This window comes from Amphibalanus amphitrite, unplaced genomic scaffold (genome assembly GCF_019059575.1).
Source record: "Amphibalanus amphitrite isolate SeventyFive unplaced genomic scaffold, NRLGWU_Aamphi_draft 001302F_arrow, whole genome shotgun sequence".
Lineage (NCBI taxonomy): Eukaryota > Metazoa > Arthropoda > Thecostraca > Balanomorpha > Balanidae > Amphibalanus > Amphibalanus amphitrite.
The window spans coordinates 74,932-145,846 of NW_024882795.1; the positions used below are offsets into that span (position 1 = coordinate 74,932).

Here is a 70,915-nt window from a genome sequence, read left to right on the forward strand (position 1 = left end):
GGGCCGACGTCCGACCGAGATCAATTGCTGAGGTCCAACCGACGTCGGGGCGACGTCGGACCGACATCGGCCGCTGTTTTGACCGTTAAAATAATATAAAATACATGTTTCATGTTTCATAAAGAGCTTCTGTATTCAAAACATCCTCAGGAAACTCAAATCTTCCTCCAAGCCGCAACCCCTGATCCGGACTGGACGGGAAACTTTATCCCATTTGGGATTGCCCGTAAGCCGAGCTCGGCCGTAGCCGGGTGCGGTGAGTGCTTGGGGGCTGCTCGGCCTATCCTTTGGTCAGGCTCAGCTCCGGCAACTCACCAGGGCCGGGCCCAGTTCATATAGAAAGGCCAGTCGGCAAGTGTCACTTTGCCAAAGTGCCACTTATCAAAGGGACACTTTGGGAAACGTTGGTGCAGGTGTGTAAGAGTGGCTATATGAATCCATTGTGGGGTCGCCCTTTCCAAAAGTGTCACGTAACAGCAATGGGACCAGGGACTCTATATGAACTGGACCCAGGGTGCTCGCCAAGAAGACCAATGTCTCCATCCTATCATACTTCCGGCTCTGAAATGGTCTTGTCAGACCGAAAGGGCATAACCCAACAAAACAAACTCAATTCGCTATCCGGCTGCGTGGTGTAGTGGTTAGCGCACTAACCTCGCGTTCAAACGACACGGGGTTTGAATCGCATCGTCGGCTGATGCTTTTGGCGTGTTGTCCCAGTAAACATGCCGACGTCGGCGACTGGGGGGCTCGAATCCCGCCGCCGGTTGATATTTTTGGCGCGTTGTTCCAATAAACATGCCGACGTCGACCCCGTCGGTCCAACGACAAACGATCTCGTCAACCTCGGCAAACGACCTCGGCCCGACGTCGGCTCGACGTCGGCTCGACGTCGGCTGGACTTCGGCTGGACGTCGGAACATGCGGGCATATCCGACGTCCAGCCGATGTCGGGCCGAGGTTGAACCGACGTTGGGCCGACGTCGGCATGTTTACTGGGACGTTAACCCGGCAGGTGGTGGGCCTCCCGGCCACCTTCCGCGCGTTGGGGGGGGGGGAGCATTTTTTTGCCCCCCCCCCCCCGTATCACCGAAACTACTGGACGGATCCGTAAAATTAAAAACGGCGTTCGATAGCCCTGTCAAATTTGTCCAGCGAAACCAAATTTCATTGACCTCGGAGTCACCGATGACGTCACAGGTCAGGTCAAAGATAAAATGCTTCACCGGTCACGGGTCTTCTAGGGAATGCGCTATAACACCGATTATAACGCATTTTGTCGAAAATCAGCGATAGGACGTAAGTTACCTAGTACATATGTTGCTGTTGGAGGTCACTGATAATAACAGGTCAGGTCACACTCACAGGTCAAGTCACCAAGGGTCAGCACATGAACCCAACTTTACTAGGGTTGTGCGATGCATGTTTTATGGCCACTTCTTCATTTCCAGCTCAATGGTGCTGGTTATAAGACCATCAGGAGGTACGGTTAGGTCACTTTTTGGTGGAAGTCAGGTCCATGTCAGGTCAAAAAAGGTCAAATTTCAAAGTTGATAGTTTTGCATAAAATGGGTACTGGTTCGCTGCAGTTCGTCACGGCGAGTCTAATGGTGGTCTTTGTTTTTCGCTATGTGTTCTAGAAGTGCTAGAAATTGAGTATGAAAATTTGACATCAATTTTGAACATCAAATTTTCGCTATAACTTGGCAAAAAAAGAGAAATCGATCTCAAATTTGGTATGTGGATAGAAGGTGGCTGGGACTATCACATATATTCCGTTTTTTTTTTATTCAAAAAACTTTTGGGATTTTTGGCTATTTTATTCAAAAGTTTTTTTACTCTTGGGGGTTAAAATCCAAAATTTCAATTAGCCGAGATAAGTTTTATAGCCCTGTTCATTCTACACCTTTTATGTGCAGAACATTTTTCTGTATGTCTAAAGCTGTAGGCCTGACAGCTCTTCCCGCGAAACCTTTTTTTTGGGTCGAAAATGGCAGAAATGACGTCACTCCGACGTCAATAGAGGCCAACCTATCATAGCCTTTGGAAAATTTTTGGTCACAATGTGTAAAAGCTATTCCCGGGAGGGTACTAAAAGTTTGGTGACAATCGGCGCAACGGCTCTGGAGATATATCGAAAAAAGCTAGGGTGGGGACCCTCCCCCACCGCCTTGAAGGTTTAATCGTACCAGTAAAACGCCTTTTGGGCGAGGAACGAGCGAGCGAGATAGTGAGCCCTGCACGTGCGGAAGGGCGAGAGGGTACTTCCAACCGGCTTGCGCAAAGCACCCTTCTAACCGGTCGCTAGCGGTGTACCAAATTTGAACGCAATCGGCCCAGCCGTTCCTGAGATCTGGAAACGGCATTCTGCACGTGCGCACGTGCAAACGGGGTCCAAACTGACTTTTGCACGGCACCCTACTAACTGGTCCCCAACCGTGTACCAAATTTGAGCGCAATCGGCCCAGCCGTTCTCGAGATCTGGAAGCGCCCCCTGCACGTGCGCACGTGCAGTAGCACCCTAACCGCAACACATGGGAATGCATTGCCTGGTGGGTGACTACCTGTATGCCAAGTTTCAGCGAAATCGCCCCAGTAATTACCGAGTTATTAAAATGGGAACAAATTTGACACCTCTTATTGTTGTATTTTGCACGTGCACTGGGGGTGACCCACATGCATCGAGAGTATCCTATTTTTGGTAGAAGGGATGCTGCTACCCTACAAAAATTACCGCAAGTCAATCGCCCAAGCGGCTGCTGAGATATGAGCCTCTCAAAATCACTACTTTTGCAAAACAGCTTGAACACCCTTGACTTTCCACGTGGCACGTGCCACGACGGTCACTAAGGTGTAACAAAAGTAGTCAATTACGGGGTAGAAGGGATGTGGCTACCCAACAAAAAAGACCGCAGGCCAATCGGTCCAGCGGTTGCTGAGATATAAGCCTCTCAAAAGCGTTACAGGCCGGGCCGGGCCGGGCCGCTCATACTGAGATTTTTCCGTTATATTGAAAAGACTCGCTTCGCTCGCTGCGCTCGCTCGCTCGTAATTATTCTCATACCATCACCAGGCATTAGCAGGCTGGAGAACCATGATTCCGCATATTTGATATGTGAAAAAATGTATTTTTATGCCATATACATATCCCGGTAGGCCACTGCCCTTTGGGTACAAAATAACGTGGTAAAAGCCCACTGAAGCGTGCTGATTTGGAAAGAGGAAGCATCTCGGAGCTGCCGGGACGGGGTGTATCCAAGACAGCGTAGCACCTTAGCCCTCGGCAATCACTCAATTCACTCAGCCCTCAGCAGATAACTCAGCTCACTCAGCCCTAACTCGGCGAGACACACTGTCCGAGGGTACCTTCGCCTGCCGCGCGCTGGCAGGGCGGCATCCCCTCCGCCCGCCCTGCCCCCGAAGGACCAATCGAGCGTACCAACAATGGTAGAATCAGCGCCATCGTAAGTCTACGGCAAGCCATCGCGGGTGGCACTGAACACGTCTGGTCGCACTCTGTTATTACTAGCCAGCACGGCAGCGGGAAGCGATTAATGAGGCGAACGCTACGAATACAGAGAGCTCGAGCCGGCCGAACGGAACGAGTTCTACTCAGCCTCTGGTCGCGGACGGACCGATCGCCGTCGATCACTGGTCCGCCTCGGGTTGGATACGAATCCCGCTCAGTCTGGACCTCTTTTCCCTGACACCTTGCCGCGCACCCTCCTATGCACGCGGACAGCACAGCCCGGGCGGTATGCGGACCGGGCGCAGGCCAACGACCGGTGGCCGGGCGGCGCCGCACTACTGACTGCCAACTGACTGCAGGGAACTGGAGCTGCTCTGAGCGATCTGCGCCTGCATCCGCTGCAGCATGTCCTGCATGCGCCGCAGCTCGGCGTCCTTCTCCTGGATCATGCGGTCCTTCTCGGAGACGTCGTCGGCGCCGGTGACGGAGGCGGCGCGCGCCTTGGGCGCCGCCTGGCGCGCCAGCCGCTCCGAGCGGTAATTCTCGTAGTGGCTGTCGTGCGTCATGTCGTCCAGGTCCTGTGGGGGTGCAGCCCGTGTCAGACGCATGCCGCCGATCCGCACCATAACTATTGGGTTACCCAGGATTATCAATAAAAAAATATACTAACAATATCGGTGGCAGATAAAGTCACCATATCCACGAGGCAAACGACCCGAACATATACAATTGAAGGACTCAAAAGAAGAGCTTAATTGGTGACGATAGGTAAGCATGAAAGCTGAAACTGTACAACAGTCTCCAATTCTCCATATTATTTTCTTTTATTATAGGATACCAAACAAAAGCCAATGAATCCGATTACATTTTGGGCCACAGTAGCTTCGATCCGTGTTGCACCAACAAGCACTTTACTTTCAAACACACACAATAGTTTTTCAAACGCTATTTCTGAAGGACGCTTATCAAACTTTTGAACTCAGCATTGCACCAGGGCCTCAGCCGCCAATACGCTGGCATTTATAGCCTACCTGCATGTGTGTCATGAGCATGGTCCGCAGCTTGATGAAGTCGCAGTGGTTCGGGTTCTCGACGTCGATCACGCCCCACGGATACTGGCGACCGCGGATCTTCTTCCCTGAAAACAGTTGACTCAATAAATATCAGGGTTGCATATAGCGCGAAAAAATATAAATTGATATGTATGTATGTTTTTTCATCTACGTTCGTTGTCACGTGCCGTCCCCCGTGATTTATAACAGCCATTTAAAAGTGTAAGGCATACCTAGCCTAGTTTAAGCCACCTAGCTCAATCCGTTCTCTCAAGGCGCCTCTCCCACCCATCAGGCAATACATATCATCGCCTTATAAGGTCGTAATTCTCCTTACTGCACGCAACTATTTGCTCATTGCCATTTTTTATTATCATTATTATCATTGCAATTATTGCTTGTTGCAGGTTAATTCTCGAAGACACGGAGAACTTACGAATTACGCTACGGTCGCTACTATTTCAGCGGCCATCTGCAGCTCACAAACAGGAGAGTACTGGGCGCTGAAGCTCCCAAAGTGAATCGATGGCTGAATAAACTGATATGCGAGCGCTTTTATGACATCCACGCGTGTTGTGTTAGAACCGCAATATGTAAGTGAAGCGTACCTGCCACCTCGATCTGCTGGCTGCTGCCGCACACCGCGAACGGCATGGCCGCCTTCAGCTGCTTCACCTGCCACCGAGACGCACCGGGAGAGTGACATCAGGGGAGCAGCGAACATGTTACAGTGAACATACTAATAGGTAGCTTAGACAAGATCGGGAACACTCCTACTGCCGTATGGCGGACATGAATAGAGACTAAATCACGAAACGAATAAAACAATTTTGTAAGACGTCAAATGTTGCGATCAAATCAAACGCTATCCATTTATATTTCCAGCAAGGTTAGATGTCATAATGCGCTTTGCATACTTCTATAGAGTAAATATGAGAGGTCAAATAATAACCTAGGTTTGAAGATGCTTCACTGGGGTGGGGACACACTAGTATAACAAAAAGTTGATCGGGCATCGGGCTCACACCGTTCCATGCTTCCATCCTCAGGATACGGAAATCCTTCTCCTCCACGCCGCAACCCCCATCCGGGCTGGACAGGCAACTTTATCTCATGCGGGCTGCACTCTTGGAGCGGCACCGCTGCTCCCGAGGAAGCGCACCCCGTAGCCGGGTGCAGTGAGTACCTTGGGGCTGGGTGGCCTGTCCTTCGGGATGGGCTCAGCCCCGGTGACTCACTAGGGTGCCTGCCCAGACCAATGTCTCCCCCTAATTCCTATCATCCTTCCGGCTCTGAAATGGTCTAATTGGACCGAAAGGGCCTAACTCAACAAAACAAACAAGCATCGGGCTCTGTCGCCTTCGTTAGGACATAAGTCCATTCGACATTACTAATGAGCGGAAGCCTATAAATAGCTTGCTAACTGAGACGAAAAAATCAAACGAAAGCGAACATGAACACATGCAAGCACAATCTACTTACACCCGTAGGTACAAATCCTACAACGGTATGCTAATTGATTCGGACATTGCACAATGCACAAGCCACCAAATCATTCATTGTTTCTATTTTATAACCTATCTGTGAATATGGTCACAATGCCACCTAATAACAACCCTATTTATTCTTTGACGTGCATTAATTCCCAGCCACCCCCTACCTATATGTAGAGCCCGCCCCAGTGAGCCGTTAGCAAACCTCAGTGAGCCGTTAGCCCGCCCCGGTGAGCCGTTAGCCAGCCCCTACCCAGTGAGCCGTTAGCCAGCCCCGGTGAGCCGTTAGCTAGCCCCGGTGAGCCGTTAGCTAGCCCCGGTGAGCCGTTAGCCAACCCCAGCCCCGGTGAGCCGTTAGCCAACCCCAGCCCCGGTGAGCCGTTAGCCAGCCCCGGTGAGCCGTTAGCCAGCCCCGGTGAGCCGTTAGCCAGCCTCCTCCCTATACAGCCAGCCCCGGTGATCCGTTGGCCCGTCCCGGTGATCCGTTGGCCCGCCCCCTCCCTAATACAGCCAGCCCCGGTGAGCCGTTGGCCAGCCCCGGTGAGCCGTTAGCCAGCCCCTGCCCGAGTGCCCAGTGAGCCGTTAGCCAGCCCCGGTGAGCCGTTAGCCCGCCCCGGTGAGCCGTTAGCCCGCCCCCTCCCTATACAGCCAGCCCCGGTGATCCGTTGGCCAGCCCCGGTCAGCCGTTAGCCAGCCCAGCCCCGGTCAGCCGTTAGCCAGCCCCGTTAGCCAGCCCCCTCCCTATACAGCCAGCCCCGGTGATCCGTTGGCCAGCCCCGGTCAGCCGTTAGCCAGCCCCGTTAGCCAGCTCCCTCCCTATACAGCCCGCCCCGGTGATCCGTTGGCCAGCCCCGGTGACCCGTTGGCCAGCCCCGGTGACCCGTTGGCCAGCCCCCTCCCTATACAGCCAGCCCCGGTGAGCCGTTAGACAGCTCCCTCTCTATACAGTCCGCCCCGGTGATCCGTTAGCCAGTCCCCTCTCTATACAGCCAGCCCGGTGAGCGGTCGCACCTGTTCCTTGTACTCCTCGTCCTCGTCCGTGTCGCAGTCCGGCAGCTGGTACACGCGGATGCCGTGCTCGCCGATCTCTGTGCGCAGCCGCGCCTTCAGCCGGTCCATCTCGGCCTTGGTCAGCGTGTCCGCCTTGGCCACCACCGGCACCAAGTTCACCTGCCCAGCCAGGAAACACTCCATTTAGAAATGTAGCGAAATGTTTTAGTAGGTGTCTGTCATGCCTGAATGCCATGCCGCAGGTGATGAGGATTTTAACTATCTGGAAGCGCCGAGCTCATCCATCAAATGTAGTTTGATAATAACAATTTTGACCGGAAGTTTAATACAGAACGGTACGTGGCAGCATTGCACATTAGGTCCAGCTAAGTAGCATTGTCACCAGTTTCCAAAAAGCCAAACACAACAACCTACCTGGACTAATTGTAATTCCTCAAACTATGACTCATCCAGTGTTCAGAAAGTACCTTGTTGTGCAGCATTTTCATGAACTGAACGTCCAGCGGCTTCAGGCCGTGCCCGGCCGGGTTGATGAAGTAGAAACAGCAGTGTATCCGGTTATCGACGATGTTCCGTCGGTTCAGCCCGGACTCATCCTTGAAGTACTTTTCGAACTGGTCGTCGATGTACTGGACAATGGGCTCGAAGCAGTTCGTGTTGTCGATGGCGTCACCGAACCCTGGAGTGTCTGCGGAAAACGGCGAACATGCATCGGTTCCTGACCGGCTCAGCACCGCACTACTCGCTAATAAACAGAAAGTGATGCATTCATTAGGGTTACCTTTATCCCGATAAACACTATAACACATGATTAGCGTGATGCCTGATATCAAAATCTACAGGATTCAAGGACAAAGTGTGAATTTCGGTCCTGAGCTTTAAACTTCTGCAGTATTCCACGTCACGCAAATGGAAGACTGGTTAGCACCTCGGCAATCAGCACGACAATAAAGGACGATTTGCCGTTGACTTGAGTACCAGACCAAACACGGGAGACTCCTCGCTTTGAGCATAGACTGCATGTAAAAACAGCCTTACCTACAACCGTGAGCCGCAACTTGACACCGCGCTCTTCGATTTCTACCGTGGAAGCCTCGATCTTAACCGTGCGCTTGATCACGTCGGAGGCGGCTGGCACCTGCACACAACAAAGCATAGGTTACAAGCATCAAGACTGGCTCAGAGTTGGTGGAATCTGACCAAGTTTAGTTTAATTTAGATTATTGAAATGTCACCAATGGTAGCTCTGTCTAAGCTCTAACAACAGAATCTGAATCTAGTTGTTTTAAGGGTTTATATTCCTGCTCCAAGCTCCTAGCTTATACGATAGGTAGTGAAACACAATTGTTTTTCTCCGTCACTTAAGTAAGAGGTGAGACAGTAGCATATTAATGCCCATTTTGAATATCCCTTGCCACATTCTGACATGCAGAGGTAAAAACAATTATGTTAGGGTGACATCTGGCCTGACGTGATTCATCCTGACCTGGGGTACCTAATCATTCTTGTCTTTGAACAGACGCATTGGTCAGGCAGATTTCTTGACCTCAATCAATCTTATTTTAACTCACCTGTCGTTCTGGGTACAAGTCAGTGAGAAAGAGACTATTAACAAGGGTCGATTTCCCAAGCCCTGACTCGCCAACCACCATCATAGTGAAGCCAAATCCCTTCTTGACTGACTTGCGGTGCACCTGGTTGGGCAGGTTGGCAAAGCCAACATAGCCAGGTGCCTCCGGGTTGCCAAATTCTGAGCGGCTGCTCATTTCCTGGAGCATAAGACAAGAGCATTGAATTAAATTGCATATATGACATGATCTATGGATATGACAAAAGAACATGATGCAATTCACAAGGCTAACATAAAAAAGCTCTGTGTAAGTCGTAAGAGTACAAAAACATCACTGTAGTCTTATCACCAACTGAGGAAACATTCTGATTTGGGGGTAAGTTCCCTGGGTAAATAAATCTGAAGATGAAGTAGGTAGGTACACTATGGTGAAGATAAAAAATATAATCTAACCTGAGCTAGCCTAACCTTCTGACCTACAAGCTTGAACCTACCAACCTACAGCCTACCAATTTACCAACCAAAATTGGTAAATGTCAAGATAAAGTCCTAAGAAGATTTCAAGGATTTTTTCTTCTCATAATCTTACATTATTTGACATCCCAAATCCAAAAATGATGCTTACATGTCATGCAAATAAAAGGAAATAGCATTAGCAACACTGACCTAACCTTACCTACTTACCTACTACAACCTACAAACCTACCAACCTACAACCTCAAACCTACAAACCTACAACCTAACCTAACCTACAACCTAAAATTTCCGCTGTTTCATTTTCGTATCAACAGCGCCACAAGTGTAGATCAGACCTTATCTTGACAAATACCCCGAAATTTATCTCCACATTATACCGTTCATAATCCTTGCCTCTGGATTGGGATTAAGCCATCCCAGACCCAATCCGGGTTCAATTCCTGGGCAAGTTGCGTGGCCTTGTCCCTACCTTTACCTGGTCACTTGGAACAGGATGAGAGTTCCAGTTAGAACTTGGTCCACTGGATATGGTGCTTAGCTTAATCAAAATTTCAAATTGCATTATTAGCACTGTCACTGACTTATAGTTACCTATTCAGCTTACCTCTTATTGTAGGTACCTAGGTCTCAAGGTAATTGATATTCACCAAAACCCTCCTTTTGTGTCTGCCTGAGGGATTTGTTCAAACAACCCAGCCAAGGTATATTAGGAACCCAGCAAGTTAAAACTTGAAAGTATGAATACCTTTCGTGTGAAAACTCGAAATCTTTAAAAAATTTCAAACAAAGATTTCCAACTCCGGTGACATCCGAGGTGTGGCCTGTGGCCATTTGCCTCTGCGATGCCAAAAGCTTCAACGTGATTGGGCAGCTCGGCAAATGACGTATACGAGGTAAAAGAGGAATACGCTAGAAGTAGCATTTATGACAAACAGAATCAATTAAACTAATTTTTCACCAAATTTGACAACTGTTGACCTTAAACTCATGTATTGTAAAAAAGATACTTTGATTTTCAGGTGTAAATGACGATTGTGTCAACATCAGCGATTTAGCTCACTTTCCCTTTTGTAGCAGCTTTTTAAGAAGACCATCGAAAATGTCCATCTGTGGCGCACGAGTTTCAATGAAATTCGCTCTTTAAAAAAAAAAAATAGCAGTGCATTCCCACGCGCTGAAACTAATAAATCAAAATTGACAGGGGGAAAGAGGTAAGGTAGGTTGATAGGTATTGACAGGTATTGAAATGTTAGGTAAGGAAATCAGGAACCCAAATTTTAAGTTCCACAGCAAGGTCAAGGTAAGGTATAGTTCAAGTTGGACATACGAGCCTCGACGCTTAGCGCCCTAATCCACAACAACAAGGTATCCAAAACACTTGCCACAAGTGCAAGCTGAAGCGGTGCAAGCACAAGTGCCTATACCAAAATTCAGCTTGAATTGTAAAAAAACTGCTGAAAAGGCTGTGTTAAATTGAGAAGCATTCTGGTCTAGGGGTTAGTTCATTGCCACCAGATTCGGCCATCCTGATCCGGGTTCGATTCGGCAATGCACGTGGCATTGCCGCTGCCTGACCGCTTGGAACAGAGTGAGTATTCCGGGTAGCACTTGGTCCACTGGATATAGTGCTTAACTCAAACCAAGTGGTGTTCAATGATTTTTAGATGTGAATGAAATAAAGATAATGGACTGCAGCCAGACTGGAAAAAATACACATTATGCCGAATATGTCCGGCGTAGTGGCAGGATTGCGCCAAAAATTTCTGCGCACGTCCGGCGTAACTTCGCATGTGCCGAATTCAGCATATGGCGGCGGACAAATTTTTCGGCGCAGGGCGATCGCATAATTTTTTGGCGAAAGACGGTCGCCGAATTTTTGTGGTACGCTGGTCAATCTACACCTTTTTAGGCGCAATTTCAAAAAGTTAAAGACCAAATTCAAAAAGTTTACATTCAAAATGCACGTGAACGTTTTGAATTTGGTCTTTAATTTTTAAATTGCGCCTAAAATGCTGTAGTAGCAGATTCGCCCCGCGGGCGGCTCTGGAGAAGTTTCGGGACGAGACGCCCCCTCCCCGCCCCGGTCGTCGCGTGCTCGAACTGGCGAGCCGCCCTGAGTCTACTCAGCGGAGGAACGGCCGCCCAGGTGAGGCCTCAACCTTCGGCGTAGAGATAGGTATGGAAAACCTTGTTGAACATCGCCAAGCGTCGTTAAATAGCAGTGGGTTCCTGCCCACTGCGGTATCAAGGGGAATGAGAGCGCGGACGACCTGCCAAAACAGGCGGCCGCCCTGCCCTCAAACGCCCGATCGCTGAACAGAGCGGTTCATTGTGCGGCCTCGCATCAGTGGCGCGACAACTGCTCAGAATCACTATTCAAGCCACTCCTCGGGAGCACGCCGCCGCTCCCTATCCCCCGAGAGGACCGAGAAGATGCCATTTCGGTGCACCAGATGAGGGCGGGCCACCGGGGCCGCTCGCTCCAGTACGGCACCGAATCGGCTGTCTCCACTCCGCCGCGTGCCAGCAGTGCCCAGACAAGCGGTGCCCAGCGGCGCTCTGCACGTGCACCGTGAGCCGAGAAGAGGCTGATGTGCCGGAGCATGTGCTGCTCCGCTGCCCGGCCCTCGCTGGCTCCCGCCGAGGTATTCTGTTTACGTGGAAATAAAAAAACTCACTCGGACGCTCAAACATGGGAGAGCGTACAAGGCCCCGAAACACTCTGTCTGGTTGATATAGCATTGATCAGTAGATGTGCACATGTGCTTTATATGAAAAGCAGGGATGCTGAGCCGTGGAAATTTCAAGCGGCTCCGGCTCCGGCTCCGGTTGAAATGTCATGGCGGCTCCGGCTCCGGCTCCGGCTCCGAGTAAAATGATTCGGCTCCGGTGGCTCCGGCTCCGGCGGCTCCGGCTCCGGCTTCTACTCAGTACATCCCCTATGCGATCAATTAAATACGGGTGGAAGAAAAAAGGCGATGGGATTGGTACACGTTGCTTCTGCATTTGTATAACAAGGCTATTTTGAATACGCCGTAAATTTTACGCCTTGTACTGTCAAACCGAACTAGGTAAATAATTGTTTCCTCTTAAAGGGACACTCCCACCTTAACCCTATTCCTGGCGGGGGGGGGGGGCTTCAGGAGCCCCCCCCTGAGGTTTTTTGGTTATATCTCCCAAACGCGTTGAGCTAGGAAGCTCAAATTTTCTGACTTTTCCTAAAAGGCTTCTACGCAACATGTCTGAAAATTTTGAGTTGATCTGACCTCAGGTCAGGTCACCAGAGGCGGTTTGGTGACGCTACCTCAGAAAAGTTTGCAATCACGCCAGAGCTAGAGTTTTTGACCGATCAATTTCTTCTCTTCAGGGTTTAGTTAGGGTACCAGTATGTGCAATTTGTATATCTCGGAATTTTGATATCGGTGACCTAAGGTCAGGTCAATTTCGCGACCTCCCCATTATAAGTCAATGGGGGAAAAATCAACTCCCTGTTTTTACCACTAAAACGGGTCGGAATGGCCCCATATACCATACATGACTTCATATACGATCAACCTTCACTACCTTGAGGTCTGTTTTGCTGTTGGGCAGCTGTGAGGTCATGTGACGTCATCAAAGGTCACCAAAGGTTTTTGGCCAATAACTCCGTACAGGAACAAGATACAGACGCGTGGATGGTCTCATTGTGTTCAGCTCGTCAAGACGCATCGAATGATATACATGATGACCTCGAGGTCACGTGACCTGAGGTCAACCTTTGACCTTGACCTTTCGAGGTCAACATATATATCATTCGATGCGGATTGACGAGAGGATCACGATGATGCCCTTAGTTTGTTCCTATCTTGACTAATTCGAAAGTTATTCGAGAAAAACTCTCTCCATATCTAGTGCCGCCATTTTGACTTTTTCGACCCCTGTGACGTCATCTTTGACCTGACCTGAAAATGACCTTAGTAAAAATTGTAGATCTTGGCCGTGCGTATCCGATGCCGTTTACCGCTTGTCGCTATCTTGCTTCGTTCTCGAGATCTCAGGGGGGGGGCCGAATCGGCCCCCCCCCCGCCAGTTTCTTGTCCCGGCGGAGCCCGCCAGGAATAGGGTTAACATTAGTTTTGAGTTGAGATAGGCAAATTGGTGGCCATGGCCTGCAAATACCGGTTTGGGCACTCACAACATCGACAAATGCTTTAATTCGGAGATATGAAATTTCAAACTTGCAGTTTTCGGATTCTAAGGGGCTAGTGCATTGGTATGCCCCCTTAGAATTTGTGACGTCAGCGGAGATCTAGCGATTTTTAAATCTTTTACTAAAACGTTTGGTAGCACGCGGTGGTATATGCTGCTTTGCGCGCAACAAATGCCGCACTTTCAAATAAAGTCGCTAGGAACAGCGGAGATCCCAAAAAGTAAACAAAAGTAAAAGTCTAATATCTTGAAAACCGGTGAATATTTTTCGATGAAATTTGGTAGATATTCGTTTTCGCTCTTTCTGAACCGAGCGACATCACTTTCGTGCTAATTCATTAACTTTTTTGAAGGTGGGAGGGTCCCTTTAAGAAAAGGAGCCGGAGTCGCCCCCTTTTTTGACGGCTCCGGCTCCGGCTCCGGGCTATATTGTTTCACGGCTCCGGCTCCGGCTCCGGCTCCGGGCAAATATGCCGGCTCCGGCGGCTCCGGCTCCGGCTCCGGGCAAATATGCCGGCTCCGGCGGCTCCGGCTCCGGCTCCGCATCCCTGATGAAAAGGGCTTAAATTTCGCTCAAATAGGCACCTAATTTTTGACGCAAATCACGTAGAAATTTCGGCGCAAAATCGCTTGCGCCGGATTTCTGCGCAACAGGGTCTCACGGGCGTCCGGCGTAGTGTATGGATGTTTTCCAGTCTGGGACGGGACTGCAGTTTTTTTTCTTCATTTTGTTACATGCCTTGGCCTGCAAAGTAGGTAGGTATGTAGGAATAGGTGCCTATTGACAAATGACAATCCTAACACATTACTTCAGGCTGAGATCTTTTTACCTGATACCTAGTGTAACCTGATACCTGATTGATGGGAATCGGATGAAGCATTTTGATTGCCTGGTAGATCCGTCTGATCGAGCTCGGGACGCGTCAACAAACTTAGTCTATTGGTTCGTTTGGTACTGGAGTTCTCTCCAGTGCTAGTCAAGCCGGTTTTTGTAGCTGTTGGTTGATGGTGCCCAGACAACGTCTTCAGGGAGGCCATTCCAATCATTCGCTACCCAGGCTGAAAGCTGCTGGCGCCTGGCTCGGCTATTCGCAGGCTTCTTGGCGATCTTCAATCTGTGGCCGTGAGTACGTGTTATGAGTGCAGGCATGAAGAAGTCGTCCTTGTTCAAGTCGCAGCGACCGTGGATGATGTTGTGGGTCGTGATCACTGATCATATCGCCGCGACGGCGCCGGTGTTGCAGGGCAGGGACGAAGGTTCAGTCTTCTCAGTCTTTCCTCATGGAGCTCGGGGACAAGGCGAGTCGCTCTCCTTTGTACTCTCTCGACCTGTCGCCTGTCCGCAGCATTGAATGGGCCCCATATCTGATTACAATACTCCAAGTGCGGACGGACCAGTGATTTGTAGAATACGGGAAGCGTCTTTCTGTCGATGTGCGCGAAGCTGTGCTTGATTAGTCTAAGCATTCGGTTGGCCTTACCGATGGCAGCTGCTGCTTGTTCCCTGAATTTCAGCCGTTGATCCACGAGAACGCCCAGGTCCTTCTCGATTTCTACCGCTTCCAGTGTGTGCCTGCGATGGAGATTGGACTTGGAGTATTCAGCCCGTGCATTACGATTGCCTAGGTGCAAGACCGTACATTTCGTTGGGTTAAAAGGGAGTCTCCCCAGGCTATAGAATGGTAGTCCAGCTCATTCTGCAGTCTTGTGCGGCTTTGTTCAGTGCTAGCTTCAGCGTAAATCTTCGTGTCGTCGGCGAAAAGTCTGCAATCACTGGTAACAACTCGAGGCAGATCATTCACGAAGATGATGAATAGCACCGGTCCCAGGACCGTTCCCTGCGGGATGCCGCTGCCAACATCAGTTCAGCCGGAGAAGCTCCCATTCACCACAACTCTGTCTCCTTCCCATCAAAAACGAACGGAGCCAGTCGAGGAAGCCGCCCCGGACGCCCATGTCGTGGAGCTTTTGAATAAGCCGAAGGTGAGGGACCGAATCAAATGTTCGCCGGAAGTCAAGGTAGGTGATATCCACGGGCTTCCCTTCCTCCATCTGCCTGGTCCAGTCCTCGAGTGCACTCAACAGCTGCGTTGCACAAGATCGTCCGCGTCGGAAACCATGCTGGCAGTCGGTTAGTTGGCCCGGTGTCTGTTAGATGTCTGAGTTGAGCAGCTCGTCACGCACGATGGATTCAAAAACTTTTGATGTGATGTGACCGACGTCAAGCTAACAGGATAGTAGTTGGATGGGTTCGTACGTAACTAGCCCCTTCTTGTATATGGGGACGACCGGGCCCTTCTTCCACTCGAAAGGAACCCTACCAACTTCCAGTGAGTGATTGAATAGATTGGTCACTGGTGGGCTCAGAGAGGATGCTAACTCCCTAAGAACTCTAGGGTGCACCCTATTAGGACCAGGGAATGCTGTCGAGCGAAGGTTGCGAAGCTTGGCCTCCACTTGACCAGGTGTAACTTGGACCGTCTCCAGAAGCGGACCTTGGTAGTTGTAGTTCATTACTTTTGACGCTCTTTCGAATGCCACTTACCGCGTGTCGCTTCGTGGCCCAGGAGCCAAGTTAGATGGGGCCCCCCAGCACGACACGGAAAACGCAGACCACCGGCACGGCGCGCCGCGCGGGCTAGCATGGTATATTGGACCACTTTCATTTTGTATGAATGGCTCCCGCCTCCCAGTTTCAATTTGGTAAGTATCGCATTTAGCACACCAGATTCACAATGTAATAAAATAGGGCCATACCATATGTTCAGGAACAATAAATTGACCCATAAAGTTTTCAAGACAAGCACTTACCTTCCACAACAATAGGTACCTGCTGCTATATAGTATAGCAGCAGGTATACTACATATATATGCTAATAGGTACTCAACCAGTAGGCGTCCTGCCGGCTATCCATAGTAGGTGTCAACTACCAGTAACGGCGTCGTAACATGTTTCGAAGGTACTAAAACCACTTCGTAAATGTTGAAATGGATGCTGAATTCGAAATCAGCCCGAAAAACTACCCTATAAACATGTAAAACTCGAAAAAGTGACCCGATGTCATCAAAGGTCAGTCACCTGACCTGACCTTCAGGTGACCTTGACACCCACCGTTATGAGTGGGACCAACATCATTTTACATGTTTGAACGTTTATAATCACAAAAAGACTGAAAACGCGCGGATAATGTGAGCTGGCATACGCTGAATCGCGATTCCGGCCAGTTCATTGATAAGAACCACTAATCATGTGCCATAGATCGCCATGATGGTTAAACAAACTGTCTCGCATATGATTGCATTCTGATAATTTTCATTCTGCACTGAACTAACAAAAACTATCCTAACTTAACCCGCGCGGGGCTGGGGTCTCCAGCCGAACGCGCGGGGCTGGGGGGGGGGGGGTAAATTTTACCCCCCCTGTTATCTCTTGAACTAACGGTCCGATTTGGAAAATTCAAACGCCAATCGAAAGCTCTCATCACGAACTACTAAAAACATGTACTTAATTTAAAGTTTGAGGTCAAGGTCAAGGTCAGGTCAAGGGTACAAATTGCAAGTTTCTACAGTATCGGCCTTGCATCGTAGTTGCCGAAGAATGGAGTCATGGACTGAGACTCATCGCCCAAAACGTGTTCTTAGGCTACCAAGACAATATTCGTTGCATACAATATCATTCAGAGGTCAAGGTCAAGGTCAGGTCAGGTCAGGTCAGGTCACCAAAAAACAAAATATAGAAAAGGGCATGTGCGACACATGTTTTATGGGTCATTTTACTCATAGAATTCAATAGGCACACTCAATAAGTGATATGGACCACCTCTGGATGAATTTCAGGTCGAGGTCAGGTCAAGGTCAGGTCAAGTGAGGTCAAATTTTGAAGTTGGTTGTTAGGGCCTAAAAAGGTGTCTATCTGATGCAATTTTTCACGACGAATCGAATGGTGCTATTTTTGTTTCCGTACGAGGTCTAGAACTTCCAAAAAAGTCATTTTTCAAAAATTTTGTGTGTCGTGACGTCATAAAATTTTGAATAACTCCCACATTTTTGAACCGATTCTTCTAAAATTTGGTATGTAGGTGCACATAGACCACTTCTCTGACATATATTCCGGTTTTTTCGATAGACTCAAAATTTTGGATTTTATAATGATTTTCCCAAAAAAGTCAGTTTTTTGAAAAAATTTAGGCCAAAATCCAAAATTTTCAAAAAACCGAGATAGCTATTTGATAGACAAAGTAAAATTACGTATAACCTTTTTTGTTACGTCTTGATTCCTTTAAAAATGAAGATGTTAGCGGCGTTTGAACTTTTGCCGTTTTTGAGGCGAAAATGACGAACATGACGTCACTAAAACGTCAATTTCTCAAACATTTTCCGACGGATTTCGCTCAAATTTTCAGGGAACGTGTCAAATTGATGTAAGAAAAGGTACTGAAAGTTTGGCGGCGCTGCGCGCCGCCGTTTTTGAGATATCGCAAAAATTCGCGAGGGGGGGTAAAATTTACCCCCCCCCCAGCCCCGCGCGGGTTAACCCTCGCATGTGTGCGGCGTTTACCAGCGTCTAACGTGTAGGGGAAGGGGGGAGGGACGGTTGGACCCCCTCCCTGCCGCTCGGCGCCTGATTGAGCTAGAGCCTCGCGGAAAAAAACGAGCGCGCTGCCCGTGACGAGAGGAAGCCGATGATCACCAATTTTAAGGTCCTAGGTTAGGTCATTGGTTGACCTTCCATGTCAGGTCAATGACCCAAAAGTCAGGAAAATCGAGACCTGCTAGAACCAAGATTACGCTAGAACTTCGTAAAGGGAATCTGTAATAGGTTTTTCGGGGCGCTGATCACGAATTGCATGATAGTTTTGATCGCAGATGATATCCTCATTCATTTAGGCCAGGTCGGGTCAGGTCAGGTTAGGTCAACCAGTAGGCGTCCTGCCGGCTATCCATAGTAGGTGTCAACTACCAGTAACGGCGTCGTAACATGTTTCGAAGGTACTAAAACTACTTCGTAAATGTTGAAATGGATGCTGAATTCGAAATCAGCCCGAAAAACTACCCTAGAAACATGTAAAACTCGAAAAAGTGACCCGATGTCATCAAAGGTCAGTCACCTGACCTGACCTTCAGGTGACCTTGACACCCACCGTAATGAGTGGGACGAACATCATTTCACATGTTTGAACGTTTATAATCACAAAAAGACTGGAAACGCGCGGATAATGTGAGCTGGCATACGCTGAATCGCGATTCCGGCCAGGCATGGTTTTGAAAAATAGGTCACAGGTCAAAGGTTATTTGGGTCAGGATCATGAAATTTTCAGAGAAGGTGTAAAATTGATCAACTCGAGGGTACTGAAAGTTTTGTCGTGATCGGCCGCGTTTTACGCGTGTTATTCGGGAAAAACCATGGGAGGCTTCATCTGACCCCACATGCGAGGGTTAACCTTACCTAACCTGACCTACTCTAATAACATTTACCAAACAATTACAATGTAGGTACTTACAAAGTGTAAGTTTGTTGGCAGTTGGTGGGTTGTTAGTGCAGTGATTAAGTATAAAAAATGATTTTAGTGCTCAGTTCTCATGACTTTTTTCCATAGTGTGTTCTTTCCTTTCAATTTCTTATTCTGTGAATTACTGCAGTTCAAGGGGTGGTGTAAAGGCTTGTGTCACTTAGAGGGGTGTGTAGAAATTCTCCTTCCATCACGGTGTGCATCGGTGTGGGTCAGTAAACACTAACAGTTTGTGCGCCCATTGGCCAGATTGCAAAGGCAACAGAGTTGGTGAGCTGCACCAGCGAAGGTGACAAATCTCCACCAGCGTTGACCAATAGGCAACGAGACTGCCACTCTGCTCTGAACACGACCTACAATATTCCCCAGAATGTGTAGACCATTGCACTTTTAATATAGAAGGCTACAATGAAAGGCCAATTTTCCTTGGCTGCGCTGACCCTACTGTCGCTCGTACAATCATTTTCTCAGATAATGTTGTGCCAACTCAGCAGTCAACATTGTTACATCCTGCGTCCTCCATCTTCCTTCCCCCACGAGCCATCAGACAATTTTACCTTAATTCTTTGACAGGATTATGGCGTCCACTGCGATGTACCGTTTGGCGCCAATACTAGACAGCAGTGCCTTTGCTGTTAGCCTGCCGACATGTATGTACCGGCTGCCTCCCATCCAGTCAAGCTCTGTCCCATCATCACTACAGGTGAGAGCATTTTCTAACTAGGTACAGTCCACAGCAGAAGTAATGTGTGGTTTCAGTCATGGGTATGCTCTGCTTCTGAAGCTTAGGAACGATTAGCCAGACTACAATGAAACTTTGAATGTAGCTTATATGTATCGTCACCCTTGCAGCTGCGACTTTAGCTATTGACATCTTCTTTTCGATCACTCCGCATTAAACAATCGCCAGTCAAAGCCAACCGTTGAGATTGGTAAAACCCTACATTACTTTAGCGGTGGGCTGTACCTATATACTAGTAACTAGAGTCATGATCTTCATTGGTAGCTTAGACCAGTTAGTATTATTCCTAGCTGCTCAATTACGCTCATGATCTATTCGTTACCGTGAAAGTCATCGCACTCGTCAATCAGAAGAGGCTGCTAGTGCCTTAGGTATATATGGTACGGTCAAATTATCTGGCATGTCTGCAGCAGGCTGCTGGTGCGAGTGGTGCGGAGCTGGCGCAGCTGGAGAGGCGCCAGGAGGCGATTCTCTCCCAACTGGCGCAGCTGCGCTGTCGCGTGGAGGAGGCCGTGCGGCAGCGGTCCGCTCGATCAGCTCCGGGGCAGGGAGTCGGTTCTCTGGTGGCCACAGACGCCTGCCTGCCGTTAGACCATGTGAGTAGTCTTTTGCTCATTCTGCCATTAACGGAGCAGTAACACGTACATACTACAGGCTGCAAATCTCGTCACTGTTTGATTCCTTCATTCTAAGGGTTTCTTCGGATGGTCTGTCATTTTGGAATAGATCAACACATAATATTTGTATTTGATCATAAAACTTTATTAATGCTACCCTGTTGTAGTCTGAGAAGAAACGCAGTTATGGCCGGAAATCTATAACAGGGAACATAGTGCATAGGTAAACGTAGAAGGATATAAAAGCGTGGCCACATGGATGTAGACAGCTGGCTCGGTTCTCCGACTCTGACGGCTAGTTCGGGCCGCCGGCAGCGGGCCGAGCTGGTGGTGGTGGCCTCGGCCGACCGACCGCCGTGTTCGCTGCTGCTGCTGCGCCTGCTGGCGCCGACCGTCACCCTCACGGCGCACGTGCACTCCACGTGTCCGGCCGTGCCGCCGCACCTGCTGGACGCCTTCCGCTGGAGGGGAGCCGCCGGCGGCGCGCACATCCGCCTCATCTGGAAGCCAGGTACGGTCGCCGTTCACCCAGCCAGCGCCCAACGGCGCTCGGCCTTTCTAGTGATGACGGGACGACGGGAGGAGAGGCTTCGCCTTCAAGCTGATGGCCCTCTCCCCATCAGTGACACGTTGCATGTTAGCGTGGAGATGGGGATTGTCTTGGTTTTATAATGTAAGGGTTTAGGGGCAGTAATGTTTTGCTAGGTACTTATTACTTGTTAACGTACGCATTTGCATTTATGAAATTTGGACTTATTGATGAATAAGGCTTTGACGGCGCATATATTACTTCTTACAACAGCGGAAATGGATTCTAGAATGTCTGCACAGTACCCATGTTTTGCCGTGTTTCCTGTCACGTTTCGCCGTTTCGTCCTGCCACTGGCCTGTGCACCAGTGTGACGCTCTCCGTGTGCCCCGGTCGCCTGCGGCAGAGGTGGGTGAGCCGCGGCTGCTCGTGTCGCCGGCCGGTCAGGGCTGCCCGCTGGTCGGCGAGGAGCAGCTGTTCCGGTATCTGGCTCGCGCCCTGCTGCCCGGACAGTACGAGGCGGCCGGCGCCGAGAGGGCGGCGCTCATTGATCTTCATCTGGAGCGTGCTGACCGACTGATGAACGGCTCCGGCGCCGAGAAAAAGGCGGTCAGTGACACCCCGATCGACGCCGGGCGGCCGCACGGTGGATGGTACCCTACATGTCAAATTTGAATGGCTTAAATCATTGTCATGAGCACGCTGATACATTTCATTAATTACTGTTCCTCAGCAATATTTCTTATTTGCTGTTAACATGTGGTGGTACGGTGATTAATTTCACGGCTCAACGTACTCTTAGAGCCGCTGTACTTTCATGTATTGTATATGTGGAGGGAGAGGAGGATGATAAAATCATAACCCACCCTATTGCTTAGCGCAGTGAGCTCAACGGCCGAATACGGCCTGCGGCTGTCGCTGGCAGCGTTCATCAGTGTGTGCTGGTCTTGAATGTTAGTGCTGGTTTTATGTGCTGTTTTTGTGCACTTGACATGTGCGCTGGTCCTGTTTGCTGATTCTGGTTGCTGGTCCTGTGTCCTGGCTCCGTGCGCTGGTCATGTTTGCTGACATTTTGCTGTGCCTGCAGGTGCTGGGCACGCTGGACGGCCTGCTGGGCCGCCAGCCGTTCTTGCTAGGCGGCCAGCTGGCTCTGATCGACGGCGTCCTGTTGTCGGCTCTGCGCTGCTCAAAGGTGCCCCCGGCGCCGACCAGCGTGGCCGCCTGGCGCGACCGAGTGTCCATCGCCGCCGGTCTAGGTGAGCGCACCTAGCGCGCCATGGGCCGCTGTCCGGCGACAGCTGCTGGGAGAGGGCAGACCGATGGCGGTCAGTCAGTGTTACCCGGCTGCGCGTTTGTGCAATCAGCCGGACAGATTGGGCCCCTGTTCAGCTATAACACCCGCTGCATTTGGTTTTCAGTGATAACCCATTGGTCTTTTGATGCCTGTTTATATGATCTGTACACCGTAGACATGGCTTGCCTCTGAGTTTTTGTTTGAGGTTTTAAAGTCACGTTCTTACGAACCGTTCACGCCACGCGGTGGGTTGACCCCAGCGGCGGCTGTCGGCGCGGGAGCGGCTGGCGGCGCGGGAGCGGCTGGCGGCGCCGGCACGCCCCCGGCTCGCGGTGACGGCGGCGGCCACCTGGACCAGGCTCAGCTGATGGCTCTGCTCTCCGAGCTGGACATCCGCGCCGAGACAGTCACCCACCCGGCCGTGTTCACCGTGGAGGCGATGATGCCGCACCTGGCCGCCGTACGCGGCGCTGTCACCAAAAACCTCTTCCTGCGCGACCGCCGGCGACGTCTGTTCCTGCTGACCGCTCGGCACGACGCCCAGTTCCGGCTGGCCGACGTGGCGCGCCAGCTGGACGGCGCCAAGGAGCTGCGGTTCGGCGACGAGTCGGAGCTGGCCGCCCGGCTGGGGGTGCGCCAGGGCTGTGTGACGCCGCTGGCGGTGGCTAACGACACGGAGCGCGCCGTGACGCTGCTTGTGGACTCCAAACTGCTGGACGGCTCGGTAGAGATGCTGTGGTGTCACCCGCTCACCAACGAGGCCTCCACGGGCCTGAGTCCGACCGAGTTCCGGAGGTTTGCCGCCGCCACCGGCCACGAGCCGACCCTGATCAGCGTCTGAGCGCACCTGCTCGGCCGGCACCGGCGCCGGACCCTTAACCCCCAGTGTGGTGATTGAAACGAACGGTGTCCACTGTGTCCTCTCAGGCTTTATACTAACGTGACTGATCGCTGAATATAATATTACCTGCAATGTCATGTATGGTGAAGCTAGACCACTGAAGATACAATGTGTACGGACCACGGGGAAAATGGCGTATGACGTAAATTGCAATTTTTTACATAACTATCTGACAAAACTTAACACAAAACCAGACGCCCCAGATAATTTATTTTGCTACAAATAACTTCTGTCCCACGTGACCTGGAAGGCTAAATTTGTGCTCAATGCGTTCTTTGGACATTTTACTTTAAATTCCACCCCTCAAATTATTTCACTTATGATCGGACTCCCAGCTAGGAAGTGATTTGTGAAGCAACTGCAAATGAGGCATTTTGCCCTAACCCCAGGGCAAAACGCCCCACAGCCTGGGGAAAGAAACCCCATACTCTAGATTTAAAGATTAAACACGGTAGTTGGCTAAATCTTATATGAGATGTCCGTTAGACCTCTGGAGGCACGGCACTGAAGTTACCACATTCCATCCTATCAGGTGTTCACTGTTCAGCTATGAAGCTATTGTATGAGCAGCTTTTTCACCTGCCTCATAAGGGCAAATAATAAATTATTGCAATGCAAATGTTAACAAAATACATTCTTTGCCATCCAGTTGCTGAAGAAATACATATAAAATAAATGCATAGAAACATACTGTTTGCCAGCTACTGAACATTAGGAAGTGAGTAGTCCTAAAACACATGAGGTAAGACGCTTTCTGCCCCGCGACCTACTGGAGCGTTAAATGTTTTACCCCATCACGTAGTTCGGTCAAAGAACAACGCCTTGCGCTCCAGCAAGACATAATTCAACACGAACCAACCCGGTACTATAAGCGTTAGACAATAGTTGTTCAAAACACATCAAAGTCGCTATAGCCTGATATGGCCAGGCCAATAACCCTCGCCCCGCTGGAGGGGGGGGGGGGAATTTGCCCCCCCCCCCTTCCCGTGGTTTTTCCTGAATTGCAAGCGCCGCCAAGTTTTCAGTACCTTACCGGGCATCAATTTGACACATTCACACAAAATTTCAAGTCTTAGGTCACCTTAGGTCAGGAGTTATTGAGGTCAAGCTGAGGTCATGTTCGAGCAAAAATGAGAAAAAACATGAAATCTTGAAGCGCTCACAAAAGCTAGTTAGGGGAGAGCGGGGTGAGTTGTACCATGTCCAAGTTGTATCAGGGCGAATTGTGCCAAACTTATCCAATAGATAGCCGGCTCGTGACACGACCACCCGACGAGGTTTTCCGGGCGCCATCTTTCCCTGTTCTGTCGTGTGGCTGGGTGGACGCGTCTCGAGGTGAGGGCCGATTTTATGTTTTTTTAATGTCATTCTAAAAAAAAAATAATAAGTTGCAGGAAAATGTGTGTTTTGGGCATTTAGATGTACACGAATTTGGAAGATCTCCGTAGCGTTGGTGAGGGTAGGTTCTAAGGCTGCTTGAGTGAAAATGGATTTATCCAGCTGTCCGCTGTTTTTGAGCACGAGGATGTTTTTTCCAAGATGGCGGCGAGGTACATGTTGTATCAGAGCCGGGTGGGGTGGGGTATGTTGTAACATGTATGTATGTATGTATGTATGGGTATGTTGCTTTTGATCGCGAAAGCTAAGCCCTGGCTCGCGTTTGTAGGTAGCTAGTCAATACTCGTTCCATTTCGGCCCGGTGCTCTGAGATTCCGCGCCGGGCCGCGGGGGGTGTTTGAACACAGGGGCGTCGCCACGGATTTTTGAGTGGGGGGGTCGGGTTTCTAGTCTTCACCCGATGGGTAGGGGTGTTTTTTTTTTTTGCCACACTTCCCAGTTTTGTGCGTGCGTGTGTGTGTGTGTGTGTGTGTGCGTGTGTAACAAATCGGCGCGCAGCGCCGCCAAATTTGGTATAACGTATTAGGTAGGTATACCTACCTACATCACTTGCGTAAAAATTATCACTGGTCACTTAAGGTCAGGTCGCCATGTCAACTTCAGTTATACGGTATACCTCTATAAAAAATTTCCCCTCTCGCTATTCTTGTAGCTTTTCTCCCATAACTTCGAAATTTGGTACACTGTATAGGTACCTAATGTATGGGGTTATACGTGTCAGCAATTCATGATTCTAACTGAGGATTTACATCTATGATCTGAAGGCAGGTCAAATACGTGACCTCATCATTAGAAAATAATGAGAAATTAGAAAAAGCACGAATGCCTCCTGCTTTGAAAAAGTTCGTCAGAAACGCAAAATATCTTTGGAGCCATGACAAATCAGCTCATCATTGCCAGGGACAGGGTGCAACTTATATGGCGAGTGATGACTCGAAAGGTCATTAGTGGAAATGTCCATCGATGGCCACCAGCATTTTTTTCTACAACTTTTGACGAAGACACGGTAGATCGATAACAGCACCTGGAAGGTGTTCACTGTTCAGCTCAACAACACGGATCCATTCATATGCAGCAGGAGGTCCTTTTTCGATCAGGACATAACGTTGACCTGAGGTCGTTTTAACGTTAATTCTGAATGGTCAAATTTTAACTCGAATGTGACGCGTCTCAAAGAGATCAAGACGGTGGTGACAAGACAACATATGTACATACCATACAAATTCACGGAATCGAAAGTTATTGCAAAGCAGATGTTTCGGCAGAATCTGTCCAGTTAGCTGTTTGCCTTCTTATGGGCCAAACATAGACCTGAGATGAAATCTAACGCGAAGCTAGCGAAAGAGCGTTAAAACTTAAAAGAGCTATCGAATAGTTTTCTGCTTCACTGTAGCCCTTCTATTGGTGGTTTCCCAGTCGCTAACGTATGACGTATACTAAACTAACGCTGAGGCATGCTTTCGACCCCTGATCGATCTACAGGTTTGCGGAAAAAAGAGCATGCTGCCCGTGACGAGAGAAAGCCGATGATACCCATTTACAAGTTTTCGGGTCATCTCAGGACTCAGGTCATCGCCAATAAGTAGAGAAACTCGGGACCTGCTAGAACTTAACGAATGTAAGTTGTGATGGGTTTTCGAGGTTCTGATTACGAATGTTATCTTAGTTTTGAACGAAGATGATGACTCCATGCATTTGGGGTAGATCAGGTCAGGTCAGATCGACCAGTACCTAATAGTGGATGACCACCACCGATTGCTTCCTAGCATGTTATATGAATAAGCAACACAACTACTTCTTAAATGTTCAGATGTGCGCTATGTTCAAAATCAGCTCCAAAAACTACCCTATCAATTAAAAGCACGTTATGAAAAAGTGAACTAAGGTCATCTTCAGGGCTGCGGAGTCGATGGATTTTCAGCGACTCCGACTCCGACTCCGACTTCGGCTTTCAAAAACCAGCTCCGACTCCGACTCCGGCCAGAATTGTCGACTCCGACCGACTCCAACTCCCGACTCCGACTCCGCAGACCTGACAGGGCTGCGGAGTCGACGGATTTTCGGTGACACCGACTCCGACTCCGGCTCGGGTTTCTAAAATCGACTCCGACTCCGACTCCGACTCCGGTCACAACTGTCGACTCCGACCGACTCCGACTCCGACTCCGACTCCGACTCCGCAGCCCTGGTCATCTTTATTTGAATCAGGGATATCGATTTATTTTAAATAGGTGATTAACTCGAGCGCACCGGAAGTTTTGTTGCAATCGGCTCCTTTTTGCGCGACTTCTTTGCGAAAGCCCGAGACGGTTCCATCTGACTCCCTTTCCCCTACATGTGCACTGTACAGCTAGTTGTGACGGTAGCCATGGGGCTGAGGCTAGTTTGTAGTTTTGTAGTTAGGTACTGATCCGACGAATCGACTGCGGCCATTTTTTTTAAAACGATCAGACGAACGCTCGGGGCAGTTTTGGCGCGTCCAATCCTTTGAGGGATAAAAAGGTATACTAGGATGGGGGCTACTTAAAAACATTGTTGTGCTGGTGTTCCCCGCCCACAGCTAATTGACCTTTAGGTAATTGGCTAATTGGCTTTAGGGAGCTTTTGAAGCGATTTTGAATCTGATGTATTTGTTGGTGTTGCTGACGCCTGCTTCACTGACATAAAAGCTAAAAAAGCATACTCAGCATCGCAAAAAGTGGGGGGGGGGGGGTCGACACCCCCAGTTGTCAAGAGTGGGGGGGTCACGACCCCCCCGACCCCCCCGTCGGCGACGCCCCTGTTTGAACACCCCCCCCCCTTCTAACTCGGCTCCTGGGCCACGTAGCGACACGCGGTAAGCGGCAATAGAAAGAACGGCAAAAATAAGGACGAAAACACTTCGGTCATTTTTTGGGTCAGGTCAAAGGTCAGGTCACCAGAGGTCACCAAAGGTAAAATGTTGACTATTTCAACATTTTGGAAACTGCCAACGGCTATCTCGGGAACCGATAGAGCTACAGCGCCGCAAAAAAAGCGCATTCGATAGCCCTTTTACAGACCTTTCTGAGTAATGTTCTCAGATTTGACCTCAGGTCAACAGTTTAGCCTCCAGAGGGCAAAAACTCCAAAAATAGCCGTTTTTACGAAAAACGTTTTTTCGGCAATAACTTTTGACTCAAAAGAGCTATGACATTTCTTTTGCCAGCATCGTGTTCCTCTCGTCGAGACGCGCGAATGAACTATAATTTGACCTTGAAAGGTCAACGTGAAAATTTGACCTCAGGTCAAGGTCATGACCTGCCCGGAAAAGGTCATGTTGCATATCAGCCGATCCGCAACGTCGAGCCGAACACATCTAAGGCGTTTTCAGCGCTCTAGCACTCCTCTATCAGAAGTTATCATCGAAAAACTGTTAGATTCTGTTCGTGATCTGAGATGACCTCGGGGACATAACGAGGGGTCACAGTTGCCATTTTCTGGTTCAGTGTGTCTATTTTACCTACATCTCGATGTTTGAGAGTGTCTAGAATAGCGTTCGTGCAAAACAGACGCTTTTCAATTTTCTCCCATTGACTTATAATGGAGAGGCCGCAAAATTGACCTGACCTTAGGTCACCGATATCAAAATTCCGAGATATACATTTTATAGATAGTGTTACTCTTATCAATGGCTGAAAGTTTCAAGGCAATCGTTCAGTCGGTGTAGCTATGACGAGCATTCTTATTTTTTTCTGAGGTGAGGTCACTTGGCGTGACCTGGTGACCTGACCTAAGGTGACCTGGGTCTGAAATTTTTACAACATGTGCGGAAAAGATGCACGAACAGATGTGCCAAAAACTTGCGAAAAACCGCAAGGGGGGTGCTCAAACACCCCCCCCCCCCGCCGGCCCGGCGCGGGTTAACGGGTCACTTTTGCGTCTAGTCTATTGATGTTTCGTTCGTTTCGATGTTTCGTTCAGATTGACCCAAGTTTGGTCTAATAAAACTGTGAAGCCTTTGAGCATAAACATTGTATTAACCCCATTTAATGTTGTTGTTATGTTCAAAACCATTAGCAAGCACACTCCCTGAAACGTGAAAGTGATACAAATTACCCCACCATGTGATACAACTCACCCAAGCCATGGGGCAAGTTGTATCAAAAACATTGTTCTATTCGGCAGACCGTAGAAGAAAAACTAGTAGAGGTAGCGGAAAAGTTACTTTGCACAAAAAAGCAGAAGGGTCAAACTCAAGGAAGGAGATAGTATGGAAATAATGAGTTTATCACGGATAGTTACGAGGTTATCGGTCTCGGAGTAAAAACTGATACAACCCACCCCACTCTCCCGTACCAAGTAATTTCGATGTTCTTTATATGGTCATGTAGACAAAAGACGGCGCTTCAAAACTGTTATCTTCAATTTTCAAAATTTTGGGATTTTGACCCCCAAAAATTCAAAAAGTTGATCTTTTTAGAAAAACGCAAAAAAAAATCCCAATTTTTTTTCCGAATTTCGAAGAAACCGGAATACCTATATGTGATAGACCCTGCGCTCTTCTATATCCACACCAAGTTTTAGTTCAATAGGTACCTACCTTTTTTGGCCAAGTTATAGCGAAAAAACTTCAACTGCAAAAATATCAACTTTGAAATTTGACCTAATTTGACCTGATCTTGACCTGACCTTCACCAGAACATAATTTTAACTGACCCCAAATGCTGTCTGACCCACATAATCGCATTTGGCATATAAAATGGACCATAAAACATGCATCACATGATATTTTCATATTGTGACCCTCAGTGACCTGACCTCTGTGACCTGACCTGGTATCAGTGACCTCAAATAGCAAAATATGTGTTTGACGAACATTTCTGCATCGGTGATTTTCAATGAAATGCATTTTACTCGATTTTACAAATTACAACGCATTTCATGTGCCAGTAAACGGTGAAAATTCGACATTTGAATTGACCTGTGACGTCATCGGTTTGACCTAGGTCAATGAAATTCGGTCACAAGATAGTTCCATGTTGGGGCTATCCAACACCGTTTGCCGCTTGTCGCTATGTTGCGTGGTTCTCGAGATCTTAGGGGCCAAATCCCCCCCCCCCCCCCCGAACTGGGCGCGAATTGCTCGGCAGACCCCAACGGGGCGCGGGATAATAGAACGCCATGATGCATACCTAATCAGACAATAAAACATAGAAATCACTCCAAAAACACGTTTTTGGTTATATCTCCCTAAAAAGTTATCACAATTTCTTTCCAGTCTGCTCATATAGGTAATAATCATATAGTGCACGTTTTATAGAAGAGAGGATGTTTCCCCAGAACCTTGCCAGTTACGAGAAACATCGGCATTTACATCGGTAAGGCATTTTACCTCGGCAGGGCGACTTGCCCCGGTCTACCCTAGTTGTAAACCTTTCCCTCATCTTGTCATAGTATTTATTCTTTATTCTTTATTTATTCTAGCACCTTTTTAACTGACTGTTTCGTTCCCTTTGAACACTAGCTGGTCTTGAAATTTGAATTCATCGTTCTTGCCCTAAGCAGTAGGGTGTGTCATATCTAATATTTTTGTCTCAGATCAAGCGCTTCCGCGGATATTCCTCGTCCCTGGGTTCATTGAAGCCCATTGGCACCGTTCTTTTTTCGCTGCACCGAAAATTCAGGCGGCGCGGGCCCAATCAATTTCGACATTTCCCATGGCTCCCGGCGTTGAAGTCTCCATACTGAACACAATGCGTACCGTAGCGATAACACCAGCCATATGACTCGCCGTCGGCCTGTTGCGGCCAACACCGTTTGACGGTTAAAATTCGATTGCTATTTCTTGTTTAAATGGACGTCGGACGAAACATACTGCTATCTTAATGTGTTGGGGCCATTCAGGGACCCACAGATGATCCATATAATAGGATCACGCTGCAGCCTTGGCAAGACTATCACGAGTGGGGCAGCTAGAATGAGAGCATGGATGGACAGAGGGCAACGTGAGCGGGGTCTCGGGTATCTTTCTCCGTCGGCAACACAATGTGTCGGCTTTTGAGTCATGCGCTGTCTCCCCGAGGCACACGAGCTTGTGAAGAACGTGGGCCAGTCTGGTTTCAGCTGCGGCGTGAGCAGAAATGCGTGTGGCGCAATCGAATCGGACTATCCGTGCCGCAGTGATGCCGTTGCGAAGCAAAGCGAAACATTTTGTTATCGGGTCTCCCAGTGTGTTGCCGGTAGGTAAATCAGCTGCCTACAAACAGAGTTGTATTGAACTATGTGAGACTCTTGGCAGGGGATAGAAAAAGTGAGCGGACAGTCACTGCATGTTTACGTGAAGCAGCGGAAGCTGTGGTTGCAATGTCGTCGAGTGAGGGCATACCAACGATACAAATGCACAATGTGGTTCGGAAGGTAAAGCAAATCTACGAAAGATTTCGCCGATCGAATAAGGTGCCCAAAAGAATGCAGGAGGGACAAGCGAAACAAAGTCTTTCTGAAGCGAGTCTGTTTCGTAAGCTTTTTGACATCGCCCGCTGCCGCTGTAAAGATCGGCGAAGCTGTACCTATCCACTTTCAAACCGGGTACCGCCAGCGGAAATAGCATTCCTTCGAGACCAGAGAGGAGTTCGGAAGATGAGACTGGGTGGTGCGGACTACGAGGAGACAAGGAAACGGCGTAAGACTGCGAGCCTTAGAATGAGACGGGAGCGGAACGAGAGGAGGGGCGACGCGGGTCAAGCTGGTCCTTCCCACCTCCGTACCTATTCCAACGGCGTCAATATCGACGAGACAGGCCAGGTAGACTCGTCGGCAACGACCGACACCAACGACAGCAATGAAGACGTCACAAGTGATGCACTGAAGATGATTTGAGATGAAGAAATGCATCAAAGACTCAAACGATGATGATATGACAAACACTGCACTGGCAGCTGACTGACAGGTATGGTTTATCCAACCGTGCTGTGACGGCCGTCATCAACGGTTTTCAGATGGATATCGGTCGCGTAGCGAGCGGCAAAGCAGAATTGCTGGTCGACCCGAAAAAGTATAGAGAGAAAGATGCCGGATGAGACAAAGTACAGTGGCCGCGCGGGACCAACAACACAGCGACGCTGAGCTCAAGGCCATGTACTTTGATGGAAGGCATGATCAAACTAGCACGGGCCGAGGCGGGGACACGGCAGCTGAGGAACATGTGGCTAAGGTAGCAGAACCAGGAAACGAATATCTCTCCAACTTTACGCCAATTTCGGGTAAAGCCATTGATCAAGCCAATGAGCTGATAAACGCTGCCACTCTGGCTAATAGGCTGCGATGGCGCGGCTGTCAATACGGGCAGATCTGGAGGAATATGCCGACTTTTGGAGCTTATTCAAGAGAAAACGGACCATTGGTTTGCTTGCCAGCTGCACTCGAATGAGCTTGTACTCAGGGAAGTGTTCCAGAACTTGGACGGCAAAACCAGTGGACCCGGATCATTCACGGGGCCGTTGGGTAAGGCAGCTGGCTGCTCCGTGCACTGTCTTTCTCCCGTGAAGTTCCGACCGGTGACTCGGGTGAGAGGCCCAGAGCTGGATCTGCCGGACATCATCGCCGACACCAGAGCCGCGCGGACGGGCAACATCTCCTCAAAGGAGGCCTGGAAGAAAATCGGTCCCCTGAACCATACAAGGTAGGCAAATGCTAATTCAGTTGAATTCAGTTTGCTATTGAATGGCAAAGATGCATCTTTTCTGTGTAACCGTTGTCTAAAAAGAGGATACTGCCTCGTTTGCATTGCTTACATCCGTATTGACAGCGTCTGTCAACGCTAACAGGCGAAGACGCGCGCGGCTGGTGTTAGTGTCATCAAACGCATTACGCCAAACATGGAGACTGCAACGCCGGGCGCCACGATAAATCCCGAACTTCTTTTAGCCGGCGCCGATCGAATTTTCGATGCATGGAAAAAAGAACTGCACCAATGGGCTTCCATAGACACAGGGACAAGGAAAATCAGCGGAAGCAATTGATCTGTTTCTAGTGACACACCCTACTAAGCAGTGAACATAACCCGCCTACGACGGGGGTTCTACAGAGCCCTGTTTTTTCGATATCTTCTCAACTTCTCGCAGCGTATCAACGCGAACTGTCGGCGGCTGCGCCTGCATCTATTTCAGGCTTTGTGTGCGCAGGAAAATTTATTAGCTTCAATAGGTCGGTCGAAATGACGTCGCGCGTATGTTCGTCGTCTTCGGCCGATTATCACGGCAAAGAATCAAGGTTAACCCGCGCCGTGCTTGGGGGCGTTTTTACGCCCCCCCCCCCTCAGGTTTTTCGCGAATATTAAAAAAAAAGATAACTGCGGCGCTTTGGTACCTACACATGTTCATACATCTTTTCCGCACATGTGAAAATCTCAGACCTGAGTCATTCAAGGCCAGGTCACCAGGTCACGTCAAGTGACTTTACCTCAGAAAAAGTTAAAAGGCACCAAACTGCTCGCCTGGTCAAGGCGCGTCGTTTGATATGCAGCCTGCATGACCATATCCCACAACCTCAGATAGCAAGGTTGAGCTGAAGGTTCCCGAAAAGTGTTGTGAGATGAGGAGTGCTATTTGTCGGAACTGCATACATGATATAATCCGCGGCGACGCAAATCGGTAAATAATAGGTACAATGGGTACAACTAGCAAAACGCCTTTTGGGGCGACCAACGGAGCGAGCGAGAGGGTGGGCCTTGCATGTGCGAAATTGCGAGGGGGTACCTCCAGCTAAATTGTGCACTGCACCTTACTAATCGGTCCTAGCGACGTGCCTAATTTGAGTGCAATCGGCCAAGCCGTTCTCGAGATCTGGAAGCGGCACTCTGCACGTGCGCACGTGCGAAATGGGTCCCAACTGAATTTTGCACGGCTGACGGCACCCTACTAAACGGTCCCTAACCATGTACCAAATTTCAGCGCAATCGGGTCAGTCGTTCTCGAAGTCTGGAATCGACCCCTGCACGTGCGCACGTGCAGCGGCACCCCAGCTGTGACACATGGACATGCATTGCCTCAGAGGCGGCGGAAGGTAATTTGGGAGGGGGTGGCACACCTGATCCTTCCCGGAACCTAGGGTAACCCCAAATCTAGTTTTCTCACCGGTTTTAGGCCACTTATTTTTCACCCCTTTGCCTTTACAACGAAAAATCGAAACGAAAACATTTGCAAAAAAGTTAGATATTCCGTCTCATCTGAGTCAAGGTATACCGCTTCCGCCGCCACTGCATTGCCTAGTGGGTGCCTACCTGCATGTCGACTTTCAGCGCAATCGGCCCAGTAGTTACCGAGATATTGCCATTGTTACAAAACTGACACCTCTTCGTTTTGCACGTGGCACGTGCAAAGGGGTCACCCACACGCATCGGGAATAGTCCAATAATTGGTAGAAGGAATGAAGCTACCCTACAAAAATTACCGCATGTAAATCGGTCAAGTGGTTGCTATTGCTAAGATACCTATAAGCCTCGCAAAAGCGTCCGCACGGCCGGCCGGCCGCTCATGCTCAAGGCCCTATATACCTATATACCTCATGCTAAAAAAAATCCGTTAATCTGCAAAAGACTACGCTCGCTTCGCTCGCTCCGTAATTACAGTGCTCACTGCTCATAAAAATAAAAATGTTTTTATTCTGTAGTTTTATATGTATTTCACAATGTAAGGGATGTCACATGAAAACATGTTTCTTGACTTTTTCGCTGAATACTGCATTACGCTTAGTTTGCGATTGATTAAAACGAACAACGATTCATAAACAGAAAGAACACGATCTAATGGCCGTAGCCATAGCTGACAGGAGCGTAGCGGTAGCTGTGGCTGGAGTATCCGTAGCTGCGGGGAGCGTATCCGTATCCGTGGCTACGGGCAGCGTATCCGTGACCGTAGCTGGCATAGCCCAGAGAACGGCGGTGACGGTGTCCGACGTAGCCATGGCTCAGGCCGTGTCCGTAGCTGCTGTATCCGTAAGAACGGGGAGCGTATCCGTAGCTGGGGGCAGCGTATCCGTATCCAGTGTGTCCGTAGGCCAGGGAACGGCGATGACGGTATCCGGAGTATCCGTGGCTCAGACCGTGTCCGTATCCACCGTACCCACGGTGGTATCCACCGTATCCACCATATCCGTATCCAGGGTGGGAGGCAGAGACGCACGCCACCAGGGCAGCCAGCATCAGCAGCTGAAAGTAGAAACAACATATTTCAGTTCATTGATTGAAGCGACGTCATGTCTTATATCGATGGTCACAAAAGGAAACTGCACATACATGCAAACATCGAAATATATTAACATTAAAGGCATATCGTAGGTATTAATTTCTTAGTCAAGCAAAGGAATGCTTACCGCAAGCTTGGCGTTCATCTCTGCGGTTGGCTGTTGCTCCGTCTGCTGGGAGAGTAGACCAGTGAGAGTGTGTCGGCTGTGCGCCTGCTGCACCTTATATACGGGACAGGGGCGTCGGCTCTGACCTTGCCCAGTGCCGCGAGGGCCGTGAAACTGCAAGTTCCCGGAAGCTAACACGTCATTCACACCGTCGGAGCTGCCTGTTGGGGACATGTCTATATTTCACAAGGAACTTTACCTAGTACCTATCGCCTAGCCTAGTTACCTGATGTCAGGCAACTCTTGCATAGTTATCAGGGAAAACAATTCACAAACCTTCAGTTAACAACCAATCACGAAACTAACTGACGTCCTTAACCCGCGCCGGGCCGGTGCTCTGAGATTCCGCGCTGGGCCGGGGGGGGGGGGGTGTCTGAACACCCCCCCTTCTAACTCGGCTCCTGAGCCACGTAGCGACTTGCGGTAAGCGGCAATCGAAAGAACGTCCAAAATAAGGACGAAAACACTTGGTAATTTTTTGGGTCAGTTCAAAGGTCAGGTCACCAGAGGTCACCAAAGGTAAAATGTTGACTATTTCGACATTTTGGAAACTGCCAACGGCTATCTCGAGAACCGATAGAGCTACAGCGCTGCGGAAAAGCGCATTCGATAGCCCTTTTTACAGACCTTTCTGATTAATGTTCTCAGATTTGACCTCAGTTCAAAGGTTTAGCCTCCAGAGGGCAAAAACTCCAAAAATAGCCGTTTTTACGAAAAGCGTTTTTTTTTTTCGGCAATAACTATTGACTCAAAAGAGCCATGACATTACTTTTGCCAGCATCGTGTTGCTCTCGTCGAGACGCGTCGAATGAACTATAATTTGACCTAGAAAGGTCAACTTAATAATTTGACCTCTGGTCAAGACCTGACCGGAAAAGGTCATGTTGCATATCAGTCGATCCGCAACGTCGAGCCGAACACATCTAAAGGCCGCCCCACACTGGGCCTCGCATGCGGGTTGCGAGTTTGCAGGTTTTGAGTTTGCGGGCATAATACTAACTCATAGAGTGATTAGACTGCTCCCTTATGGTAACTTCATGAATGCAGTGAAGCCGGTACACCTTCAGAAACTTACATATCCCGCGCGGGGCTGGGGGGGGGGTAAATTTTACCCCCCCTCGCGAATTTTTGCGATATCTCAAAAACGGCGGCGCGCAGCGCCGCCAAACTTTCAGTACCTTTTCTTACATCAATTTGACACGTTCCCTGAAAATTTGAGCGAAATCCGTCGGAAAACTTATGAGAAATTGACGTTTTAGTGACGTCATGTTCGCCATTTTCGCCTCAAAAACGGCAAAAGTTCAAACGCCGCTAACATCTTCATTTTTAAAGGAATCAAGACGTAACAAAAAAGGTTATACGTAATTTTACTTTGTCTATCAAATGGCTATCTCGGTTTTTTGAAAATTTTGGATTTTGGCCTAAATTTTTTTCAAAAAACTGATTTTTTTGGGAAAATCATTATATAATCCAAAATTTTGAATCTATCGAAAAAACCGGAATATATGTCAGAGAAGTGGTCTATGTGCACCTACATACCAACTTTTAGAAGAATCGGTTCAAAAATGTGGGAGTTATTCAAAATTTTATGACGTCACGACACACAAATTTTTTTGAAAAATGACTTTTTTGGAAGTTCTAGACCTCGTACGGAAACAAAAATAGCACCATTCGATTCGCCGTGAAAAACTGCATCAGATAGACACCTTTTTAGGCCTTAACAACCAACTTCAAAATTTGACCTCACTTGACCTGACCTTGACCTGACCTCGACCTGAAATTCATCCAGAGGTGGTCCATATCACTTATTGAGTGTGCCTATTGAATTCTATGAGTAAAATGACCCATAAAACATGTGTCGCACATGCCCTTTTCTATATTTTGTTTTTTGGTAACCTGACCTGACCTGACCTGACCTTGACCTTGACCTCTGAATGATATTGTATGCAACGAATATTGTCTTGGTAGCCTAAGAACACGTTTTGGGCGATCAGTCTCAGTCCACGACTCCATTTTTCGGCAACTACGGTGCAAGGCCGATACTGTAGAAACTTGCAATTTGTACCCTTGACCTGACCTTGACCTTGACCTCAAACTTTAAATTAAGTACATGTTTCTAGTAGTTCGTGATGAGAGCTTTCGATTGGCGTTTGAATTTTCCAAATCGGACCATTAGTTCGGGAGATAACAGGGGGGGGGGGTAAAATTTACCCCCCCCCCAGCCCCGCGCGTTCGGCTGGAGACCCCAGCCCCGCGCGGGATATAGGCGCAATACCAGCGCAACGAACCAAAATTCGACTCCAACGAAAAACCCGCAAACCTCGCAGAAATCGCAGACCTCGCAGCGACGAAAATCGAAAGTTGACTCAAAATCAACTTTTGGAATGCGATGCAAGGTCGCTCGCAAGCTAAAAACATGCACACTCGCTTGTTAGATGGAAGTGTGGGTCACTCAGCTTAGATTATATTATTTGATTTTGAAGAAACCCGAAAACCCAAAAACTCGCAACCCGCATGCGAGGTCCAGTGTAGGGCGGCCTTAAGGCGTTTTCAGCGCTCTAGCACGCCTCTATCAGAAGTTATTAGCGAAAAACTGTTAGATTCTGTTCGTGACCTGAGATGACCTCGGGGACATAACGAGGGGTCACAGTTGCCATTTTCTGGTTCAGTGTGTCAATTTTACCTACATCTCGATGTTTGAGAGTGTCTAGAATAGCTTTCGTGCAAAACAGACGCTTTTCAATTTTCTCACATTGACTTATAATGGAGAGGCCGCAAAATTGACCTGACCTTAGGTCACCGATAGCAAAATTCCGAGAATGAGATATACATTTTATAGATAGTGTTGCTCTAATCTAATCAATCACTGAAAGTTTCAAGGCAATCCACATTGGGGATTTTTCCGATCTAGCACGTCTTTATTCGTAGAGGGCAAACCATAGGTAGAATTGTAGCCAGATTGTGCACAGATGCTGGCTGGTGTGTCCTGGTGAGAATTTTACCTGTAAATGTGCATAATCAACAAAGTATAGGGGGTTCAATTAGACCCCCGGCTCAGCCGTTTGGCCCCTGATCAAGCTAGAGCTTCGCGGAAAAATCAAGCGTGCTGCCTACACTGTAAAAAATATTGACTAGCCCCTCGTCAAATGATCCTCAACGCTAAATGTCGGGGGTACAGACTAGTTTTTGCAAAGTACCTAGTAACAATAATAACGAAAAACAATGTCAAAACGAGGGCGGCTTGTTTAGTGACGATGTTCAAAAGAAGCATCGTCTTGTTCCTACTTAACGAATGAAGCTCAAACTAGGTCAAAACTAGGGGCCCAACTAGGCCCTAATCAACCCATAGTCAGATGACCAGCAGATCCTACGCCGCCCAATCCAGTCATCGAATTTGCCAGCGAATTCGTTTGAAGACCATCATATTATTAAAAATCGGTGGTCTTCAAACGAAATCCCTTACCAGTTTGATGACGAATTCATCCGGCCCATTCCAAAAACGCTCAAGATAAAATGAAAGTATATTTCTGAAATAATGTGCTTTATTGCAATGCACCTTTCGTATATCAAGCGAACCTTTCACTTCCAGCGCCCGTTTACAGTTATCAATCGAATCAGAAGCATGCACATACCTATCGATAGATCTGAACCTAAGAACACAGAAGACATTTTGTAGAGTACCTGTCTGAGCCTATGCAGTGGAGCCCGTGAGCCGCCCAACCGCAGCTGCCTCATGAACTTGATGATTATAGGTCTGAACCTCAGATTGGCCAGAGCTTGGCCGTCAATAACCAGCTTATTTATATCCACAGTTGTAGTGACTTAGGGTTTGGAATTTGCCAAACCTAAGTTTTGATTACCAAGAGAAGTTTTGTACTTCTTGCACTTGCCTTTTCTTCATAACTTTGGCGGAAATCGTCGTAGTGAAACTTCAGTGTTCCGTTAGCTGTCGGTTCTTGAGAGAGTTGGCCAGGCCGGACACCGGGGGCGGCTCCACAACTTTCGAAAAATTAAACCTAACTCCTTTTGCACTGCATGGAGAGCAATTCATTTAAAATCGCTCTTGTCCCCCCCCCCTCGACAACTTTGCAAACGTCTCTGCGCGATTTGGTTGAGAATAATGGCTTATGGCAAGTTATTGAAACAGAACGTCGATCACTGCAGGTCATATATCGGCAAGCAATTCTTCATAACTAGACACTGCACAAATGTGCAACTGGCGCCGGGAAGCCGGGAACGCATTAAGTGAAGGATTCACAGGTGCGCAGCTATATCGCGAACAATAAAAACCTACCGCAAACGATTAAAAAAAAAAGTTTTAGGGCAATCGGAAATACAAATGTATTGACTTATAGAAATAGAATTGTCATTCACCTTCCAAATAACCCAACAATTTATTTGCCGTAAAAAGTGTCTGGAAATGGAAAGTTGCAAACATGATTCAGCAAGTAGGGAAACGCAGCAGCTACCTGGCGAATAATCTCAGGCTGGTTTAGTGACGAGTGCATTGCTACGGCTTGTTCCTCACCCTTCACAGATTACTATGACAAAACTACCCCTAGTATTTTGATCATCCCGAGGCTGGCTTTCACCTAATAATTTGATGAGGGTCTTCCTCGTTTCGGATTGAGGCGAAAACAAACGTCAAACATCCTTGATAGTTAATTCAGCACTTCAAAACAAAGGTACACCTAGGGTATCATTACAATACCGGATCATAACGATCTGGATAGTTCTCAGCCTGTAAGCTAACTAAGCGGTAACTAGTCAAGTGGTAGGTACCGGAAGCATTGACAACCTGGTGACTGTTTCGAGACCATTGTTTTGACACATAGCTCGTCAATATTTTTTACAGTGTATGACGAAATGAGGCCGAATATATCCAATTTCAAAGTCCAAGGTCATAAGTTGACTTTCCAAGTCAGTTTAATGACCCAACTAAAGTTGGGAAATCGAGACCTCTTGAAACTTCGCAAAGTTAGGGTGTTACGGGGTATTTTGGGGTGCTGATCACGAATTTTATGTATAGTTTTGATCACAGACGATGTCTTTATGCATTTAGGCCAGGTCGGGGCAGGTCAGGTTAGATCAACCAGTAGGTGTCCTGCCGGCCATCCATAGTAGGTGTCACCTACTACTGATAGCTTCGTAACATGGAACGAAGGCACCAGAACTACTTCGTAAATATTCAAATGGCTGCTAAATTCGAAATCAGCACCAAAAACTACCATAGAAACAAGCAAAACTCGAAAAAGTGAACCAAGGTCATCAAAAGGTCAATGACCTTGACTTGACCTTCACGTGACCTTGACACCCACCATAATGCATGGCACCAACATCGTTTCACATATTTGAACGTTTAAAACCACAAAAAGACTGGAAACCGCGGATAATGTGAGCTGGCATACGCCGAATCGCGATTCCGGCCAAACATGGTCTCGAGAAATATGCCACAGGTCAAAGGTCAGTTGGGTCAGAGTCATGAAATTTTTAGGTTAGATGTAAAATTGATGATCTCGAGGGCACCGAAAGTTTCGGCGCGATCGGCCGCTTTTTGCGCGAGTAATTTGCGGAAAACCATGGGGTTTTATCCGACCCCTTCCCCCTCCCCTTCCCCACAAGTGCGATGGTTAACCCGCGCCCCAGTGGCGGTCTCGGCCAACTTCGCCCTAGTGAGGGGGGGGGCATATGTTACCACCCACCTCTAACTCAAAAACTAAGAGGGCTAGAAAGACGCGGTAAAAAGCAGTCGATAGCTCTCAATACGTACGTTTGAAAGTATTTCGGTCATTTTTCACCTTAGAGCAATATTGGGGTCACCAGAGGTCATCAAAGGTCAAAATTTGCCAATTGTCATTATATTTTTCAGAAAACATGCCGCTTTCTCAGGAACTATGGTAGCTAGAAAAACGCATAGAAAAGCAATCGATAGCTTTTGAACTCTTCTTTTGAAAAGGTCATTATCAATATTGTCCTCAGGTCAACGGTTTAGACTCCAGAGGGCAAAAACTCCAAAAATAGCTGTTTTTACGAAAAGTGTTTTTCGACAATAACTTTAGACTACAAAAAGCCACGATATTTCTATTGCCAGAATCGTGTTCCCCTCACCGAGACGCGTCGAATGAACTATAATTTGACCTTGAAAGGTCAACTTAAAAATTTGACCTCAGGTCAAGGTCATGACCTGACCGGAAAAGGTCATGTTGCATATCAGTCGATGCGTCTCAACAAGACAAACACAATGAGACCATCCCCAGCGTTCTATCTCTTTTCAATCGCGAGTTATTGGCAAAAAACTGTTTGTAGACTCAAATGACCTCGGATGACCTTTCTAGAGGCTATCAGCAAAAATGACACCTTGGTCATCACGAGTGGACTAAATCATTGTGATTCTGAAATATTTGGACTGTTCCTATGCGTACACACGGATCTAGAGGCATTTTCATTTTTCTCCATTGACTTGTAATGGAAAGGTCATGCCACTGACCTGACCTTAGGTCACGGATATAAAAAATCCGAGATATACAAATTGTAGGCTCCCATAACAGCATGCAATCCACCAAGTTTAAAACCTTTCTGACAAACACTGCAGGCTGGACATGATTGCAAACTTTTTTTAAGGCTTGGTCAGTTAACTTGACCTGGTGACCTGACCTGACATGACCTGGGGTCAAAAATTTCACACATTGTCCAAAATTGATGTACCAAAAGCTACCCCAAGCGGCGCGGCGCTACGCGCCGCGGTTTTTTATTCACACGCGAAAAACGCGACAGGGTGGTAACATATGCCCCCCCCCCCCCACTGGGGCGAAGGTTAATAAGGTTACGGTATGTATAATTTACGCTTGTCATCCTATTCCTAATGAATGTGTCTCAGAAAATATGCATCATATAAATCATGAAGTAAAATTATTCGCCAATGTCCGGAACATACCTATATCGTGCTGTTTGCCTTAGCGCTCCGAGTGGGGTGTTAACCCGCGCCGGGCCGGGGGGGGTGTTTGAACACCCCCCCCTGCGGTTTTTCGCAGATATCTCAAAAACGGCGGCGCGGAGCGCCGCCGTTTTTGGCACACCTGTTCGTGCATCTTTTCCACACATGTTGTGAAAATTTCAGACCCAGGTTACCTTAGGTCAGGTCACCAGGTCCCGCCAAGTGACCTCACCTCAGAAAAAATAAGAATGCTCGTCATAGCTACACCGATTGATCGATTGCCTTGAAACTTTCAGCGATTGATTAAAGCAACAATATCTATAAAATGTATATCTCGGAATTTTGATATCGGTGACCTAAGGTCAGGTCAATTTTGCGACCTCTCCATTATAAGTCAATGGGAGAAAATTGAAAAGCGTCTGTTTTGCACGAACGTTATTCTAGACACTCTCAAACATCGAGATGTAGGTAAAATGAACACACTGAACCGGAAAATGGCAACTTTGACCCCTCGTTATGTCCCCGAGGTCATCTCAGGTCACGAACAGAATCTAACAGTTTTTCGCTTATAACTTCTGATAGAGACGTGCTAGAGCGCTGAAAACGCCTTAGATGTGTTTCGCTCGACGTTGCAGATCGACTGATATGCAACATGACCTTTTCCGGTCAGGTCATGACCTTGACCTGAGGTCAAATTTTCAAGTTGACCTTTCAAGGTCGAATTATAGTTCATTCGACGCGTCTCGACGAGAGGAACACGATGGTGGCAAAAGTAATGTCATGACTCTTTTGAGTCAAAAGTTATTGCCGAAAAAACGTTTTTCGTAAAAACGGCTATTTTTGGAGTTTTTTGCCCCCTGGAGGCTAAACCGTTGACCTGAGGTCAAATCTGAGAACATTACTCAGAAAGGTCTGTAAAAGGGCTATCGAATGCGCTTTTCGGCGGCGCTGTAGCTCTATTGGTTCCCGAGATAGCCGTTGGCAGTTTCCAAAATGTTGAAATAGTGGACATTTGACCTTTGGTGACCTCTGGTGACCTGACGTTTGACCTGACCCAATAAATGACCGAGTGTTTTCGTCCTTATTTTGGACGTTCTTTCGATTGCCGCTTACCGCGTGTCGCTACGTGGCCCGGGAGCCGAGTTAGAAGGGGGGGGTGTTCAGACACCCCCCCCCCCCCCGGCCCGGCGCGGAATCTCAGAGCACCGGCCCGGCGCGGGTTAAGATACTCTAATGTGAATATTCCGTGTTCAGGCAAGTTTCGGCAGCCAAACTAGGCGTTGTCTTGTGCAGGAGAAAGTGGCGAATTCGATAGGATATATTTCGGAGTGGAAAAGTGTAGAGAACATTGTTGATTTCCTACATTTATTTAGAATACCATTCCTTCAATATGGTGTCTGTAAGGGTTTTTTGTAAAGGGCATTTTTGTGACCTTAGTAAGGTTGTGGCATTCTTTCTGTTTGCCATTCCATTCCTAATAAAGTTGCCTTTCAGAAGAGCCCTCCCGAACACCACATTGCACGACGGCCTCTCGGCCGCCGGCTTTAAGACCTCGCAAGATTAAAACCAACAGGACCGGACAATGAAATTGAGCGATACTTTCGGGCCTTGCTGAGCCCATTGAGTAATCACGCATGAGTGTGAACTTTGGGCGCATTTTTCCTAGTTTTGCTGTGGACATACAGATAAAACAATGTCATATATGAAAAATTCAGACATTTCTCAGCCCCACTGACACAAAAAAATAAACAAAAATTCAAAAAAGATTTTTTGAATTAAGAGGCGCTAGATCGGGAAAAATCCCCACTGTGCAATCGTTCAGTCAGTGTAGCTATGACGAGCATTCTTATTTTTTTCTGAGGTGAGGTCACTTGGCGTGACCTGGTGACCTGACCAAAGGTGACCTGGGTCTGAAATTTTCACAATATGTGCGGAAAAGATGCACGAACAGGTGTACCAAAAACGGCGGCGCTCTGCGCTGCCGTTTTTTAGATATCTGCGAAAAACCGCAGGGGGTTGTTAAAACACCCCCGGCCCGGCGCGGGTTAAAGATGTCAGTTTTTAGATGTTAGTTGTGAGTTTGTTTTAACCTTCGCCGGACCTATTGGTTTTCTACATACGCGCCGGCCGAGGGGGAGGGGCGGGTACGACCCCCCCCCCCCTTCGCCGTTTCGCCCCTGGTGGAGCTAGCGCGTCGCGGAAAAACGAGCATGTGCGCCGCTACCAGACGCAGAGATTGGTACCCGATTTTAAGGTCCTAGGTCAACCGGTGACCTGTGAGGTCAGGTCAAGTGTCCCGAGGTACGGTTCAGTTTTTGGTGAATAACTTCGAGAAAAAAAACGGCCGCAGAGCCACGATTTTGGCAGCATCGTGTTCGTCTCACTCAGGGAGCGTCGAATGATATACTTTTTGTTTGGGTCAGGTCAACTTAGGGTGTTGACCTCAGGTCACGGTCAGGTCAGCGCCCCCAGGTCACGAAGCCGGTCGAAAGAGGTCATGTCGCATATCATTCGATTCGGCAGGTCTTCCTGAGTCCATTGGTGGCTTTCTTGACTCGCTAGCTCAATGCGATCGGGAGTTATTGACGAAACATAATATGACCTTGGTGACGTCATAAATGACGTCACGCAAGGCCAACATTGCAAAAGTGAAGCATCTTACCTTGCAAGGAGTGCATCAAATTACGATTCTGTGTGCTTGAGATAGTTGGAGATCGTTCCCGGCGCCAGAATAGCAGTTCTCATTTTTCCTCATTGACTTATAGGTAATGGTGAGGTCACGAAAATGACCTGACCTCATATGACCTTAAGGAAAAATCCGAGATATACAAGTTGTGAGACTCGTAATGGATACTAGATCCTGCAAGTTTCATTTCCCTGTGAAAGTTCCACTGGCAGTGGGGCGTTGCGAAGTTGCGACATCTGAAGACCGTGCTGAGGTTCACTTATGACGTCATAATCATAGGTCAGTGACCTGACCTGACCTGAAAATGTGGTTGGTGTCAAAAGATCCCGCTTGAATCAAAGGTAAGGTATGCCAAGTTTCAGCTCTCTATCGCCAGCATGTTCGGAGCTATCGCGAAAAAACCTTTGGAGGGGGGTGGCACCCCCCCTCGTCCGGCGAGGGGGGGCAACATCCGATGATGTTGGGCTCATCATCGGAATCCTCAGATCCTCTTCGCTCATTTCATTCTCATTTTAGTCTGTTTTGTGCATCCTGCCGTCCTCTGGAGCGCTTATTTTGAGATCACTACACAGTATACACATGTGCATATGTGCCTTTGACCTTGACCTCTGACCTTGAAAGTTGGCCTGAGGTAAAACAAATACTATAGGTGCTTTAGAATCGTCTCGTAAAGTCCTTTCGTTTGGTACCGCTTTTTGCAGCTCCCTTATTTATGGAGTTAGACGGGGGAAGGGCGAAAAACACCCCCCCCCCCCCCCCCGGACTGCGATAGTTGGGATTTACCCCCGGTCCCGATGGAATTAATTCATTACACCGGTGGCAAAGCTAGGTATTATGTAGGAAACGGTATATGCATTAACTAGGCATTTTGTGCCTATTCAAATGCCTATTCATGTGCCTATTCAATCCCCCGATTATATGAACATCATCGAAGGCAAAAAGTGGCAGCTCACGTCCTCCGCTAGAGGTCATGGATTACTTACAAATATACGGTCATGCGTGTCAGATTATTGCCAAGTAATCTCAAGGAAGTCTACATGTCGCTGTGTTTCCTATTTTCTAAAACTGAGCACGTGGTTGCCGGCAGTGGACACACTACCCGCCCACTGACTTGCACAGTGGCTGACACGCTGTCACAGCGAGGTCATCTGATGACAGATACCGGCGGCCGACGGTCGTTACCGGAGGACACGCCCCCCGAGCGGCACTGGCGGCTGGAAAATGACCCGTCACGCTCCACGAGACAGCCAAAAATCACTTGGAAAACTGAAACGCTAGCCTACCTACCGGACTCCTTCATCTGTGAAGTAGGTATTGTTATTTAACGAAGTGTTGAGTTTGGTTATCACGTTCATGGAACCACCACGAGAAAGAAGATAGAAGAGAGTGAGAGAAAGAAAGAAATGTAGAGAAGTTGATTCTGTTTGCATTTCTTCACTCTGTGGTAAAGTACAGTCCACAGCAGAAGTAATGTATGGTTTCAGTCATGGGTATGTTCTGCTTCTGAAGCCTAGGAACGATCAGCCAGACTGAACGAGACTTTAAATGTAGCTTACATGTATCTTCACCCTTGCAGCTACAACTTTATCTATTGACGTCTTCTTTTCAATCAGTCCGCATTTAAAAATAGTCGGTCAAAGCCATCCGTTGAGATTGGTAAAACCACACATTACTTTAGCGGTGGGCTGTACTTACAGGGACGGAGCTTGTCCGTGAGTGATTTCCCTTAAAGGGACCCTCCCACCTTAACATTTTATTTGAGTTGAGATAGCCAAAATGGGGTCCCTGGCTCACAATTACCGGTTTCGGCACTCACAACATCGAGAAATGCCTTAAATCGGAAATATTGAATTTCAAAATTGCAGCATTTTGATTCAGAGGGGCTAATGCTTAGGAATACCCCTCTGAATGTGTGACGTCAGCGCAAATATCTAACGATTTTTAAATGTTTGACTAAAACGTTTTGTAGCACGCGGTGGTATATGCTATTTGCGCGCAACATCTGCCGCAAACGCCGCACTTCTAAAATAAAGTCGCTAGAAACAGCGGAGATCCCAAAAAAGTAAACAAAAGTATAAGTCTAATATATTGAAAACCGGTGAATATTTTTCGGTGAAATTTGGTAGATATTCGTTTTCGCTCTTTCTGAACCGAGCGACATCACTTTCATGCCAATTCATAAACGTTTTTGAAGGTGGGAGGGTCCCTTTAAAGGTAGTGTGCCAGCTTTCTTGGACCGTATGGAGTTAATGGCCCAGATAAGGAGAACCGGATTTTTAGAACTTATCCATACCTTCAAAACTCATGGAAACGTCTTAAATTCTTCAAATTTTGAGTACCCCAGTGCGAAATTCGCCCCGACGGGTTGTCGGTCGTACCCCAACCACATTTCACACCACTATGAACAATAAATGCACACACTGAAATCGCTATTACCGATATGCTCATCCAATCAAGTTTCGATAAACCCGTTCATCATCATCTCCTGCGGTTTCGAACACGCCTGTTAGGTGGCTTCTGATGCTCGTCGAGGTCGGAATTTCCAAATACGCGTGGTGCGTCGGGCCACGCGCTCTGACTTCGGCCAAGAAAAATGCGTCAGCTGATCATTGTCATTTCTGCCATTTCTGCCACTTGCGTGTGGTGAAATGGGGTCATAACTTATAAGACGGCTTTTTCATATCAATTATTTTACATAAAATCATATTTCAAACCATAAATAATGTTCGACAGCCAAATAAAAGAAACAATACCAATACGGGCTTACAGTTTAAGGCTCGACATTGTGTTGTCTACGATTAGACAGCTGATAACTCATTCCCGTACCGTACGTCGTATGGTCGTAACACTATAATGACCTTTGCTTATTGTCACAAGTGCGCCGCATTCGCGATTGTTGCCCGACGCCTGTTTGCAGGTGAGCCCACTACAGTTGTTATACATATCTAAAAACCGAAAAACTTTTAGGCGAAAAAGGCACTATTCCAGGCCCATTTTTGATTTTTTTGCGATATTTGGTAAAAACAGAAGCTTCTTATCCTAGGAAAAATAAAATGGGAAATCTTTCAAAGGTGGCACACTACCTTTAACCCACGCCCCGCTGGGAGGCGAACAGAATCCTTTTCGCCAGCTGTTTATAAACTCGTTAAGTTTATAAACAGCTACAGCAAACTTTCAGTACCTTAGCATACATCAATGTGATATGTTCTCTGAGAACTTGAACGAAATCTATCGGATTTTTTTAAAATAGAAAATGACATTTTAGTGACGTGACGACGAAGTTGAGTTATCGGCAAAATTTTACTAAAAATGTCAAATTAAATCGGTGTGCATAATCCACCGATTAGCCGGGGCCCGGCTCAACCACATTTGAACTCATAACGTGGCCATAAGTTACTGAGCAAATATAGGGACCACCGACCAGCCAGATTCGCGCAGCTACATCGGAGCCCGAGTCTGCGTGGTCACCAATCACCATTCTTTAGTCATTTAACATGATATCTCTGGTATCCTTCATATATTCGAGTATAGGTACTTTGTCAGTGCGCCGAAAGTTCACAGGTATATTCCTGCTTGTGTACAATGCCCACAGATCACAATATACCAAAGCCTAACCACATATTTCTTATGAATGTCAGTTTTGATGGGGTTAGGAAGTACCAACGTCGGCAAAATTGGCCACATTCTGCACAATGGGGATTCAAAAGTGTATGATAAACTCCCTTGCATCTACTTTTTTCCTTAACCCTCGCCCGCACATGCCATTTTCCCATCCTAGAACGCACATGGGGGGGGGGGGGGGTTGCCACCCCTCCCGCGCCATTTCGCTCCTGTTGGAGATAGAGCTTAGCAGTAAAGACCAAAAAGATTCTTTGGGAAGAGACGAATCCAATGATACCCAGTTTTACCTTCTCAGGTCAGTCATTGACCTTCCAGGTCAGGTCAAACTAAAAAATGTTGCTGTTTTGGGTCACCGTTGGATATCAAGTGCGCTGCTTATCAAATACCGATGACGATGCTGTTTTCTGGTGCCAAGCCAGCTAGAACCTCTTTGTCACACTATCCGACCAGAATTTTGCTGCTGAGGTCATTTCAGGTCAAGTTAGGTCAAGGTCAATTATATGTGTTTGTATGTCTGTGTGTATCTGTGTGTATACTGATGTGTGCACCGATTGTTTTTGGGTCCATATCACATGAAATCATGATCTGAGAAGCTTTTACCAAAAATGCAGTCAAAAAACTTCACAAAAAGTAAATTCAGCTTGCCTAAAACGCAATTATCTTAGATGACCTAGGTTGACCTTGACCCTGACCTTGACCCCTGTACATCGTCGAACAACATGTTCCATGATAGGTGGGAGGTAAGACTGGCAAAAAAAGCCGAAATCAGGGTGTCAAAAGCTCACAAGGCCCATGGCAAACGCAAGATGTTGAGAATTGGCCATTTGGGTTATGACATGACCTGAAAAACAAGGTCATATCTCCGAAACCAAAAATCACAGAAACTTGAAATTTTCAGTGGACATCGAGAAAGGATAGACGAGCAGCTATACGAAAAATCAGCCTTCTAGCTCTAAAAATGTTGAGTGCAGATCAGAAAGACTGCCTGAGGGGGGGGGGGGGGGTGGCAACCCCCCCCCCCCCATGTGCGGGCGAGGGTTAAGATACACGTGTTAGTATTTGGGATTGGTCTTTAATCTATTGTCACATTAGCACGCTCCAGATATGTAATTTCAAAATAATATATCAAACTCTCCTCGGCTTTAATGACGCCTGAGCCAACTAAGCGTAGACACATTTTAAACTTAATGGCGTGAGCCACAAGGCCACTTCAGACGAATGAACAGTCGCAGCTATCGCCTCCCACCCCTCAGCCGGAAGCCGGCGGGGCCTGTGGACAGGTGAGGTGCACGCCTCAGTGGTGGGTGTGTCGGCGTGCACCCCAGCCATTGGCGGGGGAGGGGGAGGGGCCCAGACGGCCCCTGACCGCCGCTGACCTTGTCCCGGCTCTGCCGGTCTGTCGCCCCACCTGGCCCGACTCATGGGAGGGCCGGCCGACCGGCCTTCGGTGCACCATATGGCAGCTCCGCCGGCCTTCGGTGCCACCATATGGCAGCTCCGTCACGCTGGAGTTCCCCTAACGTTGATACAGCTCAATCTCGACTTTATTTTAGCTGCGAAATGCGAGGTTCTCTATGTGCTCCGCTGTGTGACCTCTCGTTTGCAGACATTCTGTAATGAAATAGTTCACCCTATACATATGTATTGTATATTATATAACTATAGACCTCTGTACACCTTTACAGAGATGAGAGATGTCAGAGGTCAGGTGTACGGAGGTCCATGGCATAACATCAGTCTGCGCTGTAAAAAAGTTTCAACATGAATAGGGGAAACCTATAGAAATATGGTGTAGGAACTAGGAACTCGATAACGCATGAACACTTAACAATTTTGACTTTTGAGCATATTCGATCTCATAGAACTATTGGTCTTTTTATCTATTGATGGAACCGTGGACCTAATGCTTTTTTAATGCTCTTTGAACTCTTCGCAAAGGAACTAGGTACCAAGATTATCGCGGCATGTTCCAGTGCGAGCTAACAATGCGCTGTGAGGTGGGTATAATCGTTTCAATTATCGTATTTTTGGCGTCTATTGAAACACAAATGTAATGAGGGTGGTCTCTCCGGATACGAGGGGGTATCGGAAAGTTCTGATCATCACATAGAAGATGTAGACCGATTTTGATGATTTTTGGTTGGTATTATATTTGGTTCTTAAGAACAATGTTCCCGCAAAGAGAATCCTGAGAAGTGGTTTTATCTTATGTAGGAGAGACTTAGAAGTAAAAAAGATGAGTATTGGGCCCATTGAGGACCGAACCGTCATCCAACTAATGCATTTGAAACGGTATCACACTGAGAAAATACATCAAGAACGTGAAATCAGTTTATGGCGAGGAAAGCCCATCTTATGCACTTACCGAAAATGAATAAATAATTTTCAACTTGGTTGCATGGCCCTTGCAGAGGAGTCAAGAAGTGAGTGGCTGCCAGTGACTGACAAGGTGGTGACTGTGAAGGAAGTGGAGGACCTCATCCTTACAGATCGTCGTGTGACCTTTCAGATGATTGTGCAACAGAAAGATCTCAATGCTGGCAGTGCCTGAAAATATTATCAGCGAAGAACTACAGACGATAAAGGAGTCAGCCCGCTTAGAAGTTCGTGTGTCTACTTTGTTGAAGAGAAAAATGCGTCTTGGCCCTTTGAAATCAAAACTAGGCATTTTTTTTAGGAAATTGAAGACATCTTCCATAATTTGATGACTTGTGACGACTGACGAATGCTGGGTCTATGTGCATGATCCAGAGACAAAAAGATGATCAAGAAGTTTAAGCACGGCACATCTGTCCTTCTTAAAAGCCGAAGATGCAGAAGCTGATATGGAAGGTCAATGCTATCAGTGTTCTGGATCTGACGTAGGATAACCATCACCGACTGTCTTGATTATGGTCGGATAATGATGAACAAGCACCACTGCACACTTTTGAAGAAGTTGCGAGATGGCCTCAAGCAGAATTGCCGCAAAAAAGCCCAATAAAGATGTTTTATCCGCACCGACAGCGCTCCCGCCCATTCGTCCTGAGCTGCGATGGAAGAAAGAACATGATGTGGACATTAAATCATACCGCATCTAAGAAATTCACCTGACCGGGTATTAACTGACTCTTGATTGTTACGAGAGATGAAGAATCCACAGTATGGCCGGTGATTTAAGGACAGAAATGACGTCATTGATGAGATGGAGCAGTGATTTATGGGACAGTGCGAAGGTCCTACAATGACCGCCTGAGGCAGCTCAAGAAACGATGCAAAAAGCTTGCGGTCGTGTGTGGTGACTTGTAAAGGAGTAATGAACATCATGTAAAAAAAATCAAATTTCTATCACATCTCATTCGTGGTGATGATCAGAACTTTTCGATACCCCCTCGTATGTCCGCGTTCAATCCAAGCCCGAAGAATTCAAGGCGTGAGGCGCGATCCAGATGGGAGACGATTCCGGTGACCCCAGCCGGCGTCTGACCACCGCGCTGGGAGCGGCCCCGGCCGGGGTCAGGCGCGTGTTGTCGCTCTGGCAGAGGTCAGCGGGAGCGCGCGATCCTGGGTCACAGGTCAGGGCGGGGGGCTGTAACGACCCAGCGCCACGCCACGGGGCGCTCCGCAGGGCGGGGCCGCCGGGCCGACAGCTCAGAAGGCCAGTAGAAAGGATCGAGGTCGAAACACATGGCCAATGGAGGCGGAACCAGATCGCTCATGAGATAAAGATAGATCGTCATGCACGAGATAAAAGAACGTCATAGCATGTGTCTACTACTTGTATTATGGTAGTAACTAGTAATATCTTAATAGCGAAAACCGTGAGCGATTAGAAGACCGACATTGAAAGTGAGGTCCTCAAATTTAAGATACGATTGATCGCATGGTCTCCGCACATTTCCAGCATGATTTTGAACCCGGAAGTTATTAACCGCTATCTCTCGGCACTTTTATAAAGGCATCCGTTTGCCAAAAGTATTTTGATTTTAGTCAATACCATGAAACACTAAATGAGCTGCAGGCGATCTGAGTCAAAAAACAGTTCTTGCCCCGCTGCAACGAAGCATGTGAAAAACACGGGTAGAATTTTCACTTCTTCAAAAGCCGTGACATGTGGTCAGTGGATGGCGGGACAAAGACAAATAAGAAATTTGTACGCACTAGAATAGGTTTGCTTTTAAGACGTGGGTGTGGTTTTGTATAGGGGAAGTTGGGGGAACGCCGAATACTTTTTTTCTGACGCCCGTAGCACGCAAGGTAGACAACATAAGCTATTCTTGTTGGCGTCATTCGAGAGGCCAGTCTTTTGTCTTTCAAACATACCAGGCGCATTCGATGAATTCGCATACCGTTAAGCGCAAAAACTAAAAATATCAAAGAACTGACTTTTTCGGCGTTGCCCCGGACTGCGGGGAAAGCCGAAAATGGGATAAATGATCTACGAGGAATGCCGACATTGATGTTTTGCCAATTTATCTCAAACTTTATCCAAAATTCGTCAAAGCTGACACGCGTTTTAAGAGCTTGAGGACGCTTGGTGCACACTGGAAGTTATAATTGTGTGATATAATAAAAAAAAATGCTACGTAAATCATTCCTTATAGGTAACAGGCCGTTGTGCCGGCTGAAAGTGTAATTTGTTTGACTAAAAATACGCGTTGCTATTCTACAGCAGTAAAGTCCACGTAGCGTGCTTTAACGTGCGTAATTGCACGTTTTCGGCATTACCCCAGCCAGCCATACTTTCATTTGCAGCCCCATAACTTTTAAACGTGCTGTATAAATTTCAAATAGGCAGCACACTTATGCAAAGACATGCTGAAGATTACTTGACCGAATTGGCCAGACAAACGGTAGCATAATGAGTAAGAAATGCAGCTTCAAAGGCGCATGTAGTACAAGGGAAACGTACCTTGAAAACGCTTTTGGCGCCCTCACAGCCGAAGTATTCCAAATGACAACTCGTAACAAACATGCGATAATTGTAGTCACTTAAGCTTCAGAGCATCACTGAGACGTGGCATCCATGTCGTACGGTTTAAGAAATATCTCGCATTTCGGCTTTGCCCCAACTCCGGCATTGCCCCAACTTCCCCTATGGCTTGGTAATGCCTTATCCCTATGAATAATTTTGAAATTTTAACATTAGTCCCATGGCGCTGCATGGTAAGGGTGGTTTTGGTAACCAAACACTAACCATTGCTTGGAGCCCTACAAAATACTTTCAGAAAGTGACGCCCATGTTTCCAACCACACATGCATTTTTAACAAGATGGGCGAAGAGTATGAAATGCTAAGAAAAATCAGTGCGGATTGCTTGAACGAGTCAGTGTGCAGCGGCAGGGAACTTCTACTAAACATAAGCTAGTTATTCTCTTTTGCTAGAGACGACGGTTCCGATCGCGCACGACACTCACCTTTTCTGCCACAGTGCCACCGCATGCGTCACGGTCTCTAGCCGTGAATGTCGGCCTGGGCGTTACATAATACCGCCGCCAACTATCGGCACGGAAGTAGCCATGGTCTACAGTTTCATACTCCCACCGGATTGCCATGCTGCCCAGTCAACCGTGCGATGGCCCCAGTGTTACTTACACTTAGCATTGGATGGTTATCCGAGACTAGATGGTGACTACCGCGCGGTGAGGTGGGGGGGGGGGGGGGGAGGCGTAACATACAGCGTAACATGAGCTGTGCAATGGCCCGGCTAACATGCATGGATTGTTCAAATTACCGGTCGCGTGGACAGGCGCGCTTGGGGCTGGGGTGGGGGACCAGGTGCTGGTAACGTAATTGAGGCAGAGCCGGGTTTCACATTCTCCATCAGCGATCCTGGGCGTAAAGTCTGCGTTTCTTCATACGTACGTATATTTTTGACACTACGCTTTAAGTTTCACAATCGTCATCCCCTCAAGTTCTCGACGACACCGTCGTCAGTCGTGATGGGAATCATATATTACTCGGACTATCACACGACCCCAAGTCCCAACATATGTACTCTTAAGTGGCACTTTGTCAACAAATATCTCTCGTTTGTTTGACTTCGATCCCAATTGTTACATGCGCGCACCTTTCCACCATGCCCGTCTGTATTATTCTCCCTCGCCGCCAAGACTGACGTCCCCCGGGCTAGTTTAGCGAAGCCGCATTCGGAGTGGCATATGTAACTCATTGCATTTACGGCAAGAAAGTTCTTCTCAACCAACAAGACATTAGAGCCCAACACTTTCCAGGGATCTCCGTATATTGAGCCTCAAATATCAAGGCTTGTGTGTCTTAGAGCTTCTGGTAGATGTAGGTGATGCCCTGCTTGCTGAAGAAGTAGTGGTCGGTGACGTATCGGTCGACACGGCGCCACTTCCCGGCGTCCTCCAGATCGTCCATGTGCCGGTCCAGGCGGTGGTACTCCGGTACAGTCACCAGGTACTCGTACCGCATAGAGTTGATGACGTAACCGCCTGAGGTGAATGGAAGCCGTCATGGAAGCCACACGTCAGGCTGTGGAGGCAGCGCGCACACAGCTGTTTTCCTTGCGCAGTAACATTTTTATGATACACGGTAATACCCTTACAAGGAAGAAATGGGGCGCTTGTTTTATGTGTCATGAAAAGCAAAGGAAGGCTGTCTTCCTTCAAGCACGGGTCAATATATAGCCAAGGGGTAGCCGCAGGACGGCAACTCGATCTCTCGTCAAGTTACACGAAATAACAAACAGTGCACGTTTTGTTCTCAGCCGTGTACCTACAGGGTGACACAAAAAAAACGGTCATCACCAAAATTCGAATAACTTCGGAAGTTTTATTCAGATCATCACCAAACTTCGGCCACTTTAGGTCACACCTATGTAGCAGACATCCACCAAGTTTCAAGTCTTCACTACGAATACTTTTAGTACAGTGTGTGTTTTACGGACGCTCCACAATGTGCTCCAGGTGAGCCCCCCGGCGCTGCAGGGCGTAGGCACACCTGCATCCGGCGGGCAAAGTTGTCGATAACCCGATAAGAATAACGTTTCAGGGGTAGCACACACCCTGAGCACTGTCTCCAGAGGCCATTGCACTCTGTAAAGTGCACAGCCATCGGGTTATCGACAACTTTGCCCGCCGGATGCAAGTGTGCCTACGCCCTCCAGCGCCGTGGCGCTCACCTGGAGCACATTGTGGAGCGTCAGTAAAACACACACTGTACTAAAAGTATTCGTAGTGAAGACTTGAAACTTGGTGGATGTATGCTACATAGGTGTGACCTTAAGTGGCCGAAGTTTGGTGATGATCTGAATAAAACTTCCGAAGTTATTCGAAATTTGGTGATGACCGTTTTTTTTTGTGTCACCCTGTACTAACCGGGTTTGCAGATTCGAATCATTTCATCGAGGGCCTCCGGTGGACAGTGGCCCTGCACGAATCCACCGGCTATCACCACAGCGTCATAGGTGCTTTCGGCGACCTCCGTCTGATGCAGACCAATCGTGTCCTGCGAGAAACAGCAAAAAAATTGTTGACTTTATGAGAGTAACAAAGTAGAGCACGCACACATATACAGTCAACTTCCTACAGTCAACTTCCAGAGAACGAGGTCAGGTTTTTCATTTTGCTTTTCAAGTTACATCTATTTTCATGCAGGCAATAGGTAATCGGATAGAAATGGAAATACTATATTATATAGGTAGGTACTCCTCACAATTTTTTCCTCGCGAGTTTTTCTTTTACAAAAAAATACATATCTTGCGACCAAACGTATTCAATTCGGAGAGCAGTAACTTTAATTCAGCGCAAAATAAGAGCGTTTTTAAGCGTATGCTTACAACCAGCTTCCGTCTGAACCGCGCATTTCTCTGTGAATGCCGAAGTTAACACCCACATGTATGAAGTTCTGGTAGACGCCCCGTTTTTCGGCCTCAACTATCATCTCCCGGCAGGGGTCCAGTGCATCGATGTTCCGAAAGCCCTCCTCGTGTATCTGTGATAAAAAGTGAGGAGACAGTCAGACTAAAGAGCGCAGAAAGGGAAGACACAGTCAGACTAAAGTGCGTGACAGTCAAATGTTAACCCGCGCCCTGCTGGGGGGGGGTGTTTGAACACCCCCCCTTGTGGTTTTTCGCGAATATCTCAAAAACGGCGGCGCGGAGCGCCGCCGTTTTTGGTACACCTTATCATGCATCAATTCTACACATGTTGTGAAAATTTCAGACCGAGGTCATTCAAGGTCAGGTCACCAGGTCACTTGAAGTGACCTCACCTCATAAAAAGTTTCAATGTCTGTCATAGCTACACCGAGTGACCGATCGCTTTGAAACTTTCAGCGATTGCTAAGAGCAATAGCATGTACAAAATGTATATCTCAGAATTTTGATATCGATGACCTAAGGTCAGGTCAATTTTGCGACCTCCCCATTATAAGTCAATGGGAGAAAATTGAAATGCGTCTCTTTCGGACGAAAGACATTATAAACACTCCCAAACACTGAATTACAAGTGGTTTAGACACACTGAACATGAAAATGGTGTCCGTGACCCCTGTTTATGCCCTGAGGTCATCTTAGGTTACGAATGGTATCTAACAGTTTTTCGCAAATAACTTTTGATAGAGGCATGCTAGAGCGATGAAAACACCTTAGATGTGTTCAGCTCGACGATACGGATCGACTGATATGCAACATGACCCTTTCCGGTCAGGTCATGACCTTGACCTGAGGTCAAATTTTCAAGTTGACCTTTCAAGGTCAAGTTATAGTTCATTCGATGCGTCTTGACGAGAGGAACACGATGCCGGTAAAAGTAAGCTCGTACAAGGCTTGGGTCAAAAGTTATTGCAGAAAAACCGTTTCCGAAAAAATCGGCTATTTTTGCAGTTTTTGCCCCCTGCAGGCAAAACCGTTGACGTTAGGTCAAATCTGAGAGAATTACTCAGAAAGGGCGTTAATAGGGCTATCGAATGCGCTTTTCCGCGGCGCTGTAGCTCTATTGGTTCCCGAGTTATGCGTTGGGTTCTTGGAAATTTTCGATATTCGACCTGGAAATCGGCGAAATTTTGCCTTCAATGACCTCTGGTGACCTGACCTTTGACCTGACCAAAAAATTGACCGAAATGATTTCGTCATTATTTTTGACGCTCTTTCGAACGCCGCCTTCCGCGTATCGCTACGTGGCCCAGGAGCCGAGTTAGAAGGGGGGGTGTTCAAACACCCCCCCCCAGCAGGGCGTGGAAATCCAGGACCCCCAGCCGGGCGCGGGTTAATGAAGTGCCGTTGTTCTCCCTTTCTCAGTAAATAATGGCGCTAATCGATTTTTCTCCTTTTCTTTTCGAGATACACTGAGGAAGGAAAAGTCATTCAATCATAATGTGTCGGCTGTATTGGATGGCCTTGCTCACCGAATGCCGTAGAATTAATGGCGTACAATTAAAATAGAATAAAAATAAAACAAAAATGACTAAATAATGTGACCAAATACGAGACCAACTAAGAGAGACCTTATAATAATGAGAGACCAAATGAAAAGACCAAATGAAAAATAAAGGATACCATTATTGATATTTTGAAAATAGTATAGTATTTAATTGCATACCAAAACGACAAACAAAAATCGTTGTTTGATATAGAAATGTTTCATACTTTACAGTAAGGAAGCTATAGGAATAATACACATGAGTGTTTTCCTCAAACTTCAACTAGGAAATGGTTCGGATCATTTTTGAAACGGACGACAAGTGATGCTCTGAAGTTTGAAATGATCGTCAGACATGAATCAGCTCAGGGACAGAAACCAGCCTATAAAACCTATTTATTTATGACACGAGTGCACCCGTACTATGTTCGCTCAAACACCCGTTGATATGCACGTGTTTTGCGATGTCAATGACGTTGTACAGCAACTCTATATTTACCCTCTGGCCGACCAGGCCAGTGCCGGCAGCCACGTCCATCACTCTGAGCTCGTGGCGCTGCAGCCTTCCGTTCTCCGGGAACACTCGGCACAGCGCCTCGCAGACCAGCCGCGGCGCCGCGTAGTTCTCCGGATCGAAATCCTGCCGGTTGTCATAGGCCACCGATCAATGAGCATATGCGTCATTTTTTAGTCATATTAGCCGTTTTCACGACCGCCATCTGGTACATGGGTGTAGGTTAGGTGCAAATTTGGTGCAGATTCGGTAAGACTAGGTTAATTCACTTCTTAAAAGTTATCAGTTTTAGTTGCACGGATTCGTATACCTACCTTATCTTTCAAATCATCAGGCATTATTTCCGAGTAAAACACTGAAGTACAATCATGATATGAAGATATTTGTTGTAAAAGAGATTTGACACATATTTGGTCAAATAAGGTGCATTCGCCAGAGAGCATGTCGTGAAAACGGCTATTATTATGCACCTAAGAAGAAATATGCATGTTCAGTGACGAATATCCGTAATACCAGGTACTAATTATTTACGGGAAATTCCGAAAGCACCGTGGCTTTCTTCTTTAGCCTATAGGCAGTACGACACACCTATAAAATTAATGAAATAATATAAGTAATTAAAGAGCAGGAAGAGAGACTCAATATTGTTTGAGACACGCTTACTTTAAGGGCCTTGACCATGACCAATATCATTAGTTCAACCCAAGGCGAAAAACACCGATAAACCCAGGCCGTAGTCACTAGCGTAGGTACCTGTAACGTGTTCGGTTTTGGTGATTTCATCGTTTGAATAGTGCACGTTTTCTGAGGAAACTACTTAAATTATAAATACATACATTTTTTCATAAGATTCGGGAACACATTTAATAAAAAAATATAACTTCGATGTCTAATACTATTTCATAAAACATGTTTTAGCCCTGAAAAGTGTTCACACTATGACGTCAGCCGGCCTGCGCCAATTTCTCGTGACGCTTCCTGGTATTTACCGCCTTGGTTGAACCTTACCTGCCTATTAGTCAGGTAATTGACTCTTAAATTGTGGACTAGAATTTTGGACCCTTATTACCATGAACTGAACGAAGAATGAAATGGGTTAAAATGTACTTTCCATTTTCAATCATCGTTTAACCCACTATAGCATTGACCACATAAGTAATGTCCTTCGAAGGCACAAGGAATACGATCCCAAGAGGTGTAACTTTAATTTTTGAGGCAGGGCCTCCTCTAACATGTTAACTGGGGGGCCGCGGCCACCCCCCAGTGATGCCGCTGCCCCCCCCCCCCCCAGTGGAGCTGAAATCGCGTCACTGGGGGGCCACGCAGTTAAGCAAATCACGTAGAAAAACGAGGAACTTTCACTATAAGCTTACCAAACAAGCAATCCAGACTATCTCCACGATCACCACGCTGCTAATTTTAGTTTTCTTATATCGTTGGTTTCTTATCTACAGGTTCTTTTTACAGATCCGCCCAGGATGAGCCGCGGAATGAGGTCAGACATTGCAGATTTTATAATCGAACGCCGACTGAAGCCCGAACGGGGCATCATTTTGAGAATTGAGAAGGAAACAGCCCGAAGTCCGAACGGTCGCCCTCTATAGTCTCATAGTCAAGCGCTTACGATTCAACACGGAGAAGTATTATGGTTTTTTTCGGGAGACGGGTTTATTCTTGAAGAGGAAATTTTTATATGAGCAAATAAGAGTGCGGCTGAGCTTTATAGCACGATATTAAGTTTTTTTTTTCAGTGTTTTGGACTAGCAGCGATAAGCCCTCTCACTTATTGAGGGGTATGAATTATGATAGACCCCACCCCTAGGTTTTTTGCGAATAACTCGCATAAAAAGTGACCCAGCGTGGCAAATGTTTTAGTAGGTATTCTCGTGATCGCTTCAATTCTACACATTTCCTGACAATGTAATTACCCTGTTCCCTAACCCTCATTCTCATTGACCTGTGGCCTGTTTCTTGAGTCATTTTCAGGCAAGTAGCTTTTTAGGATGGTGAGCTGTTTTCAGGCAGGTAGCTGTTGCCTGTTGGTTTCCAGCGTTTGGAAAATCGATACCTAAGCCCTCACACTTTCTGCGGACGGTTAGAGTCCTTACGAACTGCTGTACCGTTTAATACTTTTTTAATAAAGGCATTTTTTTCATTTTCGGAAAGCCGGAAATTTTCGTCGATTTTGGACGTTGCGGGGAATATTTACCCCAAATGTCTCCCTGCCCGTGCCGGTCTGGATCCACCGGTATAGGGTCAGGTGGCCTACTATTTCTTTTTTCAAAATAAAAATAAAAATCATGGCATCAGGGCTGTGACGAAAAATAAGTGGCCTAAATCCGATGAGAAAATCGGATTTGGGGGTACCTTAGGTTTGGCTTCTGAGCCTCTGCCCCCCCCCCCAGTGGAAATTCCTTAGAGGAGCCCTGTTTTGAGGTTAGGTGCACTTGGTGAAGGAGGCGTCCCATGGCTGAGGGGGTGCCCTCAATAGGACTTCATTTTAAACTCATACAGGTGGCCAAATTATCACATTGAAGCGGGGAGACGTCTTCACGCCCCTCCCTTTCTAGCTCGAGTCCTGAACCTCTTAGCGACAAAAACACTAAAAAGGAAGCACGGATTATTAAAGAAAGAAATAAGCTATTTCAAGGTGGTTTAAGTCTCCAAAAGTAAACGAATGTCACATTTTCCCGATTGCAACATTTCGACAAATCTTTTCCTTACCTGTAAACTAATGAAGACATCGCGAAGCCACAGACATCACGGAATATGAAAGTTACGGATGGTCGGTTAAATAAGATAGGAGGTAGCACACCTGGTCATAAAGTTCTGCACAAAGTGCTGTAATTGCACCCCGGAGCGGTCTTGTCAACGCGTATGCACGATGCTCCTATCCCATGTAGCTTCAGGTCACCTTTAGTTTCGAGCTCACCTTATCATATTGGGTCGCAATAAGCCGGTAGCCCTCCAGCGGAGACAAGCGCGGTCCGATTAGGCGCATTTGCCAGAGAGCGTTTGGCTCATTGGCAAACTCGCTGGGCCGCTCGAGCTGTGACATTGTTACCCTTCCGGCGTCCGGGCCGGCACTGACCGCCCGCCGTCACTAAACGGTCGTACGGTACGACCCCAACTGCGCCTCGTCTATGTGATCCAATCCAGACCAGAAACTTTAAAACAGCGTAGTCCGCGATCTATTTTGTGGAGTATTTTATATAAACAAAGAAATTCCCAGAATACACTTCACTAATACTCACCCGAGAATCCTAATGCCGTTTTATCGTGGAGCATGACTTGTTTATAAAAAGAACAGCACGATAGAAATCATCAGAAAGAAGGTATTTAAATATTCGAGCTGCTGAAACTATTTTCACAATGCACAATGACAGTGTCGGTTATGGTCGGAGCCATGATTCTGCAACACTTTGAGTCCGCATTCAGTTTTCACTTGGCCATTCCTTAGCAGTCGCATGATAATGGGTTTCAGGGACAGCTCCAGTCAGTATCCAGGACCAAACCTCTGGAAATCCACTTTTGGATTTTTATATGGCCCTATAAACAGAAAAGAGGTAGTTGCGAGACGTGTAACTATTTTTTCTTTTGTCTATTATCGCAGTTGTTTTTGAAAGATAGTGTGCATAGATTGGCTTTTGTTTCAATCTTCGTTTAACCCTCGCCGGCACAGGGGGATGTTCAGCCGATTTCGACGCAAAACATTGAACCACGGCAATCGCTCCCAAGAGCTCAGTGTTTAAGCTAGAACCAATTTACTTGCATGAGAGGACTCAGAATAGACTGCGCTATCAAACTGATATCTCGAATTTTCAAAATTTTGGATATTTTGAAAAAAAAAATATAATAAAATATAAAAATTGTATTTTTATTTTTTTTTTCAAAACGTTTTTGACATTTCGAAAAAAAACCCGGAATATATGCGATAGAACACATGGTTTTGACTTACTCTAGCAAGTTTTAGCTAAATATCTTCAAAAATGGCCAAGTTATACGCATTATTGCAAAAAAATCACAATTATAAATTTTCATATCATTTTTTAAGTATGTTTTTGACATCGTTCACCAATATAAATAGCACCGTCGTGTTCCTGAGCTCAAACTGCATCCTATAGATATGTTTTTTTTATGAAAAATTCAATTTTGAAATTTGACCTTTTTTGACCTGAAAGTGACCTGACCTCAGCTATATTCAGATGAAAATGGCCTCAAATGACACAAGCGACACCGAATTCGAAATCTATGGCCTAAATGGACCATAAAGCATGTGTCACGTGACCGACTTATGACAAAAGATTTCCGTGACCTATGCATGATGACCTGACCCTGACCTGAAAATCAAAGTACAAGTTTGGTACCCTCATCTAAAGCATCTGTTCTCGAGTGTGTAAACCAAAAATCAGCCTGATCTGACTTGTAAGACGGCAGCCAGAGCCCAAAAAGGCAACAAGCCAAATATCGATAATTTATACTTTGACCTGACCTGTGACGTCATCGGTGACCTTGAGGTTAATGAAATTAGGTTTCGTTTAACAGTTTTTCTGGGGCTATTTTTGACGATCGGCCCAGTAGTTTCGGAGTTAGGAGGGGGCTATGAATAGCCCCCCCAGTGGGGCGTGTTAGGTACACTGCTTAATTTTCACTATATCAATTATGATCCTCCAAAATGAGCTGCAACATAATAAACTAATGGACCATGCTGTTCACTTCGCAATGCTATGGGCGGTGCCTATAAACACGTCCTCAAATCAATTCATTTAACGCGATTATCAGCGCACAATGCCATTGATTACAATTTTTTAATTAAAGCTCGTCTGGCAAAGGCAGGCAATTGTAGGTAGGTAATGGTATATTCTACCTGATGTCTCCCTTTTGGCCCCGATATCGGGTACATTCCAAGAAACATCATAGATGTTTCATATGAAAGATGAGAAGTCACGCTGAATGTTTATGGGCCACCGGCGCGGCGCGGCGGGCCGGTTGTTGGTGGCGGCGCCTGCCACCCCGTCCAGAGTGTGTTTACTCTTCAGTGGCTGTTTTTTGTCGGCCAATGGTACACCGTTTTCAGCAAGACACCACTGCACAGTGGGGATTTTTCCGATCTAGCGCCTATTAATTCAAAAAATATTTTTTGGATTTTGGTTTATTTTTTTGTGTCAGTAGGGCTAAGAAATGTCTGAATTTTAATATATGGCATTGTTTTATCTGTATGTCCACAGCAAAACTAGGAAAAATGCGCCCAAAGTTCACACTCATGCGTGATTACTCAATGGGCTCAGCAAGGCCCGAAAGTATAGCTCAATTTCATTGTCCTGTCCTGTTGGTTTTAATCTTGCGAGGTCTTAAAGTTGCATATCGTCTGAAAGGCACCTTTATTAGGAATGGAATGGCAAACGGAAAGTATGCCACAACCTTACTAAGGTCACAAAAATGCCCTTTACAAAAAACCCTTACAGACACCATATTGAAGGAATGGTATTCTAAATAAATGTAGGAAATCAACAATGTTTTCCACACTTTTCCACTCCGAAATATATCCAATCGAATTCGCCACTTTCTTCTGCACAAGACAACGCCTAGTTTGGCTGCCGAAACTTGCCTGAACACGGAATATTCACATTAGAGTATCTTAACACCCCACTCGAGGAGCGCTAGGGCAAACAGCACGATATAGGTATGTTCCGGACATAGGCAAATAATTTTACTTCGTGATTTATATGATGCATATTTTCTGAGACACATTCATTAGGAATAGGATGACAAGCGTAAATTATACATACCGTAACCTTATTAACCATCGCACTTGTGGGGAGGGGGAGGGGGAAGGGGTCGGATAAAACCCCATGGTTTTCCGCAAATTACTCGCGCAAAAAGTGGCCGATCGCGCCGAAACTTTCGGTACCCTCGAGATCATCAATTTTACATCTAACCTAAAAATTTCATGACTCTGACCCAACTGAACTTTGACCTGTGGCATATTTCTCGAGACCATGTTTGGCCGGAATCGCGATTCGGCGTATGCCAGCTCACATTATCCGCGATTTCCAGTCTTTTTGTGGTTTTAAACGTTCAAATATGTGAAATGATGTTGGTGCCATGCATAATGGTGGGTGTCAAGGTCACGTGAAGGTCAAGTCAAGGTCATTGACCTTTTGATGACCTTGGTTCACTTTTTCGAGTTTTACTTGTTTCTAGGGTAGTTTTTGGTGCTGATTTCGATTTTAGCAGCCATTTGGATATTTACGAAGTAGTTCTAGTGCCTTCGTTCCATGTTACGAAGCTATCAGTAGTAGGTGACACTTCTATGGATGGCCGGCAGGACGCCTACTAATTGATCTAACCTGACCTGACCCGACCTGGCCTAAATGCATAAAGACATCGTCTGTGATCAAAACTAACATGAAATTCGTGATCAGCACCCCAAAATACCCCGCAACACCCTAACTTTGCGAAGTTTCAAGAGGTCTCGATTTCCCAACTTTAGTTGGGTCATTAAACTGACTTGGAAAGTCAGCTTATGACCTTGGACTTTGAAATTGGATATATTCGGCCTAATTTCGTCATAGGCAGCACGCTTGACTTTTCCGCGAAGCTCTAGCTTGATCAGGGGCCAAACGGCTGAGCGGGGGGTCCAATTGAACCCCCTATACTATGTTGATTATGCACATTTACAGGTAAAATTCTCACCAGGACACACCAGCCAACATCTGTGCACAATCTGGCTACAATTCTACCTATGGTTTGCCCTCTACGAATAAATACGTGCTAGATCGGAAAAATCCCCACTGTGCACTGTGCTGAAATAAACCAGAACCGGTATATTCCAGATCAGCGACACTTTGCGGCTTGCTAATGCGCCTTATCAAGGCCAATATGAGGCATTTATCAATGCCAATTGCCTATAACTATGCCTATATACATATAATTATTCATGAAATAAGCGGGCAATGAATTGCCCATGCCGTAGGTAGTTGCTCATTGTTGTAGATAAGCTGGGTCCGGGGGAGGCGGGTACTTTCAACCACCGCGGCCCGGGGGCATTTTTCGCCCCATCCCCCCATACTCCGTAAATAAAGAAGCTACGGAAGCAAAAGCGGTACAAAACGAAAGATCTCTACAAGGCGACTCTAAAGCATCTAAAACTTTGACCTCAACTCAATTTCCAGATTAGAGGTCAAGGTCAAGGGCAAAACCTGAACATGGTTAGTGATCTCAAGCTATGTGATCCAGAGGATGGCTTGAAGATGCATAAAATCGGCCAAAACTGGTTGAAACTAAAAAAGATTGTCTGAGGAATCTGATACCGTTATCAAAGCTATTTAGGCAAATGCCATGCTCATTCTCAAAATTGACCTCACAGTTTGCACTTTTTCGTATATGTTATACACGTATGTACACCGAATTTCAAATGTTTTGAGATATTGTAAAGCATGTTAGACCCCTAACTGGGGCTCATTTAACGATTGACAGCTTCCTGAAGGTCAAAGTCATGCACGAGTAGGTATCCTTGCTAGCTCCTATTTCACGAGTTGAAGTGGGCCATTATAACTCAGTCGTTTTGCTATCCTGATGCTCTAGATGTACTTGAGAGCAAAATAGATGACGGACTCCTGATAAGTGGTTACTACCTCATTTTAGGCCCATCACGTGTCAAGGGAATGCAAAGATCATTCGAGGTCACATTTGGTCAACATAACACGTGCTCGTTTCTAAAAAGGATGTATGTCAGACTCATTCGACTGCAGTCTTGACACACAAAAAAGCGCTGATGCGAGCGAGCGAGCGCAGCGAGCGAAGCGAAGTCTTTTCAATATAACGGAAAAATCTCAGTATGAGCGGCCCGGCCCGCTTTTGAAAGGCTCAGCAACCGCTGGACCGATTGGCCTGCACGGTCTTTGTTGCTGGGTAGCCCCATCCCTTCTTCCCCGTTATTGACTACTTTTGATACATCTCAGTGACCGTCGTGGCACGTGCCACGTGAAAAGTCAAGGGCGTTCAAGCTGTTTTGCAAAAGTAGTGATTTTGCGAGGCTCATATCTTAGCAGCCGCTTGGGCGATTGTCTTGCTATAATTTTTGTAGGGTAGCTGCATCCCTTCTACCAAAGGTCGGATACTCTTGATCTATGTGAGTGACTCCTGCACGTGCAAAATGCAAAAAGAAGAGGCGCCAAATTTGTTCCCATTTCAATAACTCGATAATTATTGGGGAGATTTCGCTGAAACTTGACATAAAGGTAGGCACCCACCAGGCAATGCATTCCCATGCGTTGCGGTTAGGGACTAGGGTGCTACTGCACGTGCGCACGTGCAGGCCCAGGGGCGCTTCCAGATCTCGAGAACGGCTGGGCTGATTTCGCTCAAATTTGGTACACGGTTGGGGATCGGTTAGTAGGGTGCCGTGCAAAAGTCAGTTTGGACCCCGTTCGCACGTACGCACGTGCAGAATGCCGCTTCCAGATCTCAGGAACGGCTGGGCCGATTGCGTTCAAATTTGGCATACCGCTAGCGACCGGTTAGAAGGGTGCTTTGCACAAACCCGTTGGAAGTACCCTCTCGCCCTTTCGCACGTGCAGGCCTCACTATCTCGCTCGCTCGTTCTTCGCCCAAAAGGCGTTTTACTGGCGTAGTCTTTCCTTATATTAGATTAACGGAAATTTCTGAGTATGAGCGGCCGGCCGGCGGCCGGTCACGATTCTGCGACGCTTATATCTCAGCAACCACTTGACCGATTTACATGCGGTAATTTTGTAAGGTATTGCTGAGCGTATAGGAAGGCCTTAAATTAATTATTGTTCATTTGTTTTAAACTAAGACTAAAGCTAATGTTTAAAAATTGAGGTTTTTTGCCCGACGTTTCGCGTTTATTGCTTATTCATGGGCTATGCTAAAACATGATTAATTTATTAATTAATGATTAATAATAATTAATTTAAGGCCTTCCTATACGCTCAGCAACACTTGTCAATTTATATACTTAATTTTGTAAGGTAGTTTCATTCCTTCTTCCAAGCATTGGACTATTCCCGATGCATGTGGATTGTGGGTGGCCCCTTATGCACGTGCCACGTGCAAAACGAAGAGGTGTCAGTTTTGTAATTGTTGCAATATCTCGGTAACTACTTGGCCGATTGCGCTGAAAGTTGGCATGTAGGTAGGCACCCACTAGGCAATGCATATCCATGTGCCAGAATTGGGGTGCTGCTGCACGTGCGCACGTGCAGGGGTCGATTCCAGATCTCGAGAACGGCTGGACCGATGGCGCTCAAATTTGGCACATGGTTAGGGACCGGTTAGTAGGGTTCCGTGCAAAAGTCAGTTGGGACCCATTTTGCACGTGCGCACGTGCAGGGTGCCGCTTCCAGATCTCGAGAACGGCTGGGCCGATTGTGCTCAAATTTGGCACATCGCTAGAGACCGGTTAGTAGGGTGCCGTGCACAAGTCAGCTGGAGGTACCCCGTCGAAATTTCGCACGTACAAGGCTCACCCTCTCGCTCGCTCCGTTAGTCGCCCCAAAAGGCGTTATACTCTTCATTTGCTCTTCATTGCTTTAAGGCCACACCTCGAATATGCTATATGAATCAGTGAATTATCCTTATTGTCCAATTTTGGCCACATGACTCACCGATTTCAGCTGTAGTTGGTTGAAACTTGAAAATTAATATTTACCGAACATTGACGGATTTTGGCTTTGCTAGAGTCCGTAACCCGTCAAACCACGACCTCTCGAGCATACTGGAACAAACATGTTTTAAACATGTTGTTCACAAGGCAGTTGACAAAAGGCATAAAAGAGGCTAGACTACACAGAAAGTGGTTGAAAGTGTTGGCTTATCAACTCGAATCGCTCGTTTACAACTCAAGTTTCTTGAGCACCTATTCATCGGCTTCAAGTTTTAGGGCAGGGGGCGGGCATCTTGCAATAAAGCGACAAAGAATCATTCAAGATATGATGCACATTTTGTAATGGAGCACACAATATAACTTTTTCACTTCACGTTCACGGTTCAGTCATGAAATGACAATGAGGAATAGCTGTGAAGGTGCATAATTAAAATTGTGAACACCGTATACGGTCTTCGGTGTAATTCATCCGTGCTCCGGACGACTATTATTCGTAGAAAACTGACAAAAGCGTCGCAGCTCGTATAGTGATAGCTGAGTGAGTGGGCGGGCGTCGGGCACTAATTCATCGTGCAGGCAGTGGTAAATCATCTGCTCAACGTTACTTTAGGCTCAATTCAGCATAAGGGCATACACTGACACAAGCCAAGTTCAACTAATAATAAACTTGAAACTAACGACTCGAAATATACAAGCATATGCTGTAAACAGTAAACTTACACAGACTGGAAGGAAGGAGCACAGATTCATTTACTCCACAAAGACCAAAGTCTAAAATATCTTCATTGAAGATAGCTTTAATAAACCACGTCTCTTTTCAATATTTGTTTATGACTCTTTATGGTTGAATGGAGCCTCAAAATTAATTTAAAACAAATATTTACCATAAACTACTTCAATGACCTTCACAAGGTCAAACTGTGCGGCTTTCAAGCAGAAATATCATCAAGTCTTATTTTTATTAAATACATTTTCGATCCACACTGAAGATTGTTTTCAGAAATCTTTCTGAAGGATGTTTGTTTTTCCATAATTATATTTTTCGTTTGCTATTTGCTCAGATAAAAGTATTTAAATTCATTTGGATAAAAAATAAAAATTAGGCAATGTTTACAAGACGTAACCATAGCAACCTGAGTCAGACACTAATTTGCAGACATTTTTAGTGTTTGCTATGCTCGATTTCCTTGGCCAGATTTTACCTGTAGCTGTAAATTTATCGCTTTGGCCTGTAATATAACCCCTAATTATACGGCCTTGATATAACCGGCAGGGCCTTGATATAGGTAACTTCGGTTTTGCCAAAGACCCTAAAATTACGGGTTTGACCAAGGCGGTTTGACATGCTTATATAGCATTGGGGCTTGCCTTGCTTAGTATTTTAGTTTACCGAATTTATATTCCTATATCATATATGCCATGACTTTGCATTCGCTTGGGAATTGCGGATAACATCGACACGATTGCGAACGATCGCTTGAGTGCCACGTTTGCGAACTCTTACCCATACACACAAACTACAGCCATGGCTGATAAGTATTTTTTTTTTAATTCAGTGCATGTCGACCAACGCATCAGTGCTGACTCAATTGGATAGCTAAGATGCTGCGGATGGTCGCAGATGACATTTTCGCCACGGTTAGAAATGCATCAGTCCGTGTCGGCGTCGCATCAGTCCGTGGCGTAGTTCGCAAATCGCAATCCTCTACGATTCAACAGATTTTTATCTATTCAAACGCAAAAGCACGATTTGAAAAATCCATGTCAATTGTCGTTGTGTTGTGGACTATCCTAACCGTGCGCCAGCAATCAGCGCCCGTTCCTGATGCCGTCGGGCGCTCGCCGCGCCCGCACGCTGGCGACGCACCAACCTCTGGCAGGACGCCTCTGACGTCACTGTCTGTGGGGCACGGGGGCCGCGGCGGCATACCATACCCAGCCAGCCGCCAGACAGACAGCCCGGCCGCCGGGTCCGCGCCACGAGAGCTGGGGACGACCGTAAACGGTGGAGGAGACGCCCCCTTCCGCAGCCCGGCGGACCAGGGACAAGGGTTGACTTGACGGCTACGGATGGGTAAGGGCAGGTGTTGTCCATCTGAACTGCACAGTCACGTGACCCATTTGACCTTCGGATCCAATTCTGGTAGTCAATTCTGGCGCTTTTGTTACCATAGCGAAAAATGTAGCCCCGTGTTCACAGTTTTCCTGACGACGAAGATTCTGCTAATCTGGCCAATGGCGTTCGAGAACCGCGGCCAAGCCCCGCTGATCTTGAACGTGATTGGTCGGACGGCGTATAGAATCTTCGTCGTCCAGGAGACTGCGAACACTGGGTAAACCAAGAGGTAAACAATCTGTGCGTGGAATGGGGATTGGGAGTGGTGAATGTGTAAGGGCGATGATAGGCTGATTCGTCGATTTTTATTTATACTATTATCCTTATTATATATTCTGACCACTTTGTTTATGTTCAGGAGTTTTTTTCTGTTTATTTAACATAAAAACGGTGTGTTTTACTGCCAATGCCAAGTGCCATGTTGATATTGAAATTGGGTTACAATTCAACATTCACCGGTTTTTCTATGGCCTGTTGTGCATCATATTATTGGTAATGTGAACATAGGTACTCCATACACTGCTTCTTTTGGGTATATTTTAATGTTTGACCTGATTTTACTTCATTTCACCTTATATGTTTTTGCAGGAACAGTTATCACACCATTATTGTGTAAAAATAAGGGTGGTGTTTCGCGGCACTCTGCCAGCCATTTTTGGCTTACATAGAGACATCAACAAGCCTATACCTGCGACACTACCAGAGGTTGACGCTAGCTCACGGAATGCGCTGGCAGCGGCTGGCAGCGCGCCGGTGAAACAGCCAGGGGTTTCCTATGTAACGTCATTGTTGTCTAGGTAGATGGGTCTTCATCAATTGTTAACAGCTACAAAAATTGGAATGAAAAATGTTGAGGTATTTTGAGCATCAGCTAAACAGGAAAGAGAATTTGGCTACAGCCCATCTTGCAACGCCTCAATGAAATTTCACGAGAAACTGAAATTAAGGGAGCAGCTACATAACTGAGGTAAAGTCGATAAATCCTTGTGTATTTACCTACATAACTGGGGTAAATCCACAAGGCACCTTGAATTCAAACTATGAAGTGACTCCAAGCGAAATATAGCAGAAATTGGGACTTAGTGGAGCTTAGAAATAATCTGCTTAGTGCTGGATGAATGTTTTCACTTAAATGAACACCACCATATTCGAGTCATGAAAAAGTGTTGAGTAAGCATAAGCTTGTAGCATAAAAGATGTTTGTGAAAAGTCACTAGATTTTAAAGTGTTAGTCTCTGCACATTGATTCTCTGATTGTTTAAATGATGAAGTCTCTGCACAGTCTCTGATTGACTGAATGAGCTCTGCAGTCACATTACAATAGTGAAATTCATGGGAAGATTTTATTTGTAATAAAAGAAGGTAATATTTTGAGTTGATTATTCCTATTCTGTGAAGACCATAGCATGTTTAACAGCATTCCAAA

General features: G+C 46.9%; 4 protein-coding genes across 8 annotated transcripts; 1 reads left to right on the top strand and 3 right to left on the bottom strand.

The window, feature by feature from the left end:
* Positions 1–3,107: 3,107 nt before the first annotated feature.
* Positions 3,108–10,559, bottom strand: LOC122371975 (septin-2-like). 3 transcript variants are annotated; one of them, XM_043348786.1, is made up of 8 exons: positions 9,677–10,559; positions 8,597–8,794; positions 8,064–8,163; positions 7,493–7,713; positions 7,026–7,184; positions 5,130–5,196; positions 4,501–4,607; positions 3,108–4,047 (listed from the first exon to the last, which is right to left on the bottom strand). In XM_043348786.1, exons 2-8 carry the CDS (start codon positions 8,789–8,791, stop codon positions 3,805–3,807), a joined length of 1,092 nt encoding a protein of 363 aa, XP_043204721.1. In that variant the 5' UTR covers positions 8,792–8,794; positions 9,677–10,559; the 3' UTR covers positions 3,108–3,804. The 3 variants fall into 3 exon arrangements, with proteins under 3 accessions (XP_043204721.1, XP_043204723.1, XP_043204722.1); XM_043348788.1 differs by having other exon boundaries at positions 9,818–9,916; XM_043348787.1 differs by having other exon boundaries at positions 9,548–9,895.
* LOC122371974 (aminoacyl tRNA synthase complex-interacting multifunctional protein 2-like) lies at positions 10,236–22,925 on the top strand. Of its 3 annotated transcripts, none has more exons than XM_043348783.1 (7): positions 10,236–10,283; positions 19,344–19,473; positions 19,923–20,108; positions 20,445–20,640; positions 21,065–21,267; positions 21,746–21,914; positions 22,213–22,925. In XM_043348783.1, exons 2-7 carry the CDS (start codon positions 19,348–19,350, stop codon positions 22,791–22,793), a joined length of 1,461 nt encoding a protein of 486 aa, XP_043204718.1. In that variant the 5' UTR covers positions 10,236–10,283; positions 19,344–19,347; the 3' UTR covers positions 22,794–22,925. The 3 variants fall into 3 exon arrangements, with proteins under 3 accessions (XP_043204718.1, XP_043204719.1, XP_043204720.1); XM_043348784.1 differs by having other exon boundaries at positions 19,926–20,108; XM_043348785.1 differs by having other exon boundaries at positions 10,245–10,288.
* Positions 22,926–33,867: 10,942 nt separating this feature from the next.
* Positions 33,868–34,675, bottom strand: LOC122371976 (cuticle protein 64-like). Its single transcript, XM_043348789.1, has 2 exons — positions 34,584–34,675; positions 33,868–34,419 (listed from the first exon to the last, which is right to left on the bottom strand). Exons 1-2 carry the CDS (start codon positions 34,599–34,601, stop codon positions 34,015–34,017), a joined length of 423 nt encoding a protein of 140 aa, XP_043204724.1. The 5' UTR covers positions 34,602–34,675; the 3' UTR covers positions 33,868–34,014.
* Positions 34,676–53,692: 19,017 nt separating this feature from the next.
* LOC122371980 lies at positions 53,693–60,844 on the bottom strand. Its single transcript, XM_043348792.1, has 5 exons — positions 60,675–60,844; positions 57,728–57,868; positions 55,703–55,801; positions 55,186–55,315; positions 53,693–54,300 (listed from the first exon to the last, which is right to left on the bottom strand). The coding sequence occupies exons 1-5, from the start codon at positions 60,798–60,800 to the stop codon at positions 54,119–54,121; spliced, it is 678 nt and encodes a 225-aa protein (XP_043204727.1). The 5' UTR covers positions 60,801–60,844; the 3' UTR covers positions 53,693–54,118.
* Positions 60,845–70,915: the final 10,071 nt, after the last annotated feature.

Coding starts and splice junctions, on each gene's coding strand:
- LOC122371974 (XM_043348783.1), top strand. CDS start 19,348: ATGGCGTCCACTGCGATGTACCGTTTGGCGCCAATACTAGACAGCAGT. Junction 20,641..21,064: donor CCGCCTCATCTGGAAGCCAG/GTACGGTCGCCG, acceptor CGCCTGCGGCAG/AGGTGGGTGAGCCGCGGCTG. Junction 21,268..21,745: donor CCGGCGCCGAGAAAAAGGCG/GTCAGTGACACC, acceptor CTGTGCCTGCAG/GTGCTGGGCACGCTGGACGG.
- LOC122371980 (XM_043348792.1), bottom strand. CDS start 60,800: ATGTCACAGCTCGAGCGGCCCAGCGAGTTTGCCAATGAGCCAAACGCT. Junction 55,316..55,702: donor TCTACCAGAACTTCATACAT/GTGGGTGTTAAC, acceptor TGTTTCTCGCAG/GACACGATTGGTCTGCATCA. Junction 54,301..55,185: donor GATTCGAATCTGCAAACCCG/GTTAGTACAGGG, acceptor CATTCACCTCAG/GCGGTTACGTCATCAACTCT.
- LOC122371975 (XM_043348787.1), bottom strand. CDS start 9,634: ATGCAATTTGAAATTTTGATTAAGCTAAGCACCATATCCAGTGGACCA. Junction 8,164..8,596: donor ACTTGTACCCAGAACGACAG/GTGAGTTAAAAT, acceptor TGTTGTGTGCAG/GTGCCAGCCGCCTCCGACGT. Junction 7,714..8,063: donor GTTGCGGCTCACGGTTGTAG/GTAAGGCTGTTT, acceptor CGTTTTCCGCAG/ACACTCCAGGGTTCGGTGAC.